The 68,680-nt window shown below is 47.4% G+C and overlaps 4 protein-coding genes and 1 long non-coding RNA gene across 6 annotated transcripts; 1 reads left to right on the top strand and 4 right to left on the bottom strand.

Annotated features, from left to right (window-relative positions):
• Positions 1–18,912: 18,912 nt before the first annotated feature.
• Positions 18,913–20,877, bottom strand: LOC147645608 (uncharacterized). The gene is made up of 2 exons (XR_015282278.1): positions 20,557–20,877; positions 18,913–19,980 (listed from the first exon to the last, which is right to left on the bottom strand). It is a non-coding gene; the product is annotated as an uncharacterized LOC147645608 (long non-coding RNA).
• Positions 20,878–24,927: 4,050 nt separating this feature from the next.
• LOC147645607 (uncharacterized) lies at positions 24,928–31,571 on the bottom strand. Of its 2 annotated transcripts, XM_086874417.1 has the most exons (13): positions 31,351–31,571; positions 30,923–30,994; positions 30,763–30,834; positions 30,609–30,674; positions 30,050–30,157; positions 29,349–29,420; positions 29,189–29,260; positions 29,003–29,101; positions 28,444–28,551; positions 28,087–28,158; positions 27,386–27,463; positions 26,180–26,345; positions 24,928–25,650 (listed from the first exon to the last, which is right to left on the bottom strand). In XM_086874417.1, the coding sequence occupies exons 1-13, from the start codon at positions 31,445–31,447 to the stop codon at positions 25,452–25,454; spliced, it is 1,281 nt and encodes a 426-aa protein (XP_086730543.1). In that variant the 5' UTR covers positions 31,448–31,571; the 3' UTR covers positions 24,928–25,451. The 2 variants fall into 2 exon arrangements, with proteins under 2 accessions (XP_086730543.1, XP_086730545.1); XM_086874419.1 differs by lacking the exon at positions 28,444–28,551 and having other exon boundaries at positions 31,351–31,569.
• Positions 31,572–34,417: 2,846 nt separating this feature from the next.
• On the top strand, positions 34,418–38,894 carry LOC147645606 (uncharacterized). The gene is made up of 2 exons (XM_086874423.1): positions 34,418–35,953; positions 36,140–38,894. Exons 1-2 carry the CDS (start codon positions 35,812–35,814, stop codon positions 37,228–37,230), a joined length of 1,233 nt encoding a protein of 410 aa, XP_086730549.1. The 5' UTR covers positions 34,418–35,811; the 3' UTR covers positions 37,231–38,894.
• A 14,061-nt stretch (positions 38,895–52,955) lies between these two features.
• On the bottom strand, positions 52,956–58,002 carry LOC147645605 (uncharacterized). The gene is made up of 4 exons (XM_086874424.1): positions 57,924–58,002; positions 57,653–57,743; positions 54,706–57,212; positions 52,956–54,665 (listed from the first exon to the last, which is right to left on the bottom strand). Exon 3 carries the CDS (start codon positions 56,496–56,498, stop codon positions 54,891–54,893), a length of 1,608 nt encoding a protein of 535 aa, XP_086730550.1. The 5' UTR covers positions 56,499–57,212; positions 57,653–57,743; positions 57,924–58,002; the 3' UTR covers positions 52,956–54,665; positions 54,706–54,890.
• A 421-nt stretch (positions 58,003–58,423) lies between these two features.
• On the bottom strand, positions 58,424–61,348 carry LOC147645604 (serine/threonine-protein kinase pim-1-like). Its single transcript, XM_086874428.1, has 7 exons — positions 61,252–61,348; positions 60,734–60,840; positions 60,579–60,629; positions 60,008–60,374; positions 59,218–59,394; positions 58,830–58,983; positions 58,424–58,592 (listed from the first exon to the last, which is right to left on the bottom strand). Exons 1-6 carry the CDS (start codon positions 61,346–61,348, stop codon positions 58,877–58,879), a joined length of 906 nt encoding a protein of 301 aa, XP_086730554.1. The 3' UTR covers positions 58,424–58,592; positions 58,830–58,876.
• Positions 61,349–68,680: the final 7,332 nt, after the last annotated feature.

Below are 68,680 nucleotides of genomic sequence, written 5' to 3'. Positions count from 1 at the left end.
GAATTTTGAAAGATTTTTCTTAGATTGCTTGCAAATTGGTGGAGGTTTAGTGGGAAGTTTCTGCAATTTGGTAGGGTTTTGTGAAAATGTAAAGAATTTTGTGGGAGGTTTCTGGAATGTTGTGCGATTTCTTTGAAATGTTGTGGAATGTTCTGGAATTTAGTGAGATTTTGAGAAGACTTGAAGAATTTTGAGGGAATTATCTAGGATGTGTGGAAATTTGTAAAGATTTTGTGGGATTTTTCTGGAATGTGGTAGGGTTTTGAGAAGATGTAGGGAGTTTGATGGGATGTATGTGGAATTTTGTGTGATTTTTCTGGAATTTGGTGGGATGTTTCTGGAATTTGTGGGATTTTGACTAGACTTGAAGAATTTTGAAAGATTTTTCTTAGATTGCTTGCAAATTGGTGGAGGTTTAGTGGGAAGTTTCTGCAATTTGGTAGGGTTTTGTGAAAATGTAAAGAATTTTGTAGGAGATTTCTGGAAGGTTGCGCGATTTTTTTGGAATGTTGTAGAATGTTTTGGAATTTGGTAAGATTTTAAAGAGACTTGAAGAATTTTGAGGGATTTTTCTAGGATGTGTGGAAATTTTTAAGGTTTTTGACTTTGAGGAGACATGAAGCATTTTGAAGTATTTTTCTTAAATTGTGTGGAAATTTTTGGAGATTTTGTGGGATGTTTCTGGAATTTGAAAGACTTTGAGGAGACATGAAGAATTTTGAGGGTTTTTTTTTGATTGTGTGGAAATTTGTCAAGATTTTGTGGGATATTTCTGGAATTTGGTAGGGTTTTGAAAAGATTTTTCTGGAATTTTGTGGGATGTTTGTGGAATTTTTGGAAATAGGAAGAGTTTTTGTGGGATGTTTCTAAAATTTGGAAGGGTTTTGAGAATATTTAGGGAATTGTGTGGGAAGTTTGTGGAATTTCGAAAGACTTTGAGGGGACATGAAGAATTTTGAGGTATTTTTCTTATATTGTGTGGAAATTTGTGGAGATTTTGTGGGATGTTTCTGGAATTTGGTGGAGTTTTGCGAAAATGTAAAGAATTTTGTGGGAGGTTTCTGGAATGTTGTGCGATTTTTTTGAAATGTTGTGGAATGTTCTGGAATTTAGTGAGATTTTGAGAAGACTTGAAGAATTTTGAGGGAATTTTCTAGGATGTGTAGAAATTTGTAAAGATTTTGTGGGAAGTTTCTGGAATTTGGTGGGGTTTTGAGAAGATTTTTCGAGAATTGTGTGAGATGTTTCTGGAATTTGGTAGGGCTTTGAGAAGGTTTAAGGAGTTTGTTGGGATGTTTGTGGAATTTTTTGGGATGTTTGTGGAATTTTTTGGGATTTTGACTAGACTTGAAGAATTTTGAAAGATTTTTTTAGATCGCTTGCAAATTGGAGGAGATTTTGTGGGATGTTTCTGGAATTTGGTAGACTGAAGAGACGTGAAGCATTTTGAGGTATTTTTCTTAGCTTGTGTGCAAAATGGAGGAGGTTTTGTGCAAAGTTTCTGGAATCCGGTAGGGTTTTGAGAAGATTTAGGGAGTTTGATGGGATGTATGTGGAATTTTGTGTGATTTTTCTGGAATTTGGTGGGATGTTTCTGGAATTTTGTGGGATTTTGACTAGACTTGAAGAATTTTGAAAGATTTTTCTTAGCTTGCTTGCAAATTGGTGGAGGTTTAGTGGGAAGTTTCTGCAATTTGGTAGGGTTTTGTGAAAATGTAAAGAATTTTGTATGAGATTTCTGGAAGGTTGCGCGATTTTTTTGGAATGTTGTAGAATGTTCTGGAATTTGGTAAGATTTTAAAGAGACTTGAAGAATTTTGAGGGATTTTTCTAGGATGTGTGGAAATTTTTAAGGTTTTTGACTTTGAGGAGACATGAAGCATTTTGAAGTATTTTTCTTAAATTGTGTGGAAATTTTTGGAGATTTTGTGGGATGTTTCTGGAATTTGAAAGACTTTGAGGAGACATGAAGAATTTTGAGGGTTTTTTTTTGATTGTGTGGAAATTTGTCAAGATTTTGTGGGATATTTCTGGAATTTGGTAGGGTTTTGAAAAGATTTTTCTGGAATTTTGTGGGATGTTTGTGGAATTTTTGGAAATAGGAAGAGTTTTTGTGGGATGTTTCTGGAATTTGGTGGAGTTTTGAGAAGATTTAGGGAATTGTGTGGGAAGTTTGTGGAATTTCGAAAGATTTTGAGGGGACATGAAGAATTTTGAGGTATTTTTCTTATATTGTGTGGAAATCTGTGGAGATTTTGTGGGAAGTTTCTGGAATTTGGTGGGGTTTTGAGAAGATTTTTCGAGAATTGTGTGAGATGTTTCTGGAATTTGGTAGGGCTTTGAGAAGGTTTAAGGTGTTTGTTGGGATGTTTGTGGAATTGCGTGGGATGTTTGTGGAATTTCAAAAGACTTTGAGGAGACATGAAGAATTTTGAGGTATTTTTCTTAGATTGTGTGGAAATTTGTGGAGATTTTGTGGGATGTTTCTGGAATTCGGTGGAGTTTTGTGAAAATTTAAAGAATTTTGTGGGAGGTTTCTGGAATGTTGTGCGATTTCTTTGAAATGTTGTGGAATGTTCTGGAATTTGGTGAGATTTTGAGGAGACTTGAAGAATTTTGAGGGAATTTTCTAGGATGTGTGGAAATTTGGAAAGTTTTTGTGGGAAGTTTCTCGAATTTGGTAGGGTTTTGAGAAGATTTTTCGAGAATTTTGTGAGATGTTTCTGGAATTTGGTAGGGTTTTGATAAGACTTAGGGAGTTTGTTGGGATGTTTGTGGAATTTTTTGGGATGTTTGTGGAATTTTGTGGGATTTTGACTAGACTTGAAGAATTTTGAAAGATTTTTTTAGATCGCTTGCAAATTGGAGGAGATTTTGTGGGATGTTTCTGGAATTTGGTAGACTGAAGAGACGTGAAGCATTTTGAGGTATTTTTCTTAGCTTGTGTGCAAAATGGAGGAGGTTTTGTGCAAAGTTTCTGGAATTTGGTAGGGTTTTGAGAAGATTTAGGGAGTTTGTTGGGATGTATGTGGAATTTTGTGTGATTTTTCTGGAATTTGGTGGGATGTTTCTGGAATTTTGTGGGATTTTGACTAGACTTGAAGAATTTTGAAAGATTTTTCTTAGATTGTGTGCAAATTGGTGGAGGTTTAGTGGGAAGTTTCTGGAATTTGGTAGGGTTTTGTGAAATTGTAAAGAATTTTGTAGGAGGTTTCTGGAAGGTTGTGCGATTTTTTTGGAATGTTGTGGAATGTTCTAAAATTTGGTAAGATTTTAAAGAGACTTGAAGAATTTTGAGGGATTTTTCTAGGATGAGTGGAAATTGGAAAAGTTTTTGTGGGATTTTTCTGGAATGTGGTAGGGTTTTGAGAAGATTTAGGGAGTTTGATGGGATGTATGTGGAATTTTGTGTGATTTTTCTGGAATTTGGTGGGATGTTTCTGGAATTTTGTGGGATTTTGACTAGACTTGAAGAATTTTGAAAGATTTTTCTTAGCTTGCTTGCAAATTGGTGGAGGTTTAGTGGGAAGTTTCTGCAATTTGGTAGGGTTTTGTGAAAATGTAAAGAATTTTGTATGAGATTTCTGGAAGCTTGCGCGATTTTTTTGGAATGTTGTAGAATGTTTTGGAATTTGGTAAGATTTTAAAGAGAGTTGAAGAATTTTGAGGGATTTTTCTAGGATGTGTGGAAATTTTTAAGGTTTTTGACTTTGAGGAGACATGAAGCATTTTGAAGTATTTTTCTTAAATTGTGTGGAAATTTTTGGAGATTTTGTGGGATGTTTCTGGAATTTGAAAGACTTTGAGGAGACATGAAGAATTTTGAGGGTTTTTTTTTGATTGTGTGGAAATTTGTCAAGATTTTGTGGGATATTTCTGGAATTTGGTAGGGTTTTGAAAAGATTTTTCTGGAATTTTGTGGGATGTTTGTGGAATTTTTGGAAATAGGAAGAGTTTTTGTGGGATGTTTCTGGAATTTGGAAGGGTTTTGAGAATATTTAGGGAATTGTGTGGGAAGTTTGTGGAATTTCGAAAGACTTTGAGGGGACATGAAGAATTTTGAGGTATTTTTCTTATATTGTGTGGAAATTTGTGGAGATTTTGTGGGATGTTTCTGGAATTTGGTGGAGTTTTGTGAAAATGTAAAGAATTTTGTGGGAGGTTTCTGGAATGTTGTGCGATTTCTTTGAAATGTTGTGGAATGTTCTGGAATTTGGTGAGATTTTGAGGAGACTTGAAGAATTTTGAGGGATTTTTCTAGGATGTGTGGAAATTTGTATAGCTTTTGTGGGAAGTTTCTGGAATTTGGTGGGGTTTTGAGAAGATTTTTCTAGAATTTTGTGAGATGTTTCTGGAATTTAGTAGGGTTTTGAGAAGATTTAGGGAGTTTGTTGGGATGTTTGTGGAATTTTGTGGGATTTTTCTGGAATTTGGTGGCATGTTTCTGTAATTTGAAAGACTGAGGCGACATGCAGCATTTTGAAGTATTTTTCTTAGATTGTGTGGTAATTTGTGGTGATTTTTGTGGGATGTTTCTGGAATTTGGTAGGGTTTTGAGAAGACTTAGGGAGTATTTTGGGATGTTTGTGGAATTTTGTGGGATGTTTTTGGAATTGGGCGGGATTTTTGTGGAATTTTGTAGGATATTTCTGGAATTTTGAAGGACTTTGAGGAGACATGAAGAATTTTGTGGGATTTTTTCTTAGATTGTGTGGAAATTTTTGGAGATTTTGTGGGATGATTTTGGAATGTGGTAGTGTTTTGAGAAGGTTTAGGGAGTTTGTTGGGATGTTTGTGGAATTTTGTGGAATTTTGACTAGACTTGAATCATTTTGAACGATTTTTCATATGTTGTGTGGAAATCTGTGGAGATTTTGTGGAATGTTTCTGGAATTTGAAAGACTTTGAAGAGATGTCGTGGTTTTAAACCAATAACTGAGAAAATTATTTATTTCTTTCTTTGAGATACGTATTAGAACAAGAGCAAAACAGGCCTAAAACTTAAAAGGAAAAAGTAAAGTTTATTGACAAACTACAATAATAAGAACACCAGAATAAACTTCCAGAAAACCTTTTCATCCCCTATCTACCCACTATTTCCTTGTTCACATGACAACAGAGACAAAAACTTTGGAACTTTGATGGTTAAAACAGTCGCAATTCTTGCTACAGTCTTTTCACCAGTCTTTGTAGAGAAACAGAAGTTTCTTCCTGTTAATTTATGGAGTTTCTTAGAAGAAAACTATTTTTGTTATAGTTTTCCATTGCCTTAATGTTAGCTGCCCAGAGCTGTTATTATTAGAGCCCACTCCTCCCATTTTCACATCACTCTGAGGTTTGTATGGGCCATGAGTCTAGGGGTAGCATTTTTAAGGATAAGTTATTCAAAGGCAAAATGTCTTCTTCATCTATTCTGTGAGCTTCACTAGAAAACAGTTTTTTCATTGCCTCTCAAGGCTTCAAATCTCCCAGCACTTCACTATACCATAATTACTCTACTTTTTACTCAAATTTACACTTTGAACACTTTATTCCTCTCTAGATTCTGTATCATGAATTAAAGGAGTTCTTTTCAGAACTGTCCATCTCCATAGTTTTAACAGAAAGATATTTCAGCTTAATTAAAGCATCTTCTTAATTCTCTACCTTTCCTGAAGCTTCTTTTCTTTCCTGTCAGTGGTAGTTTATAAACTCTCTTTTCATGTTGATCCCTCTCTCTCTCTCTCTGGATAAAAAGATTAATCCGCAAGTCTCATCTGGGTAATGAAAGAGTTAAAATCTTGCCCAGGCTTTTTTAGGTGGTTCGGTGATCTCTGCCGAACAGGAGCTGGAGCCGTCTGCGATGGAAAGTTCCTCATGGCTGCTCTGGAGAGTGTAGTCGCTGCTCCAGCCCGCTGCAAGTCCAGGGCCTCTCTCTTTCTTCACTCGGCATTTTCCAGTGAATTTAGTTACAGCAAAACCTGCAGCTGAGCCAGAGATCGGTTCGGCCCGGCCCGGGCCCAAGGAAAACCTTCCGCAGGCCCCCCGCCATCTGGCGGCCGGGACACGCGGCTGGCCTCGGCCCCGGCCCCGCCCGGCCGCATGGCCTGGGCAGGGAACGGGAGGCCTGGAGCTCTGCCACCCTTCACAGCCAGGAAACAAAGAGAACCAAGAGAGCTCTGGTTTTACACTTTAAGGTAGGGTTCACAAGTTGATCCCACTTTTCAATGGCGTAAACTGCTGTCAATTCTCAGCAATGACCGATAATTGGTCAGGAGAAAAGACTCCAGGCAGTTCCCAGCAACTCCAACTCCCTTAAAGGTAAAGTTAACTCCATGACAATATGATTATATTGTTTTAATTAAAGGTTTCAAGCTAGGACAGCAGTGCTGCCCACAATTTTTCATCAGTTAGTTCTTTTTGAGGCTAAATTTGATTAATGAGAGGGGTTTCCCTCTCTACTGTTTTTTTGGTGAGTAAGCATTCTTTGAATTTTTAACCCATTCCTCTCTTCGGGCCACTGGCAAGAGATGGATCTCATTCCTTTCTTCATCTAATTGTTTTTGCAAAATTTCAACTAGGTTTTGAAAGGAGATGTCATGGTTTTAAACCAGTAACTAAAAAATTACTTATTTCTTGCTGTGAGATATGGATTAGAGCAAGAGCAAAACAGGCTTAAAACTTAAAAAGGGATAAAGAAAGTTTATTAACAAAACTACAAGAATAAGAACACCAGAATAAACTTCCAGAAAACTCTTCTATCTCTCACTACTTTACCATTTCTTTGTATACATGACAACATAGAGACAAAAAAAATTTTGAACTTTGGTGGTTAAAAACAGTCCCAATTCTTGCTACAGTCTTTTCATCAGTCTTTGTAGAGAAACAGAAGTCTCTTTCTGATAACCTATGGAGTTTCTCACAAGAAAACTGTTTCTGTTACAGTTCTCTGTTGCTCTGATGCCAGCTGCCCGGAAATCTGTCATCAGTTCTTCTCCTCTCATTTCACATCACTCTGAGGTGTGTATGGGCCATGAGTCTAGGGATGTCATTTTAAGGATGAGTCATTCAAAGGCAAAAGTCTTCTTCATCTGTCTCTGTGAGCTTTCCTAGAAAACAGTTTTCTCATTGCCCCCAAGGCTTCAAAATCTTCGCTTTACTCAGTTCCAGCAACTCACTGTATCACAATTACTCTCTCTTTTGCTCAAAAATCCACACTTTGAACACTCCAAGCTTCCCAATACTCTGTCATGAATTAAAGGAGTCTTTTTAAGCTACTATTGTCCATCTCCATAGCTTTAACAGAAAGGTATTTCAGCTTGTAAAGCATCTCCTTATTCTCTCTTCCCCATTTAAAACTTAACTCTTTTCCTCACTGGTTTTAGTGGTTTTATGATGTCTTCTTCATGTTGATTGTCTCTCTCTTTCTCTGTCTTTCTGGGAAAAAGGAGTAATCTGTACATTTTATTCAGGTAGTAAAAGAATTAAAAGCTTTAGAAAAGCTGCAAGAGTTCATGGTGTCAGGTTTCAGTCCAGCAGCAGAAACTGAAAACTAAACCAGGTTGGCCGGCTCTGCTTTCTTTTCCTCGGTGCCCCCCCTGCCCCCGTCCCCCCCCCTTTGTCCTCTGCGGCCTTGTCCGGCTTGGCGGGGGAGGGGGCAGGGGAGAAGGAGGAGGCCACGACAGAGCCTTGTTACCTTTTCAGAAGCCGGAAACAAAAGAGCGGACCAGAGTGCTCTGACTTTACATATTAGGGCGGTGTTCACAGTTTGAATTCACTTTTTAATGGTCAAAACTGCTGTCAGTTCTTAAAAATGACTGATAATTGGTCAGGAGGAAAGTCTCCCATCAGCCACCAGCACCTTCAACTTCCTTAGCTCCTAAAATCACTATAAAGGTAAAGCCACCCCATGACATCAATTAAAGACAGGAATGGCAGCGTGGTGGGGAAAAAGGGTTTCTGGAAGTTCTATTCTGCATTCTTAACCTTGTAGTTTGGTTAATAAACTTACTCATTCCTTTAGGTTTTAAGCTTCTTTTGCCCTTCTCATCATCCACATCTCACAGCAAGAAATGAGTAAGTTTTACAGTGATTTTCTAACTAATGCTTTAAAACCACGACAGGCGTAACAGAGAGTGGAACACTGGGGCTGTGCCTGCTGTGGTGTCACAGAGAGGAGAACACTGGGGCTGTCCCTGCTGTCATGTCACAGAGAGGGGGAAATTGGGACAGTCACAGCAGTGGTGTCACAAAGAGGAGGACATGGTAGCTATCACTGCTGTGGTGTCACAGAGAGGAGAACACTGGGGCTGTCCCTGCTGTGGTGTCACAGAGAGGGGAACACTGGGGCTGTCCCTGCTGTGGTGTCACAGAGAGGGGAACACTGGGGCTGTCACTTGTGCCAGTGTGTGTTAGATTGACATTTATGAAAAAAAGAGAAACAGCTAAGGAAGTTAAGGTTGCTGGAAACTGATTGGAGATTTTTGTCCTGGCCAATACCTGGCCATTTCTGGAATTGACAGTAGTTTTGCCCATTGAAAAGTGACATCAACCTGTGAACACCACCCTTTCAATTTTAAGCCTGGGAATTTCTCTTTCTCTTTGCTTTCTGGCTTTTGAAGAGGTAACAGGGCTCTGGTTCAGCCTCCACCGCTCCACGTCAGACAAGGCCGCGGCGGGGAGTGGGGCTGGCTGGAGTTCTGCGGTTCCTGGTGCTGGATGGCGACTGTGAAGTGACAGGAGCCCCTTCCCAGAGGGGCTGAAGCCCTTGCAGGGCTAGCTGCGCCTTGTGCAGCGAGGCTGCCGGGTCAGGCCGCTTCCTGGCTCGGCTGCAGTTTCTGACGCTGCTGGCTTTCAGCAGAGACTGCCGAGGAAGGGGAGGGAAAGCTCTTGAGCTGCGGCGTGCTGAGACAGTGGCCACACTCCTCCAGAGCAGCTACCAAAAATCTTCCCTGGCAAATGGCTCCAGCCGCTGCCTCGGCAGAGATCAAGGCCTGGGCAAGAGTTTAACCCTTTCACTAGGCAGATGAGACTTGCAGATTAATCCTTTTTCCGGAGAGAGGGGAAGAGAGAGGGATCACCATGGAAAGAGACAGCATCAAGGATCAAAGGCAGGAAGGGAAGGAATTAACCCTCAGATGGAAAGACAATAAGGAGATGCCTGAATAAGCTGAAGTTTTCTTTTGTTCAAGCTATGGAGAGGGACAATAATGTCCTGAAAAAACTCCTTTCATTCCTGAAAGAGTATTTTGGGGGGAATGGAGTATTTCAAAGTGTAGATCTGAGCAAAAGTAATTCATTGATAAAGCTGAGTCAAGGGTGAAGTGGTTGTAATCCTAGGAGATGCTGGAAGAGAAAAGGAGAAGTGAGAGTTGTTGAAGATTTGTGGCTCTTAAGAGACAAAGCAAAAATTTCTGTTTCCAGAGATGGTCACAGAGACAAATGAAGAGAACTTTTGCCTTGGAAGATCTCATCCTTCAAAGGACACCCCTTGAATCATGGCCCAAGAACACAGCTCAGAGTGGTGTGAAATGGGAGGAAAGGACTGATGGCAGAGTTTTCTGGGCCACTGGCATCAGAGCAATAGGAAGCCACGAGAAAATGGTTTTCTTATGAAAAACTCCATAGATTGACAAAAAAGAACTTCTTTTTCTCGACAAAGACTGCTGAAAAGACTATAGCAAAGTTTGGACTGTTTTAACCACCAGGGTTTGGTTTTTTTCCTCTATGTTGTCAATTAAAGACAGGAATGGCAGCGTGGTGGGAAAAAAGGGTTTCTGGAAGTTTTATTCTGCTTTCTTACCCTTGTAGTTTGGTTAATAAACTTACTCATTCCTTTAGGTTTTAAGCTTCTTTTGCCCTTCTCATCATCCACATCTCACAGCAAGAAATGAGTAAGTTTTACAGTGATTTTCTAACTAATGCTTTAAAACCACGACAGGCGTAACAGAGAGTGGAACACTGGGGCTGTGCCTGCTGTGGTGTCACAGAGAGGAGAACACTGGGGCTGTCCCTGCTGTGCTGTCACAGAGAGGTGGAAACTGGGACATTCACAGCGGTTGTGTCACAGTGTCATGGGGTGGTTTTACCTTTATGGTAGTTTTGAGAGCTAAGGAAGTTGAAGGTGCTGGTGGCTGATGGCAGTCTTTCCTCCAGACCAATTATCAGTCATTTCTAACAATTGACAGCAGTTTTGACCATTAAAATGTAGAGTCACCCTGTGAACACCTCCTTAAGATGTAAAGTCAGAGCACTCTTGTCCTCTTTTGTTTCTGGCTTCTGAAAAGGTAACAAGGCTCTGTCTTGGCCTCCTCCTCTCCCCCCCCGCCCTCCAGGCCGGACAAGGCCACAGAGGATGAAGGTGGGGGCGGAGGAAAAGAAAGCAGAGCCGGCCAACCTGGTTTAGTTTTCAGTTTCTGCTGCTGGACTGAAACCTGACACCATGAACTCTTGCAGCTTTTCTAAAGCTTTTAATTCTTTTACTACCTGAATAAAATGTACAGATTACTCCTTTTTCCCAGAAAGACAGAGAAAGAGAGAGACAATCAACATGAAGAAGACATCATAAAACCACTAAAACCAGTGAGGAAAAGAGTTAAGTTTTAAATGGGGAAGAGAGAATAAGGAGATGCTTTACAAGCTGAAATACCTTTCTGTTAAAGCTATGGAGATGGACAATAGTAGCTTAAAAAGACTCCTTTAATTCATGACAGAGTATTGGGAAGCTTGGAGTGTTCAAAGTGTGGATTTTTGAGCAAAAGAGAGAGTAATTGTGATACAGTGAGTTGCTGGAGCAGGGTGAAGTGAAGATTTGAGGCCTTGAGGGCAATGAGAAAACTGTTTCCAGAGAAGCTCACAGAGACAGATGAAGAAGACTTTTGCCTTTGAATGACTCATCCTTAAAATGACATCCCTAGACTCATGGCCCATACACACCTCAGAGTGATGTGAAATGGGAAGAGGAAATCTGATGACAGATTTCTGGGCAGCTGGCATCAGGGAAATGTAAAACTATAACAAAAGAGGTTTTCTTGTGAGAAACTCCATAGGTTATCAGAAAGAGACTTCTGTTTCTCTACAAAGACTGATGAAAAGACTCTAGCAGGAATCGAGACTGTTTTAACCACCAAAGTTCTAAAGTTTTTTGTCTCTATGTTGTTACATGTACAAGAGAATGGTCAAGTAGTGGGGGATAAAAGAGTGTTCTGGAAGTTTATTCTGGTGGTTTTATTCTTGTAGTTTTGTTAATAAACTGTCTTTATTCCTTTTAAGTTTTGCCCTTGTTCTAATCCATATCTCACAGCAAGAAATAAGTAATTTTTTTAGTTACTGCTTTAAAACCATGACAAGGCCATCGCCTGCCCTTTTGGAACGACGTTCGCCTGTTGCTTAGGACCAACTGACCCATGTTCAACTGCTGTTCACATGGAACCCTGCTCCACTTCAGCCTTTGTAAGAGATGGTCCGAAGAGTCTCCCATCTGTCTTACAACTGCTGCAAGGAAGGACCCTGAATATCACAAGGGACTCGGTACAGGGGCTCTGACCTGGTTGAGGTGGAAGCTTGCCAAGTGATTGTTTGCCAGTGTGCTTGCTGTGCTGCCATGGTACACTGCCCTCGTTCCTGCTGGCGAGAAGAGATTTGTACCACACATCTGCCCCCCCTGAGCAATGGGTTTCATCACAATGGTCATCAATCTCCTCTGTTTTTGGCCTTGTGCCCCTCGCTTTGTAAAAAACTATAAAATACACCCAAATATAAAATAAAATATAATATAATAATAATAATAATAATAATAATAATAATAATAATAATAATAATAATAATAATAATAATAATAATAATATAAAAGAAATAATTCTATAATAAATATAAAATTTATTTCTATAATAAAATATAAACATAATAATAAAAATTATAAATATTATAAAATAAAATAAAAATTGTAAAATAAACCCAAAACTTACTTTCCTTTGAGATCTCACCAACAGACAGAAGACTCTGCATCGTTGGATGGCGGAGTGGACTTCGACATTGGTAGCTATAATCCCCTTACTCTCTTTCTTTGTGCTTTGCTTTCTCCTCTTTTCCCTCTATCGCATATTAGTGCTGATGAGCACTCAGTAAAATGTGTTCTGCTGTTTGAGTCCCTGGTTTGCTGATAATCTTTTGTACTCTACGATCAAATAAAAGAGCCACATCACGAATCCCACCTTGCGGATCATGACATAAATTGGCATCATGGACAGGATTCTGAGAGACAGAAGTGGTTGCAGGTTGTTGTGCAGTCTGTATCAGGGGAAGGACGTTTCGCTTCAGCCGCCCCTAGCCTGCCACGCTGCTGAGCAGTGTTTAGAAAGCAAGGGAGGCAACTCGAATTTCTCACAAACTGCACATGCCCAGGTGAAAAGCACCCCTACACTCATTTGAGGGCTCTGTCTTCAGAATTTCACAAGGCATCTTCGAGTGCAAAAGGTGGGACTGATATTTTTTTCTATTTTGACTGCTTGGTGTAGCAGAGAGACCAGCAGATATTTTAAACTGAAAGAGTCACAAGCAGATTTGGTCTCTTCACCCATTCAGGGAAGCAAAGGGAAACATAGCATGGGCTACGTAGTGTAACTAAGTTTTACTTTACTCCCTGTAGTGGTATTGGTCCCTTCACAAACAAAGATGAATGAAAACTCTGAAAACTCTAGTGCAAAAGATAAAGCTGCATTTTGTTTTGTTAGCAAAACATAATGCTAGGCCCTCTCCAGCTGGGGAAGAATGGGCTCAAAATAATTGGTTCAAGCTGGAAAATGTAACTGACAGAATTTGCTCCCTGCAACATGAGGCAAAGTTCAAATTTGGCCGTAATAAAGCCATAATTTGTTCTGTATTGGGAGCTTGCCTTACGTCAGCTGTAGAGGCTTGCATGAGACAAAGGTAGGAAGAAAATGCAATTAGTCAATCCCTAGAAAATTTAGTTGAAAGCTTGCAAAATGAAGAAAATAATTTCTTACAAACTGCCCTGAGTGAGGAGTGTGCCAAAAATTCACAGTGTGCTGACTCCTTTAAGGAGTTGCTGGAAAAAGAAACTCCTCAGACAAATCACATATATCCTCAAGCAGATTTACATTTGGTAAAAAATTGTGGTGAAAACTGTTGCTCCCAAGTAAGACCTTTGATTAAAACAGAATATAACTACATCAATGATGAAGATCTTGATCTGCATATAACCACTAAAGAAATCCCGTACACTGCTACTGCATTGGCTAAGTTAAAAAAGGAGTACGGGCATCTCCCTCATGACTCAGAGACAGAATACGTATTCCGAGTGTCTCTCTCACAGGGGGAGATCAAATTCGATGAACAGAACAAGAAGCAAGTGGTTATTTGGGACATGGTGTTTTCTTAACAACAGGAGATAACCGCAACCCATGGTCCCTAACCCAGCGAGCTGCATATTGGGCAGGGGGACTTAACCCCCTGGAAAGGGGAGATCCTGTAGCTTTGGCTGGTTCCCCAGACCAAATTCTAGAAAATATTCATAAGGCAGCTTGTTTGCAAGTGATTCATGAAAGAAAATTAAATGCTGGTTATGAATCACCAATGTTGCTACCTGTGAATGCTAAAATTATGACCCCTTTAATTTGTGGTCTTCCAGAATCACTGAAACCTACAGCAATTCTCCTCGAAACAACCATAGATGATATCCTCGTGGGAGGAGATGAAAAAGAAGTAATAAAAAATAAAGACGCTGAAAAGAGTTACACTACCTGGGAAAAAGGATTGTTTGTAGTTATTCCAGCTCTCATAGAAGTAGGAAAAACTGCACAACAACAACCAATTGCATTAAAAGGCCCTTTTGAAGTTATGAAGACAGTCAGTACTGGGACTCCCCCCTCCAATGGGGTGGTCCAGAGGGCCTCAGTGAGAAAGTGGTATGCACAGATTGAACATTACTCTAACATCTTCTCAATAACAGAAGGAGCTGTAAAAAATCAGGTGATACAAAAAACTGAGAGCTTAAGTAGCAGCTATGACAAACCTGACTTGATAATTAAAGAAACCCCTCCTAATATAAAAACAGAAAACGGTAGGCAAATTTCTAGTCTACAGTATTGGTGGAACTTGGGGGTGAAGAAAAGGGTACTGAAGGGTTTAATGGTTAACCTGCCGCTTGAAAAATTAAGTAAATTGGTCTCTCAGTGGCAGGATTCCAGCCCCATTGTACCAAGCACTCCACCTTGCCCTCAACTGATTCTGGGCAGTGGGCTGAAGCAACACCACTCACAGGTTCTGGACAGTGAGCAAAAACAATCAGCAAACTCTTGGTTCACTGATACCTCTGCCAAACGAGAGGGAGAGGTGTGGAGGTGCAGGGCAGTAGCCCTCCACCTTTCCTCTGCTGAACAAATTGTTACTGAGGAAGAAAGCAGCGCTCAGGATGCAGTGCTGAGAGCTGTTTGGAGTGTTTTCCAGCGTGAGGCTCAGAATACCTCTCTTGTCTGTATCTACACTAACTCCTATGCTATGTTCAAGGGATATACTGAGTGGCTTCCTTTTTGGCAACAAAAGGACTGGGAAGTAAACAGGATTCAGGTATGGCAAAAGGAAAAGTGGCAAGAAATTCTACGCTTTGTGCTGGTAAGAGTGGGGATTATATCTTGGTTAGTCCAAGCTGAAGCTTTTAAAAGAACTACAGGAGAATATGCATGGGTATCCTTCGATGCCTTGGGGAAAGAGCATCGGATAAACACGTGCTGGATAATTCCATTGTTTTAATCTCCTGCCCCTATGTGGCAGACTCTGCTTTGTTTATTCTCTACAGAAGAATACCGAGGGACATGAAGATCAGATAAACCATGAACTTCCAGATTTAAAACAAATGCTGTAGCAAGGCCTATATTTAGTGTAATAATCACATACCATGATGTGAACACTCCTTTTTGTGCTAAATTACAAAACTAATGTTTCCCCTTCTTTCCTGTTAACTCAAGGTGATGATGTTTCAATACGCTGCAGACTGAGTACTGGATCCCATACTGAGCCTGTACACAGTCAAGTCGCCAGATCTCGTGGCCAGGTTAAATCTTGTGAAACTCGGAATCAAGATTGTTGGCTGAATTTAACAGCTGTACAATTGTCCTCCGAAGTTGTGTGTGGTAAAAACAATACCAAATATTGGGAAGAGCTTAATGTTCATGTTGTAATACCTACCACACAGCCACCAATTAGATTGACTCCAAAAATTTCTGAAACTGGACCCTATGTAATCAGGAAAACTGGCCAACAACAAATGCTATTTAATCCAGCATGGTCTATCAAACTGTGATGGATCGGCATTTAAGAAAACAAAGAGAAATACCTAAGGAAGTTCAAACCGCTGGAGCCTGATGGGAGTTTGTCTCCTAGCCAACAGCTGGTCATTTCTAAGAATTGACAGCAGTTCTTAACCATTGAAAAGTGAGACACCACCTTAAGACCCAAGCCTGGGAATTTCTTGGTCTCTTTGTTTCCTGTCTGTGAAAGGTAACTGAGCTTTAGCTGGCTTCCCGTCCCCGGCCCAGCCCATGCGGCCCGGGCAGGGGCTGGGCTGGGCCTGCTGCGGCTCCCGGCCGGGAGATGGGGCCTGCGGGGCTTGCCCCGGGCTCTGGCCGAGCCAGGCCGGTCCCTGGCTTGGCTGCAGTTTTTGCTGTGACTGAATTCACCAGAGACTGCCAAGTAAGGAAAGAAAAGAAGCTCTTGACCTGCGGCGGGCTGAGACAGTGACCACACTCTCCAGAGCAGCCATGAACAATCTTCCATCGCAGACAACTCCAGCTGCTGCTCCGGCAGAGATCACAGAACCATCTACAAAGCCTGGGCAAGATTTTAAGTCTTTCATCACCCAGATGAGACTTTCAGATTAATCCTTTTTTTCCAGAAAAAGAAAAATATAGTAATCAACATGTAAAGAGACTTTATAAACTATCAGAGACAGTAAAGAAAAGAGTTAAGCTTCAGAAGAGGTAGAGAATAAGGAGATGCTTTAATTAAGCTGAAATATTTTTCTGTTAAAGTTATGGAGATGGACAATAGTGTCCTGAAAAAACTCCTTTAATTCATGACAGAGTATATAGGGAGGAATGGAGTGTTCAAAGTGTAGATTTTGAGCAAAAGGTGGAGGAATTGTGATACAGTGAAGTGCTGGAACAGAGAGGGGAGAAGTAAAAGTTGAAGATTTGAAGCCTTGAGAGGCAAAGAGAAAATTTCTTTTTTCCAGGGAAGCTCACAAAGACAAATGAAGAGAACTTTTGCCTTTGAATAACTCATCCTTAAAAATGACATCCCTAGACTCATGGCCCATAACACACCCCAGAGTGATGTGAAATGGGAGGAGAAAATAGGATGACAGATTTCTGGACATCAGAAAAATAGAAAGCTATAACAAAAATAGTTTTCTTGTGAGAAACTCCATAGATTAGCAGAAGAAGACTTCTGTTTCTCTACAAAGGCTGATGAAAAGACTCTATCAGGGATTGGGACTGTTTTAAACACCTGAGTTCCAAACATTTTTATCTCTATGTTGTCATTTGAACGAGGGAATGGTTAAGTAGTGGGGGATAAAAAGGTTTTTCTGGAGGTTTATTCTGGTGTTCTTATTCTTGTAGTTTTGTTAATGAACTTACTTTATTCCTTTTAAGTTTTAAGCCTGTTTTGCTCTTGTTCTAATCCACATCTCATAGCAAGAAATAAGTAAATTTTCTAGTAATTTTTTAGTTACTGCTTTAAAACCACAACACTTTTGTAGTCTAAAAGGATTGCTCCTTTGAAAAAGAAGCCAAATTTTAAATTATAATTTACTTTTTCTCTCTTATTTTTTAAACCTCTTCAGGGCTTCATATAATTCTATTTTATAGCAAAAAGAACATTTGCCAAAAAAGCTTTAAAACAAATAGCCAAGCACTGATACATGGTAAAATGCTGATCTTTTTATCTTTTTTTTTTTACCATTTCTTATCAGTGTTTTTTCTTCTTCTTTTCACTGCAATAGCATCACAAGTAAGGAGAAAGAAAAAAGGCCACAGTCCATCATCATTTTCATCATTTTACAGAAATTTCTAAAAACTTTTGGGAATGAGGATGGGCAAAATCAGAACTACAAGAACAGGAGGCAACTGCAAGTCCCATCAGAAAGAAACCGGGATTTTCCTGGAAAAAACCAAAATGCAATAACATTGATAAACACAAAAAAAATTCCCAAATAAAATGAAAAATTTGGGCCCTCCCAGGCCTTGGTAACCTGTTGTGTTGGAATTTCTCCTATTCCACCTCCAAGTTATTCTTTTCTCTCGCACTGTATTAGGAACGGCGAGGAATACGACACTGACTCCCTTGGCTGCATTGTCCAAGAGAGCAAAGTTTATTATTCTTAATCTTCTTTTATACACATGTTCGAGAAGGTCTGAGAGGTAAAACTCCCATTGCTCATTAAAGGTACACATCACCTTCATTGCTTAAGTGGAACACCAGCCCTTGACTAACACCTGCAAATTGGTGTCCTTTACCAAGAACTGTTGGGATTCCTTCTTATGCTTTCCCAGGCCAGAGAGAGAAGCCTGTGTGACTTAGTTTCACACAGGCTCTGTGCCCCCTGCCTGCTTTCAGCATCCATACACATCCAGTGCATTTGGTTGGAATGTTATCCTTTTTTTCCCTTCTTAAAAATGCTTTTTTTCCCAGTTCCTTTGTGCTTGTTTCTACTGCGATTTCCCCATTCCCAGCACTATCCGGTATTTTTCTGGATCTGGATTCTCTCCTGCCTCACTCCCCGCTGTCTCAGACACCTGAAATCCCGCCCCCAAAAAAATCCCCAAAACTCTCAGAAGACTGAATCAGCACAACTTGTATCAGCACCATCACCGGAGTGTTCCTAGACAAACAGGCAGATTATTTGGGACGAGAACCCATTATCCAGCAGATCCATGAGTTCCTCCAATGTGGAGCTGGAAAAAGCTGCTAAAATTGTGATTTTGCCATTCTGGGACTGTTTTGGAGCCCAGGTTTATTCCCATGGGGGATAAAATCCTTCCTGGTTTGAACCAATCCATTTGGAAGGCTGCACATGGCTCATCTGGACTGGGAACAACTGGGGAAAAAATGGGAAAATCATGGATTACAAACATGATAGCTCCATCCCTCTGGAATGCTGCACATGGCTCACCTGGGCTGGGAAAAAGCAGAAAAATCCTGGATCACACACCTGAGGGAGGGGTCTGTTAATCCTGGCTCATCCCACAAACTTCCATTCCTCAATCAGGGAAGGATGGATTAGGGAAATCCCCCATCCAGGAGCACCTATGGCACCTCCCAAATAAACATTTCCTTCTTTTTCCAGTTCCAGGGACTGAAATCCTGGATTATTTCCCATCAGGAAATGGGGTTCATTAAAGATCAGGTTTTTTCCCAGCATTCCGGTCTTAAGCACTCCAGCGATTCTGCTATTCTCTATCCCTGGTGTGATTCAGAGGGTTGGGATCTCCTGGAAAAGGGGATTGATGGTTTCTTCCTTGGAAACCCCAGGGCTCTGGTCCTGGCACATCCTGCCATTCTCACCCCCCTCAGATAAACCTGCTCCAGTTAGGAGCTCCAGGGAAGCACCAGAGCAGCCGGCTGTCAGGAACAAGGCAAATCAAGCCTGGGGGCTGCTCATGGAGTTGGAGCAAGATGCACCTGGGAGCCCTCAGCAATCCAGCCAGCACCACATGGGCAGGAGGACACAGACGGCACTGCCAGGCTGGGACAGGGCTTGTGCCTTCAGCAGAACCACCAAAGGCCAAGGGGCTTCTGGCCATTTTCCCTGCACCACTGCACACCTGGGCAGCTTGCTGAGCACAAAGACCCTTTTCCCCCTCTTCCCCTATGCCCTGCAGACCCTGGGCAGCAAAAGAACAGTCTTGCAGTCTGTTTATTAGAACACATCTTTTATTTATACACTACAGAAAAATGATAAAAGAACAGTCTTGAAATAAATGGAGAATGCCTTGCAGATCAGGTCCCTGTGGAGCTCCAGCAGCACAGCCAGGCACAGCCCCACGGACGAGGCCGTGTTCTTTTCCCAGCTGTGCATCTCTTTAAATACCTTCATGCAGTCTTTGGTTATTTCACTAATGGTGTGGGTGGGATTCTTATTTTTCTTTTTGAGAATTTCTTGGAAGGCTTCCTGATACAAAATGAAGGTGCCATCACTGATCTTTGATGGGATAATATCTTCCTAGTGTTTTTTCAACTGCTTTATTTTGGTTTCTTTACGCTTTGATGGCTTTTGAATTTTTTCCTGTGGCTGCTCTTCTGTTTTTCTGTTAGTTTGTAATCCAATTGAGGCTTGTTGTTTTAACATCAGATAGCATCTCTTGTCACTGATTTGTTTTGCAGTTTTGGATGGGATGTGTTCAGCAATCAGTTTATTAATGTTTTTATTACCCTCATATTGTTTTATTAGTTGGATTAGCAGATTTTCCTCCTCTTCACTCCAGCATTTCTTGTGGGCTCCTCTTGCTGATGTTTCTTTTGGTCTCATGGCTTCTAGCCTCTCCTGGTTTCTGACTGCTGGATGTGCAATTCTTTTATGTTGTCCCAGTCCAATTTTAGTTTGAAAACTCATCTGGCATACATTGCAGGGCCATTTTCCTGGGGATGTTTTTTTTATTTTACCTTTGCATTTTGGATAGTGGCAGGCAATGCTGTGAAAATTTGTATTTTCCAAATCACATTTGGTGCATTTAAATTTGCATTCTCTAATTCCATGTGCTCTGAGTAAATGTTCAATTAATCCAGGCATTTTATTCGTTTTAATACCGCAGCACGGGCAGGGTGGATTCTCATCTGGAACTGATATGACAGGGCAGTCTTCTGATTCCCCATTGTTTGGTGGTTGAATAGTGGTTTCCTCTGGCTCTGATAAAACGGCTGCTTCTTCCTGGGTGGGTGGGGGTGTGGCAGTCTTTTCCTGGCTCTTATCAATCCCGTTATCATCTAGAGATAAACAAGTCATTGTATCATCACAGTACACATCAGGGTATTCCTCCAGCCCCTCCCGCCCCACACAATGGGCATTACATTCTTCGGCACAATGCATCGAGTTGTAGAACTCCAGTTTTAAACTTTTCCAAACCTCCCTTTCCAATTCTGAGGGTTTAAAATTTGGGTTTTGTGGCGATTTTATATGCCAGTCTTTAAAATTAGTTTGAGTTGCCGTGGACACACGGAGTAGCTTTAAAGCCTTTACCGTGGTGCCGTTTCAAAGTAAAACTAAGTCCAATTGAGGGAATATTGACTAACAGCACCCCCTCAAGCGCTGTCAGCTTTGCCCAACTTGACCGCGGGCTCGGTTTCAGACAGGGAGCTTTTAAGGAGCTTCTGCCGATAACTTTTCGACGCAAAATCGTGAAACTGCACTTTGGGTGGCGAGTCCAAAGGCAGGGAGGCAGTGAAAAACACAACCTCACTCACACTGGGGCAGAAATCAGCTAGTTACCCTTGCGGGTATCCAGCGGGACCACGAGGAGGTCTGATTTCAGCGGCTAAGCCCAGTTAGGAATGCAAACTTACCTCTGTTAAGAGTCATAGTGACTCGACTCGAGTCGCCGGCAGAGGCGGCGAGCGGGCGGCCGCTTGCACAGGCCGGCAACGGGGCGTCCCCACCCCGCGGGGAGCAGACACGGCACCAGCCAGCAAGCGGCACCTCGGGGCGGACAGCGGGGAAAAGGAAGCAGGCGGAAGCGGGCGGTGGGACGCGGCTGGAAGCCGCCGGCCCCCGGCGTGACTCGACTCGAATCCCCGGCAGAGGCGGCGAGCGGGCGGCCGCTTGCACAGGCCGGCTCTTCGACGGTCCGCGCAGGTCTTTGGCCCCGGGCCCGCCTCCGGGGGCTCACCGGGCGGCCCCGCCCTCTGACGTCACCCTGCCTTGGCACCGCCTTCCGGGCTTTCCCCGCCCCCCTGCGGCTTGGGTTCGGGCCGCCGCCGTCGGCCCCTCCCCGCCCACGGCCCAGGCGGCTCCTCAAGCGGCCGGCCGCTCGGCACCGCGACAACGCCTGCGGGGGCTGAGGAGCGGGCCGACGGGGCCGCCGGCGGCTTGAGGCTCGGTCTCCTCCCTTTCCGAGGAAGCTTTCTCGCCGGCGCTCTCTCGGAGGCTTTCGCTCCGACGGCGGCTTCCTTCCCGCTCGCCCCCGGCCGGCCCCACCGAAACCTGCAGGCGGACGGCAGCCCCGCTGACCGAGCCAGCCGGGCAGAAACCGAGGCGGGAGCAGGGCCGCCATCTGCTCGGGCCCAGACACGGGAGGGAGCGCCGCCGGCTTCTGAGGGTTCCCTCCTTCCCTCTCAGGGAGACGCGAAGGCGGCGAGGCGCTCAGGCCGATAGGGGAGAGCCGCTCGACGCGTCACACGGCGGCCCGCCGGCCGACAGCAGGTCTACCCAGCGGGCGGCCGACAGCAGCCACCAAAGGCCGCTCGCGTGCCACTGGGCTCCACCCCAAAGGCAGCCAACTGCCGAGGGACGCTGTCCTGGTTTAGGGCAAATTTGGGAGAAAACCTCCAATGGGGCTCCCCCCGGGAAGCAAACCCAGGTGGCCCTTTTCTCCCACCCCTCAACCGGTTCGGAAGAGATTTCTCTGAGAGAAGTGGAAAAATCCTGTTTATTTCACAGGCACAGCTCTACCCAGCACAAAAATTAATGATATCAAATTACAAAACCTCTCGCCATTCAGAAGAGATGACAAACTTCAGAGGGTCTCTTTCTGTGGGTGTTCGCTCTGTTATCAGTCCCTCTGGTGCTGGAAAATGCCGCTGCCCAAGCTGGGCTCTCGGTAGTCCACGGGTGCAAGCTCCCGGTGCTCCCCCGACTCCCCAGTCCAGAGCAGGTTCGATTCGTTTCAGAAAAAGGGAAAGAAAACAGTCCAGGAAGACCTCTCTGCTCCGGCTAGTTGGAAAGCCAAGGCGATCTGTGTCTTGTTGTCTGTGTGCTGTAGTCAAAACTCCCGATGTGGGGGGAGCAAGTACAGTCTGATAACAGGCTCAGTGCTTCTTTTCCACTCACTTTTAGATGGAATATTAAGAATACAAAATCTGTGTCTGGGTTAGGTGGACGAATGGGGATACAATTTAACATCATAATCAACCCAGGACACGGGGGGTCCCTCAATTTTTTTTTTTCTGGAGGTTCACCCCCTCCCCCAATATTTCCTCCATCCCCTTCCCCCCAAACTGAGGTGAGAAAATATTTTTTTAATTTTTTCTCTGGCTTTTTTTTTTTTTTACCTTTCCCCCCCCCTCTTTTTTTTTTTTCCTTTTTTCATCTTTTTATTTATTTACACTTAATTTGGGGGGCCGAGGGGCAGGAATTTTGGGGTGGGGTCACCTGGGGGGACAGGAAACAGGGAGACCCCACTCCCCAAAAAAACGGGAAAAATCCTGAGATTTCTGGTGTTTCTCCCCCCACCCGCGGCGTGAAAAAATTTATGTTCTCAGATTTTTGGCGATTTTTAGGGAGAGAGTTGCAATTTTGGTGGAGGTTTTGGGAAGGCTTGCTGTTTTTTGGGGAGTTCTCCCAGGATTTGAGGTGGAATTGGAGAAATTTGGGGGTTCAGAGGGAAATTTGGGGTTATGGGGCAAAACTCTGAAGGTCCTGGGGGGAATTTTGGGGTTTTAGGGCAAGAATTTAAGGATTTTTTTTCTAACATTTGGGTGTTTGGGGAGGAAGTTTGGGACTTTGGGGAGAACTTTGGGGTTTTTAGGGAGAGGATTTGGGATTTGGGGAAAAAAATTGGGGATTTGGGGGGGAAAATTTGGTGGTTTTGGGGGGAAATTCAGGGGTCCTGGTGGAGTTCTGATTTTGGGAAGGGGATTTGGGGAGGATTTTTTGTGTTTTGGGGGAATTTCCATTGATGGGGAGAGGTCCTAATCCCAGTGAGGAGGGGCATTTTGGGGAGGCCTGAATTTGGGGAGGGGTCTCAGGGAGGATTCCCAATTTTGGAGTGAGATTTGGGGGATTTTCCAGCGATGGGGAGGTGTCTTGGGGGTGGGATTTGGGGAGGGGTCTCATTGGGGCACCATCCTGAGCTGGAAGCGGGGGAGATGTTGGGAGTGGAATTTGGGGAGCGTAATAAATGGAAATGATTTGTGCTAACTAAATTGTAACTATTTGGAAAGTTATTCTTAGAAGCAATCAAGGGAATTGGTGATACAAGGCAGATGTACCCCTTTGCAGATGTTACGTGTTGAAATTAAGGTACAGGATGTAGTTTTGAGGTAAGTGGTGTCCCAAGAAGAAATCAACCTTGAGATGGATAAAGTTGGAACAACTTTAGGCATAGGCCTGAAGATTATGAAGTGTAAGACTAATTAGTGGAACACAATGCTTATTTACATAACACTTAGTACCCATGCAAAACCTGTAAGGTTATCCAGAGGACAATGAGGATGAGCGTAAGCCTTAATCCAAAATACCATCGAAAGGAGACTGAAGACCCCCTAGCAACAAGTGAGGCTTGCACCATGAAGAATAGTGATGTAAAATTAAAGAATCAAAAATAGGAAGAGACTTAGGGGAACATTAATGAATATGTATAAGCATACAGTATATAAGTTTAGTTTGAATTGCTTTGTTTTGGTACGTGAGGCAGGGTGAGAAGCCCTGCCCATATCCCAGTCAGTTTTGCTCATGCTTTAATCATACTCAATTACTAGCAAATTATATTCACATATATATATATATATATGAAGATATTCACTAAATTGTACTCTTTTACTGAATTGTTTTCCTTTTATACCAAATTTCTATTCAATCCACTAAATAGTATTATTTTATTATATTGCATCCTTGTATTCAATTCACTAAGTTGTATAATTTTTTCCCTTGTTATTTAATTGCTGTTAACTCAATAGATCTTGTTGTCTGATTTTAATTTCATTTACAACAGCACCAAGAAGAAAAGGGGCTTACTGAGAGCAAGCAAACTTAATCCTCTGCCAGGACACAAATTTAGAGGCCAAAAAATTAAAAAACCCCACAGCATCAGCCCAGCTTCCCAGTGAGAAGGGTAGGAACTCTCTGCCCTCAACACTTCCCCAGCAGGTTTACAAAGGTAACTGGGATCTAAGCTGTGCCCTCTGAACCAACAGAGCCAGCCTCCCTTCAAGCTGAAAAGCCACGGCCCCAGTTATAGCCCTGGGTGCCTCCTGTGCCCCAGAGAATGGCCCGGCTCACCCGGCCCAGCCTGGCCCGAGCAGCCCGGACTGGCCTCAAGGGATGGGCTCCACCTGCCCGCTGTGCCCACAGGCCGGGCCCAAGGGCTCACAAGAGGCTTCCTCCCAGCTCTGCAAAACCTCGGCCAAGACTGTCCCCTTTGCTGTGCTGAGAAGAGTAAAAAACCCTCTCAGTTTAACCCCACTGCACTCCTCCTGGGGAATCCCTGCACACCTTAGGAGAGAGCCCAAATTTTCCCTGTGTGCCTCATGAGGTGCAGGCCCAGGTGATGCCACTGAAGGAAATGTGCCCTCACAGCCCAGGGATGCTCAGCACGGGTTCCCCCAGCGCCTCGGGGCCCCACCGCTGGTCACGGCAGCCCCTGCCTGGCTCCTGCCTGCCCACACCATGGTCAGCCCTGCCTGCTCCTGGACATGGAGCTCAGCCAAGGCTGGTGCCATGTGGGCTTTGCTGGTGGTACCAGCCAGACACTGGGGTGACAGCTCCATCTCTTTATTTGAACAAAAAACATGGGCCAACCCCTGCTCTGGTGTCGCTGCCTGCTCGGCCCTTCACACCCCGGCTAGCTTGTGCCAAGCGTCGGCGGCAGGAGTGGGGAACCAGGTGAGCACTATGTGGCTCGACCTGGAACCTCTAGAGCTCCTTTGGGCTTGGGCTCTATAGTATGCAGGGAGACACGAGGTGAAGTAAAGGGAGAGAGAGTGCTCGGAGTCCTCCAATTTCCCAGGAACAAGTTTATTCCAGCAGGTGCAGGGAGAAGGCGATGAGGGACGGGGCTGGGATCTCGAGGAGAAAGTCCGAGCCGAGCCCCTGGGCACCTCTGTGCGCCAGGTTTTAAAGCCCGTGGGCGGCTCATACAACAACCAATAATATTGCAGCAGGGGAGGTGTTGTGGGAAGGGGTTACAATACACAAATCCAATGGTAGGGACTTGGGGGAGGTAGGATAGCTATACAACCAATAGGGCATCGAGTAAGGGATGATGAGCAGGGAAGGAACCAGAACAAAAGGTGTGGTGTACATAGATTGATAGGGCTTGGGGGTAGGACCAAAGTGATGGATGGGGAACAATCTGGAAAGAGGGGAGAGGTTTACAATGACAGGCAACTGGGAACAAACTATATCGGGATAGTGGGGAGTAACTGGGGCAAACCAACTCTAAACTCAATGAAGGTGAACAAACATACTTAATGAAGGTAAACTAACAGGCAGCAACACTCTGGTGGACAGGGGCTGCCCAATTTCAGTCCTGGCCAGGGAACAGGGCCAGGGGGCTCAGGGGCAGAGGGTCTCGCTTGGGAGGTGTGGGTCTTGGGATGCCCTCAAGACGGGGTTGCAGCTGCAGCACAGCAGATAGGGAGAGATGTGGAGAGCGAGGATAACAGGTCAGCTTCTCAGACACTGGAATCTTTGGCTGCTCTTCTGAAGCTGCAGAGGTGCTCCTGTGGAGAGAGGAGGTGGCTGAGGCCCCCAGCTACTGCTGGCACTCAGGGACCCTCCTGAACAGCAGGGCCCAGAGCGGCCAAGGCTCCCCAGCACCGCTGGAGCTGCTGGCACAGCTTGGCCCAGCTGGACAGCTGCCCCTCAAGGCCCCAGCGAGCAGGGGATGGCTCTGGGCAGGGTCCCTGGCCGGGAGCGGGCCCCAGAGCACCTCTGCCTTTCAAGGGCAATCTCGTCCCTGCTCTTTCTCCTGCCCACCTTGCTTTGCCTCTGCCCACTGCTCCTGGGGCTGCTCTTGGCCAGGCAGCCTCAGTGGGAGCCAGCACTGGCTGCAGCCCCAGCGGGCTCCCCAGGACAAGGCCCAGCAATTAAGAGGCCAATGAAAGGCCTGGGCAGCAGCAGAACTCTCAGCAGAGTTATTTGGGCAACCAAGGCCTACCCACAAGTGCACAGCAGCCTCACTGGGAATGTTTCCTGACTATGAGCAGCCTTTCAAGAAGCTGTTTGAGGCTGAGATCGCAAAACACTCACCGTTTTCCCTTCCAGCAATACCAGATTCCGGCACAGCACATCATCAGGAAAACTGCTCCACCAGCCACAATGGCCATTAACTTAATCAAACCATCTGTTCCCTGGTAGAAAACTCTTCTCATGCTCTCCCAGATCTTCTGAGCATGTGCTGTGGTGCCAGCTGCATCTGTGGGAGCAATGGGCAGCGTGAGCCTTTGCTGTGCTCCACTGCTGAGCTGGCAGCACGCTGGATACAGCCAGGACGTTCTCTGTTTCCCCCAGAGCTGGGGCCTGCAGGCACCTTGCCACCCCTTGGCACAAGACTGCTCAACCCCCTGAGCTCGAATGGCACAATTTCTCTGTGCTGTGCTGGTCTTCTCCAGGCAATACTTGTCAAAGACATGGATAAGGATCAGGAAAATGCCCACGGTTTTGGAAATGCTCCAGGGCCACCCCTCTTCCAAACAGACCCTAAACCTGAACTAGCCTGAGACTGGAAATTTTCAGGGGATCTCAAGGTGTGCGTGCCCCATGGTGCAGTTTGGGTTCCCTGTCACCTGATGCCAAATGCTTTCCTGCAGAGGCTGGGGAGAAGCTGCAGCCAGGCCAGGCTGGGAAACAGCCCTGTAGGCCATGAAAGCAGCAGTGGGGCAGCAAGGCTGCCATGGATCCCTTCCTGCTGTACCGGGCACGGCGTGTCCAGATGTGCAGAGAAAGCCCCTGGCTGCTGAGTGTCAGGAGGAGGCTGAGGGACATGGACCCACCATGGCGTCCCTCCAGATCATTCAGGACTATGTCCAGGTATTTGAGTTCCCCCATTGCTACATTAGTATCTCCTATAGGTTTGTCCTTCTTTCTCAGGGGACCATTATATAAAGTATTTGCATTTCTCAGGAATGGATCCCACAGAACCTGTGGTCAGCCTGTGGGATCAGCAGGGAGGCACCACACACCCCAGCGATGGGAGCTGGGCTTGCTGGCAGAATTTATCGCAGGAGCTGGGAAAGTCCTCCCTGCAGACACACCTATAACTCAACAGCCACAGAAGCTTCAGTCATGTCTGCTGATCTGCACAGGCAGCACTGAGCCACAGGAGCAGTGAGAGGATCACGCAGGGTGAGGGCACAACCATGCACGGCTCTGTCCTGGCACCTGCAGAGATGCCACCGTGGCCGACCCTTGGGCTCTGAGCTGGCGGCTCTCCCAGGGGGAAAGGCCTTGACCTACCCTCATAATCTTCCTCATCATCAGGCTCAGTAACTGATATGGATTGGGAATCCGGATCATCTTCATCATCAGGTTCATCTGCAAAGAAAGTCAGGACAGAACAACTCCCGTGACACTGCTGAAGATTCTTCTTCAGGCTGGAGTGGCAGTGAGTACACCCAGGTGACTGCTGCCCTCCAAGGCACTTCCTCATCTCTGCTTTCAACTCAGTAGCAAGGGCAGGGGGACCACGTGCCTGCAGTGGGCCCACAGTGGGATGGAAGGAGCCCCTTGCACGGCAGTCAGGGGAGAAAGGACTCCCTGGAGCTGCCAGCAGCTCTGAACTGAGCCTCAAGCAGGGCCAGGGCTTGGCAGCTGGAGCAGGAGCATCTCAGGTTCCCTGGGGCCAGAAAGGAGCCACACAAGGCAGAGCCCCAGGGCACAGCCCTGAGCCCAGCCCTTCCCTCTCTGCTCTTCTCCGTGGCTGTACAGAGCACACGGAAGGAGACACTGGCATTACACACAGGAAGAGGATTGACAGCTAAATGCTCCTTCCTCCCACTGACAGCAATGCTGTGGGATCACTCAGGGCTCCAGAAGGGAGCAGGGCAAGGTTTCCAGAATCCGTCAACCTTCAGACTCTTGAGGGAAATGGCACATGAGTGAGCTTTTGCCACCTTGACACGGATTGTTCTGTGCGGAAAGGGACATTGAGAACTTGCCTCCAGCATCTGGCAAGGTCTTCAAACCGCCATTTACCAGCACTTCCAGATGCTCCATGTCACGATCCCAGTCTAGAAGGGAGAACAGATCAGAACCATTCCATGGTGTGCTGGGATCCCTTTCTGCCTTAGGGAACTGGGCACTGCAAGGAGGTCACGTAAGGCCGTGGGAGCCAGATGTCAATGGACATGGCCAAAGCTGCAGAGAGGCCTGAGGAAAGCTCTGGACTGGCTCTGGACATTCTCAACACCTTTTCCATGCTCTGTGCAAAATCCCTGAAAGGCAGGCACTGCCAAGGAGCAGAGATTTACATCTCAAGCCTCAGCAGGGCTCAGGCCCAGAGGCACAGCAATTACCTCCTGGGACTGTGCCTGGCATGGCCTCCCTTCCTGCAGCAGAGGCTGCCCATGAGCCACTGCTTCCTCCGGGAAATGGCACCTTCAGCACAGCCTTTGGGTTCATCTCTGGAGGAAGGAAGAGCCACAGCTCGATCAGATAGAACCATTCCCCATTGAGGAGGTGGCATGTTCAAGTGGCAATATTTGTTAAAGTCATGGTTAAGGATCAGGAGAAAGGCCAGGTTATTTGGGCTGGCCAGGGCCCTCCCTCCTCCAAACAGCCCCTACACCTGATCTAGCCCAAGACCAGGAAATTGCAAGGGATCTCAGGGTGTGCATGGCCCATGCTGCAGTTTGGGCTCCCTGTCAGCTGATGCCAAATGCCTTCCTGCAGGGACTGGGGAGAAGCTGCAGCCAGGCCAGGCTGGGAAACAGCCCTGTAGGCCGTGAAAGCAGCAGTGGGACAGCGAGGCTGACATGGATCCCTTCCTGCTGTGCCAGCCATAGCATGTCCAGATGTGCAGAGAAAGCCCCCGGCTGCTGAGTCACAGGAGAAGGCTGAGGGACATGGACTCACTATGGCGTCTCTCCAGTTCACTCAACATCTTATCCATGTGTTTGGATGTCTCCAGCGACTTACTATCCTCTGTAGGTTTGTTCCTCCCTCTCGGAGAACCTTAACAGAAAGTATTTCCATTTCAGATGTATGGATCCCATAGAACCAGGGCTCAGCCTGTGGGATCAGCAGGGACACACCACTCACCCCTGTGATGGGAGCTGGGCTTGCGTGCAGCAACCAGAAAAGGAGCTTGAAATGTCCTTGATGCAGACACACCTGTAACTCAACAGCCACAGAAGCTTCTGTCACCTGGTTTGTGACTGGTTGTCAATGATTATTTCTTGTTGGGACAGTGAGAACATACCTGCATGGGGCTCCAGAGGCTTAAAATCTTCATGCAGCCAAGCTGCTGGAGGAGCCTTCCTACCACCCTCATCTGGAAGGGAGCACAGATCAGAACCATTCCATGGTGTGCTGGGACCCCCTTCTGCATTAGGAAACTGGGCACTGCAAGGGGGTCGGGGGATGGCCAAGGGAGCCAGATGTCAGTGGACATGGCCAAAGCTGCAGAGGGGCCTGGGGAGCTCTGGGCTGGCTCTGGACACTCTCCACCTTCTTTGCAGGCCCTGTGCAATATCCCTGGTGGGGCAGCGGCACCAGCCCAGGGCCCAGGGGCTCTCCCTGCCACAGAGGAAACCATTAAGCCCTGGGCCAAACTGCAGCATTCAGTGCCACAGACATCCCTACCTCCGTCCTGCCCTCTCTCCTGCCCTCCGTCCTTCAGCTGGGACAGCTCCCCCAGCCCAAGGGGACAGAGCCAGGCCCTCTCAGGGCACACTGGAGCTTTACCCTCCCCTCAGCCCTTTCCCCACCATGGGCATTCCTTGCAGCCGCTGCCAGGTTTTGGGATGTGTCTCCCATGGAGGGACTTCAGCAGAACTGCTCAGTAGCCGAGTGCCCTGAGCCTGCTCAGGATAATTCCTCTGCACTGTGCTCACAAAGCCAAGCAACAGAGATGGCAGCTCAAGCCTCAGCAGGGCTCAGGCCCAGAGGCACAGCAATTACCTCCTGGGACTGTGCCTGGCATGGCCTCCCTTCCTGCAGCAGAGGCTGCCCATGAGCCACTGCTTCCTCCGGGAAACGCTGCCTTCAGCACAGCCTTAGGGTTCATCTCTGGAGAAAAGAAGAGCCACAGCTGGATCAGGTGGGGCTGTTCCCCAACAGGAAGGTGGCATCTTCAAAAGGCAATACTTGTCCAAGTCATGAATAAGGTTCAGGAAGACATCAAAACTTCGGAGCCAGGACAGGGCCTTCCCTCCTCCAAAGAGCTGCCATTCCACATCTACCCCAAGACTGGGAAATTGCAAGGGATCTCTGGCTCTGCATGGCCTGTGCTGCAGTTTGGGCTCCCTGTCAGCTGATGCCAAATGCCTTCCTGCAGAGGCTGGGGAGAAGCTGTAGCCAGGCCAGGCTGGGAAACAGCCCTGCAGGCCAAGAAAGCAGCAGCGGGGCAGCAAGGCTGCCATGGATCCCTTCCCACTGTGCCAGGCACGGCATGTCCAGATGTGCAGAGAAAGCCCCCGGCTGCTGAGTCTCAGGAGAAGGCTGAAGGACATGGACCCACCATAGCGTCTATCCAGTTCACTCAGCATCTTGTCTTCTGTGGGTTTATTCCTCCCTCTCAGAGAACCTTAACAAAAAGTATTTCCATTTCAGATGAATGGATCCCACAGAACCAGGGCTCAAGCCTGTGGGATCTGCAAGGACACACCACTCACCCCCGTGATGGGAGCTGGGCTTGCGTGCAGCAACCAGAAAAGGAGCTTGAAATGTCCTTGATGCAGACACACCTGTAACTCAACAGCCACAGAAGCTTCTGTCACCTGGTTCGTGACAGGTTGTCAATGATTATTTCTTGTTGGGACAGTGAGAACATACCTGCATGGGGCTCCAGAGGCAGAAAATCTTCATGAAGCCAAGCTGCTGGAGGAGCCTTCCTACCACCCTCATCTAGAAGGGAGCACAGATCAGAACCATTCCATGGTGTGCTGGGACCCCCTTCTGCCTTAGGGAACTGGGCACTGCAAGGGGGTTGGGAAAGGCCGTGGGAGCCAGATGTCAATGGACATGGCCAAAGTTGCAGAGGGGCCTGGAGAGCTCTGGGCTGGCTCTGAACACTCTCCACCCTCTTTGCAGGCCCCATGCAACATCCCTGGTGGGGCAGCGGGACCAGCCCAGGGCCCCTGGGGACTCTCTCCCATCCATAGAGGAAACCCTCCCTGAAGCCCTGGGGAAAACCATCCCCAACGCTTCCCAGGGAGAAGGAAGTGCTGTCTCAGGAAAGGGAAGCCAGGCCCTGGGCTCACCTGCTCGCCTTGCTCGCCACGGAGCAGCCTGGGCAGCCCTGTCAGGCAGGGCCACTGCCAGGAGGAGCAGGAGGAAGAGGTGCAGAGCAAAGGCCATGGTGCCTTGTCCACTGCCAGTCCTGCAGCTCTTGCTGCCACCACTGTCCTGACACTGCTGTCCCAATGTCAGCACCGCTGCTGCCGCCGCCGCTGCTGCCACAACAGTCGTGGTCAAGGACTGACTGCTCGGTCCTTGTGGTGCTGTGCAACCACGGGGCTCTGGGACCTCTGTGACCTCAGAGCCTGCTGTCACCTCAGCCTGCTGTCACCCCAGAGACTGCTGTGACCTCATGGCCTTGGCTGTACCCCCCGAGTGTACTCCCATCTGTACTCCAAACTGTACGGGACTGATTGTAAATATTTGACTTCATCAAAGGGTCATTGCTAAACAAAACCTTGGTTTTGCCTGCTGACATTGCTGGTCATGTTCTGTCCCAGGAGATGCTCTTGATGGTTCCCTCTTTTCCTGGGCATGGCACTGGAGGAGGTCCAGGCCCAGGTGATGCCACTGAAGGAAATGTGCCCTCAGCCCAGGGACACTCAACACAGACTCCCCCAGCCCCTCGGGGCCCTGCCGCTGGTCACAGCAGCCCCTGCCTGGCTCCTGCCTGCCCACACCGTGGTCAGCCCTGCCTGCTCCTGGACATGGAGCTCAGCCAGGGCTGGTGCTGTGTGGGCTTTGCTGGTGGTACCAGCCAGACACTGGGGTGACAGCTCCATCTCTTTATTGGAACAGAAGAGCTGTGTCAGGCCCTGCCCTGGCAGGAGGGACCCACCTTCAGTCCAGGCCACAGAGCAGGGCGGGTCCCTTCAGGGACACAGGGCCTTGCTTTGGGTGGTGGCAGCATCTGCACAGCAGCAAGCTGGTAATGCAGCTGTGACAGGGACATCACGTATGGGCATGGAGATGTGAAATGTGTGGTGCAGGTGTCCCTGAGGGAGGTGTTTGGCCATTCCTGTGAAGCTGCAGAGGGGAACCTGTTGAGAGAGGAGATGGCTGAGGCCCCAGCTGCAGCTGGCACACAGGGACCCTCTTGCACACTGGGAGATTCTCACTGTGCTCAAAGTTTCCCTCTGAAGACTAAGAGCTTAATGTGGATGGGCTTAGAAACTGGTCTGCAGCCAAACAATTGAGGGAGCAAAAGAAGAAATTGAGAAAATACAGGTTTATCCATAGCAAGGAAGAAAGCAAGGCCGTTAGCATGGAAACCAATAAAAAGGGACATAAGGGGTATTTGCAGTTGTAATAAATGGAATTGGTTCGTGCTAACTAAATTGTAACTGTTATTAAAGTTATTATCAGAAACAATCAAAAATCAGTGTTACAAAGCAGATGTACCCCTTTGCAGATGTTACATGTCAAAATTGAGGTACAGGATGTAGTTTAGAAGATAAATGGTGTCTCAAGACCAAAATGGCCTTGAGATGGATCAAAATTAGAACAAATTTAGGCATTGGGCCTAAAGATTAGTAAACATAAGGCTAATTAGTATACTAACATAACACAAGGCTTAGTAGGCACACGCAAACCTGTAAGGTTATCCAAAGGACAATGAGGAAGAAGAGAGGCCTTCACCAAAAGACCACCAAAAGAAGACTGAAGACCCCATTGCAACAAGTGAGGCATGTGCCGTGAAGAAAAGTGATGTTAAGTCAGAAAAATTTGCAATAGGAGGAAACTTACAGGAAACATGAATGAATATGTATAAGCATACAGTATATGAGTTTAGCTTGAAGTGCTTTGTTTTGAACGTGAGGCAGGGTGGGAAGCTTCCGTACCCTGGTGGGTTTTGCTTATGCTTTAATCATACTTAATTACTAGTAGATTATATATAAATTTTATTTTTTTATTAAACTCTATTATTTTACAAAACTGTATTCTTTTATACCACATTACTATTCAGATTAGTAAATTGTATTCATTTTTAATTAAACTGCCATTAAGCCAAGGGACCTAGTTGTCAAAACTCTAATTTCATTTATAACAATATTTTAACAAAGAAGGCTGGTACAACAACATTGGTATTTAACAAACGTGACACAATATGAGCTATATTAACAAAGAAGGCACCTTATGGTGACAACATTCTACTCTTCAGACTGTAAACATCTTTCTGTACTGATCAGGAGGTCAGGATTTGCTCTTTACAATCCTAATGCTGAATGTCTCCTTAGGCAGTCTGGTCACAGAGAAGAATGAATCCCTTGCAGGCTGCCCCTGTTTGGACAACCTGCTCCTCACCCCAAGCCTCAGCATGTCTGACATGGCCCACCTGGGACTGACATCCCAAAACATTGATAACATTTCTCTTTATAATTTTTCTTTATCATTAAAATCTAATTAATTAATAAAAATAAATTTTTATTTTTATTATAATATTGTTCTATATTTTTAGAACCTAATTTTTATATTTATATAAAATAATTGATATATTTTTAGCAACTAATAACTTTATCATTCCTTGGTTCAAAGTAATACAATTCCCTTCATCAATTTATTGATCACTATTTCTCCCTCTTTATGCTAATTACACGTATTTTTGGTCCTTCGATCATATTTTTTAATAATTTTCTCAGACAGGGTAAAAGGGACCACTTTGGGGTCCATGGAAACTTTTCTGGGTAACATTTGGGGCAGTTTTGGGTCTGGAGAGGGAATTTAGAGAGAACTTGGTGGTCTGGAGGACACTTGGGGGAGCCAGGTGGGCACTTAGGGATTCTGTGGGACAATTCATGGTCTGGGGGAGCACTTGAGCGTCCAGGGGGGCGCTTGGAGGTCAGGGAGGAGAATCTGGGGGCCCTTCGGGGTCCGGGCGGGCACTTGGGGGGCTGTAACGGGGCTCCATGGGGCGCGGGGGATGATGGGAGTTGTAGGTGCCGGTATAATACGGTTTAACGGGGCCGCGGAGCATCACGGGAGTTATAGGCGCATCTCCAGTGGATTCCGGTGGGGCGTGGGGCATGACGGGAGATAGAGTTATGGCTGGAATAGCACTCTATGGGCGCCGCGGAGCATGATGGGAGATGTAGTCCCGAAAGTGGCTCGGTAGGCGCTTTTGGTGGTGCAGGGAAACACTTGGAGAGAAATTTTCCGTCCGAGTTGTGATTGCAGGTCCTCGGGGTGAATGTATACGGCTCGTGAGCACTTGGGGGGAACCTGGGGAGCTGTAACCGGGCTCTTTGGGGCCTGGGGCACGGCAGGAGGTTTGGGCGCGGAACTGTGTTCTGGGATGATGGGAGATGAATTCCCAGCCGTGTCTGGAAGGGGCATCTGTGGGGTCGGGAGCATTCAGGGATCCAGAGATGCTTTCGGGGGTCCTGAACGAGCGCTGAGGGGGCACTCAGGGATCCTGGAGGTTTTGGGGGAGACTTATGGGACATATGGGGGGCGATGCCGGGGTTCTGGGGAGCGCAGGGCATGTTCCCAGTTCCTGACAACCTGATCTCAATTGCCCCCTGCAGTCTCCTACTCACTGCCAGGACGATCCCAGTATGATATCCCAGGATGATGTCAGTACACAGCCAGTGCAATCTCAGCCACTGCCAGGATGATCCCAGTACAAACCAGTCCCTCCCAGTGCTGCCACTCCTGGGATCCCCCAGCCCTCTCTGTGTTCCCCCCTCCCGCATCTCCCCGGAGGAGCACCAAGGGCTGGCAGTCCCCAGCCAGGGTCCCCAGCCAGCCCCAGGTTGGATCTGCAGACCCCAGTTTTCCCAGTTTCCCTCTTCTTTTCCTCAGGCCGGGTTCCCCCCGTCCCCAGTGTGTGGGAGCAGCGGAGAGCCCCGCGCTGCCCATCCCGACCTGTCCCGGCTCCATCCCCGCTCCTGCCATGGGCTGTGAGGGGTTCGGGAACGGGGCACCGAGGGTGTCACTGCTCCTGGGGGAGGAGGGGGAGGGATGAAAGAGGAGCAGGAGGAGGAAGAGGGACAAATGAGGATCAGGGAAAGGAGAAGGAACCACAAGGTCGAGCACTCCCTGAATTTATAGTCCCCCACCTGTGCGATCATCACCCACCATCCCACAGGTGACTGGGGAGCGGGAGCTTTGCCCAGATATCCTGGGGGGGTCCCTGGGTTGGGTTTATTTGGGGGGGGGATGTTTGGAGAATGTGGAACTCCAAAGCTGAGTGGAAAATCCTACTTGGGGGGACACTGGGGGGTCCCACCATCCTTAAGTGGGGAGATGGAAACAGGAGGAAATTTTCGGATTCCTGGCACTCTCAGCAGCCCGGGGAGGGCAGGGACCGAGCAGACAGGTGATCTCCAGTACAAGCGTGACTCCCAGCAGCTGGGACAGGGGGGAACCCTTGAACCCCAAACAGGAGAGACCAGAGATGGGGAACTCCTGGGAGGCATTTTCAGGCTGAATCTTGTTGTTTTCTGGAGGTTTTATGGACCCCAGATGTCCGGTGACTTCTAGAGATGAACATGGGCAGAGGGACCTGCAAACTCATTGTCCTCATCCCTTGTATTTCCCCAAACCAGGATTTCCCATTCCCAAACCTTGGCTGGATGGAGAGGAAGGCTGCAAGGAAGAGGAAGATGCCTCGGGACACCCAGGCAGGTGAGGAGGAAGTCAGTGCCCCTTTCCCTCTCTCTCCTGCTCCATCTCCCAGCCCAGCATGGCCCCCAGCTGCAGGACAACCCTGTTGCCGAGGCCGTCCTGCCGGGGACGCACTGGGGGGATCTCCTTCCCCTTCCCTCTGGCACGGAGGCAAATCCCATCCTCTCCTTGTCCTTCCTCCCCCAGACAAGGAGCTGAGGATGGAGACCAGGGAGGACAAATCCCTGCAGCAGAACCTTGTGGAAGAGGCTGACTTGAGCGGCTCCACATTCCAGGAATCCAATGGGGAGGAAAAGCCCCAGAGATCCCACAGGAGGAGAAGCTCCAAACCTATCCCAGGGTGCTCTGAGGAGGAAAGATCCACCCTGTGCCAGGAAGGCAGCTGGAGATCCAGCCGGGGCTCTGAGCTGGTGGTCCATGAGCAGCTTCACAAAGGGCAGAAGCGCTACAAGTGCTTGGAGTGTGGGAAGAGCTTCAGCCAGAGCAACAGCCTGATCTGCCACCAGATGATCCACACTGGGGAATGGCCCTACAAGTGTGGGAAATGTGGGAAGGGCTTCAGCTTTAACTCCAAACTCATCATCCACCAGCGCAGCCACACTGGGGAGAGGCCCTACGAGTGTCCCGAGTGTGGGAAGAGTTTTCGGATCAGCTCCAGTCTCCTCGTGCACCAGAGGATTCACACAGAGGAGAGGCCCTTCCGCTGCCCTGACTGTGGGGAGGGCTTCAAGCACAGCTCCACCCTCACCATTCACCGGCGCATCCACACTGGGGAGAGACCCTTCAAGTGTGGGGAATGTGGGAAGAGCTTCAGCCGGAGGTCCCACCTGATCCGCCACCAGAGGACCCACTCCGGGGAATGTCCCTATGAATGTGAGGAATGTGGGAAGAGCTTCAGCCGGAGCTCCCAACTGACCATCCATCAGATGATCCACACTGGGGAGAGGCCCTACAAGTGTCCAGAATGTGGGAAGAGGTTTCAGACCAGCTTCCAGTTCCTCAGGCACCAGCAGATTCACACGGATGAGAGGCCCTTCCGCTGCCCTGACTGTGGGGAGCGCTTCAAGCAAAACTCCCACCTCATCACCCACCGGCGCATCCACACTGGGGAGAGGCCTTATAAGTGTGACGAATGTGGGAAGGGGTTCAGCCAGAGCTCCAGCCTCAGTACCCACAAACGCATCCACACCGGGGAGAGGCCCTATGAGTGTCCCCAGTGTGGGAAGAACTTCTCAGACAGCTCTCAACTGACCAGACACAAACGGAGGCACCACTAAGGGAAGCCCTGCGAGTGCTCCAAGTGCAGGAAGAGCTTCGTGCGCTGCTCCAACTCCATCCCCCATCAGTGGACCCACGTTGGGCAGAGCCCTGATGGCCCATGTTCCCTGTAATCTGTGTTGGGAAGACACTGGGCTGGTGGTCATTTTGGTTTTGTTCTAATTATCTTTAGATTCATCTTCATCCCTTTGGAACAGACTAAATTGGGGTAAAAATCAACAAATTAATGGCATCTAATTAATCAATGGCACCTAAAACCTCACATTTTACTAGTGCTTCAAGAGAAACTGGGAATCAGGGAGCTACTTGAGAGTATTTAGGGGTTGTGGGGTATTTGGAGTTGTCTCCATTTCTTGGCACTCAAAGGGATGAGGGGCTTCAATCTGTCACCTCAAGACCTCTCAGTGCCTCTGAATGCTAATCAGTCCCACCCCAAAATTATTCAATTCCACCCCCACCTCCAGCTATGATGCCCTTAGTTTTAGCTTTCATATTTTTCATATTCTGCACTGCCTAGGTTTGTAGTTTTGAACTTCATATTAATTGTTAGTGTCCGAAAAAATTAATCCACAAACACCAGAGGTTTATATGCAAAAAGGAGATAGAGGAGTGCTTTCAATTTTTTCAAATAAAGGGAGAGGCCATGGGGCATTCCCCTGGGATCTCTCTAATTTTTGGAGGGCGCAGCCTCCCTTTTACCCCAATTCCAGGCCGTACATCCCTTCTCCTTTTCCCCATAGGCTGAGGGATTTGAGAGGTTGTCGTGGTTTTAAACCAGTAACTAAAAAACTACTTATTTTTTGTTGTGAGATATGGATTAAAACAAGAGCAAAACAGGCTTAAGATTTAAAAGGAATAAAGACAGTTTATTAACAAACTACAAGAATGAGAATACCAGAATAAACTTTCAGAAAACCCCCTTATATTCTACATCTTAACTATTTCTCTGTACACATGACAACATAGAGAAAAATAACTTTAGGATTCTGGTGGTTAAAAACAGTCTTAATTCTTGCTACAGTCTTTCATCAGTCTTTGTAGAGAAACAGAAGTCTCTTTCTGTTAGCTTACGGAGTTTCTCACGAGAAAACTATTTTTCATCATAGTTTTCTATTTCTCTAATGCCAGCTGCCCGGAAATCTGTCATTAGATCTTCTCCTCCCATTTCACATCTCCAAGGTGTGTATGGGTCACAGAGTTTAGGAATCTCATTTTTAAGGATAAGTTATTCAAAGGCAGAAGTCTTCTTCATTTGTCTCTGTGAGCCTTCCTGGAAAACAGTTTTCTCTTTGCCCCCAAAGCTTCAAAATCTTCACTCAACTCAATTCCAGCAACTCACAGTATCACAAGCACTCTCTCTGTCTCTCTTCTGCTCAAAAGTTACACTTTGAATATCTCATTCCTCCTAATACTCTTATCATGAATTAAAGGAGTCTTTTTATACTATTATTGTCCATCTCTATAGCTTTAACAGAAAGATATTTCAGCTGTAAAGCATCTCCTTATTCTCTCTTTCTTATTTAAACTTAACTCTTTTCTTCACTGTTTTTGGTGGTTTTATGATGTCTCCTCTATGTTGATTGTCTCTCTCTCTGTCTTTCTGAGAAAAGGAGTAATCTGTATGTTTATCCAGGTAGTAAAAGAATTAAAAGCTTTAGGAAAACTGCAAGAGTTCATGGTGTTAAGTTTCAGTCTAGCAGCAAAAACTGAAAACCAAGCTCGGCTGGCCAGCGCTGCTTCTCTTCTCCCTCCCCCCCCTCCACCCCGCGGCCTTGTAGGCCTGGAGAGGGGGGGGAGGAGGCCAAGACAGAGCCTTGCTACCTTGTCCGAAGCCGGAAACCAAAGAGAGCAAGAGAATTCTATCTGTACTTCTTAAGGGGGTGTTTACAAGTTGAATTCACTTTTTAATGGTCAGATCTGCTGTCAATTCTTGAAAATGACCGATAATTGGTCAGGAGAGAAAAACTCCCATCAGCCACCAGCAGCTTCAACTTCCTCTCCCTCCAAGCTGTCTTAAAGGTAAAGCTACTCCATGACAGAGGTACAGACTTCCTGGTACACATGATACCTGAGATACCATCCCCCCTCTCCCCAGTGCATAATCTTCTTAGTTCTTAGCCCTTGTGGAATTTTATGGTGTTTCCCCAGTGTCTCTTTCATCTTTCAGTTGAATCCATCCCTTTGTTTTTGTTATCTCTCAGTGATAGTTTCATTTTATCGGCAGACTCACGGCTTGTTTGTAAAGACAAGTGTCACTCTGATAGTATAAGGTTTTAAAATCTTAGAAAATTTGGGGACTTAGAAAGAAAGTGAGGTTTGGTGAGCCCGGGAAGAGTAGGTCCTGGGAAGTGTTAGGCCTTGTACTTGCTAAAGATCATGTCAAACTGCACCTGTGTAATTGGTATATGATGAATGATACAATTGTTAGATGTGATTAGATATAATTATTGTTTAAAGAACATGAGGAACAATGTTAGGGGGTTGAGGGGGATCAGGAGAAATCCATGCTTGGGTAAAAACAATGCATACAATATAACAATGTAAGTTTAATAATTAATATGAAAGTTATATAATGATAGAGTATAAAAGCATGTTCAACTCAAAACGAAGTCAGGTTAGATTTGGGTATGTGTACCCCTGACACCCAGAGCTCTTAATAAAGCACCTTCATTTAATCATTCTGTGATTATGTGTGTTCCTGAACACTAACATTTTGGCGACCCCAGATGGGACCTTGTGAGTGCTGCTGAGCAAACTCACGACCCGATCACGCTCCAGCCAGCACCGAGGAATTCTTGGGGACCCCATCAGCTGCGACCGTCTCTGCTGCTCACAATTTCCCCAGGAGAGAAAGGTAAGGTGCTTTACTGTGAGGGTCAGGAAACCAGCTGATTCAGAGATCCTGGCTCTCCCTTGGAGGCAAGGCACTTTCTCTCAGAGAGAGAAAAGTGTTACTCCCAGAAATCTTTGAGTTAGTTGCGTAGGCGCCGTCTGTCAGACAACTGCAATAGCGTTGCAGATCCAGCATTTGTGGTTTATTATAGTTACAATATGGAGAAACTTAAAGGGATTTTGGACAGCAATGCTCCCATACCGGATACTTCTCCTTTGGGTGCTTATTAGCACATTGGAAACAAGGTAACATTGGGGAAGAATTACATAAGATTAAGATAATTTCGGCCAGATCATCCCACAGAAAAAGACCCCAGCAACCCCGTCTCTTCTGTTGGTAGCTATAACCCCCTCTTCTCTCTCTTTACTTTGTTTTCTTTATCTCTCCCTCTCTTCCTCTCCTCTCTCGCATAACCCTTGTTGGCACTAAAATAAAGGTACATTATTGTTGTTGTGATTTAAACTGAAATCCCTTGTGTCCGTCTTGCACTCTGAGATCAAACGAACCTCTCACGAGTCCCACTCGCGTTAGCGAATCGTGGCATTTAAACTGGAGTCACGGACAGGATTTCTGACAGACAGAAGGGGCTGCAGGTTTGTTGTGCAGTCTGTATTAGGGGAAGGACATTTTGCTCCAGTTGCACCCAGCCCGACACTCCCAAAGAGTGAGCGGTGTCTAGAAAGCAAGGGGGGCAACTTGAATTTCCCGCAAACTGCACACGCCGAGGTGAAAAGCACCCCACACTCACTTGAGGGCTCTGTCTGCAGAATTTCACAAAAGATCTCTTAGTGCAAAAGGGCGGGACTGTTTTTGTTGTTGTGTGTATGAATTTTGACAGCTTGGTGTAGCAAAGAGACAACCAGAATTTTAAACTGAAGGAGTGCCTCCCAAGCAGATTTTTCCTTTTTACCCATACAGGGAAGCAAAAATCTGTGTGTGTGTGTGTGTATAATTTAAGTTGATACCTCCCTGTAGTGGTTTTTCCCTCTGTAAAAATGACCGAAAATGGCTGCAGAAGTTAAAGCTGCATTTTATGCATGTTATGCTTTGTTAGCAAAACACAGTGCCAGACCTCCAGGAGGGAAAAGTTGGTGCTTAATAATTGGTTTAATTTGGAAAATGTGATTGATAGACTATGTTTTATTTACAACATGAAAAAGAATTTAAACTGGGCAAAAATAAAACTATACTCTGCTCAGTTTTGGGAGCTTGTCTTACAGCAGCTATAGAAACTCGCTTTAAGTGAAGAAGTTAGGAAAGAACTATAATAGACTCCCTCCAAAACCTAGTTAAAATTTTGCAAAAACAATTGGATGAAGAAAGGAGTAAGATCAATCTGTTGTGAGTAGCCCTCCATGATAAAAATTCAAAAAATGCTGACTTGCTAAAGGAAACGAGAGGGAAACCTCTCTCATTAATCAAATTTACCCTCAAAAGGAGCTAACTTGGATAAAATTGTGGGGAACACCGGTGTCTTAGTTTGAAACCTCTAATTAAAACAGAATTTAATATAATTATATCAATACTGAAAAGGATCTTGATCCGCATATAACCACTGAAAATAAAGAAAAATAAAAAAAAAAAAAAAAAAAAAAAAAGGGAGTACGGGAGTCTGCCTCACGAGTCAGAGACAGAATATGTATTCTGAGTGTCTCTTACTGGAGGTGATTAAATTCGATTGAGAGAACAGGAAGCCAGTGGGTACTGGGGACATGGAGTCTTCGTAACAACAGGAGACAGACGTAACCCATGGTCCCTAAATCAGCATGCAGCTTATCAGGCAGAGGGGCTAAACCCCTTGGAAAGGGGGGACCCTATAGCTATAGTTGGTACCCCCAACCAACTACTGGAAAACATTCACAAAGCTGCCTGCTTGCAAATGATACACAAGAAAATTAATTGCTGGTTCTAAATCACCAGTGTTGTTACCTGTGAAAACTGAAATTATGACCTCTTTAATTCAAGGCCTTCCAGAATCACTTAAACCTACAGCAATTTTTCTCATAAAAAACCCCCAAAACCATAGCAGCTATAACCCCTGTGGATAGACTAGATAGATTTCTTGGGAACCCGACTGATTGACCTGGTTCAGCTGATCCTGGGTTTACTCCCTTCACCACCCCCTCTCAGCAGACAGGTTCACAACTGCGTTCTCCTGCTAGGAACCATAAAATTTGGACATGGAGCAAAGTTGCAAAAGAGTTACCTAATTACAGTAGAAATTATGGACCTGTAAAAATCCCAGAAGAAAAATCAGAGAAAGCAAAGGGTGTTAGATACATTGGTTCTCTTAATGAAAACCCAGAAAAGAGAAAACAAATCTCTAACCACCAGTACTGGTGGTCACTAAGGATAAAGAAGAGGGTCCCCAGAAACATAATGGATGACTTATCACTTAAAAGTTGAGTAAAGTAGTTTCTAATTAACACTGTCCCAGGTTCATTGTATCGAATGCCCCACTGTATAACCCAGCACACCTCCACAGGCTCTGGGCTGTGAGCCAAAGCAGTCTCCTTCTCAGCTTCTGGGAGTGGAGCCCAAACAGCCTCAGAATCAGGGAAACTGGTAACTCTGCCTCTCATGGGTGAGCAGAGAGGTGGAGGTTGGTTGTATTTAAAATGCTCACTAGGAATAACAAAACTGGAGACATACTGATTTTAGCAATGGTGGGTCCCAAACGTGCGCCTATTACTTCCAGTTAACGCTAGAGCCCAAATTTCTGTGTTAACCAATACAGACTAGTACAGGATTTGAGAGCAATAAATGCAATAACTAAAGATATTTACCCAGTGGTAGCTAATCCTTGCACATTGTTAACATCCATAAAAGAGAAATATAAATGGTTTACTGTAATTGATTTAAAAGATGCCTTTTTCTGCATAGCCCTTGATAAATATATATGATAAAAATATATGAGATAAATATATGAGACAAATATATGAGATAACACACTTAATGTATCTCAATTTTTCTGCATACCCTTGACAAAGAAAGTAGGAAACTGTTTGCCTTTGAGTGGGAAAATCCAGAAAATGGAAGGAAAACTCAGCTCACCTGGACACACCTCCCACAAGGATACAAGAACAGTCCAACCCTATTTGGAAGCCAGCTGGCTAAGGAGCTGGAGATTTGGACTGAGAATGAGCAAGTACTGAGAGAACAATACCTGCTGTTCCAATATGTTGATGATACACTGACAATTACAGAAGAGAAAACAACCTGCATAAAGGTAACAATTGAAATTTTAAATCAGCTGGGAATGGGAGGATATAAGGTGTCTAAAGAGAAGGCACAAATTGCCCGGCAAACTGTGATTTACCTGAGATGTGTAATCTCACAAGGGCAACGTAAGCTGGGTACTGATCATATTCAAGCTATTTGTGCTATTCCAGAACCCCAGAACCTGCATGAGCTGCGAGTTTTCCTTGGGATGACAGGGTGGTGCCACCTGTGGATCATGGACTACGGACTAATTGCAAAAGCCCTGTATGAAGCCCAGAAGACGCAGCCGTTTACCTGGGGCAAACCACAGAAGGAGACCTTCCTCAAACTGAAGGAGGCATTGACAACAGCTCTGGCATTAGGATTGCCTGATTTACCCAAAGATATTCACCTGTTTGTGCATGAAAGACTACACCTAGCACTGGGAGTGCTGACCCAACCTTTGGGAGGCTGGAAAAGGCCGGTAGGCTGCTTTTCCAAACAACTTGACAATGAGAGTGCCTGATGGCCTTCGTGCCTGTGGGCAGTCGCAGCCACTGTGATGCTGATACAAGAAGCCAGGAAACCCACAATGGGTAGAGACATAGATGTCTATGTGCCACACATGGTGACCACTGTTGTAGAACAAAAGGGGGGCCATGGGCTATATCCAAGCAGGATGATGAAATTCCAGGTAATCCTGACTGAGCAGGATGATGTCACACTAAAGACAACTAACCTCTTGAATCCAGCTTTGTTCCCACGTACCACAACTGAAGAAGGCCCATTAGAGCACGACTATGTAGAAGAAATAGAGTACACCTATTTGGCAAGAGAAGACCTGAAAGACATCCCACTAGAGCAAGCAGAGTGAGAGCTATTCACAGATGGAAGCAGCTTGGTGGAGAACGGGACCAGATACGCTGGATATGCGGTAACAACAGTCAGTACAATAGTGGAGGCAAAAGCAAATACCAAATACAAATCACCAAATTCATCTGCCCAGAGGGCAGAACTGGTTGCCTTAAGCAGAGCACTAGAATTGAGTAAAGGGAAAAGGGTAAACATATGGACTGACTCAAAGTATGCTTTTGGAGTAGTACATGTACATGGAGCACTGTAGAAAGAAAGAAGACTACTGGCTTCTCAAGGTACACACGTTAAACATCAAGATGCAGTCCTGCAATTGATAAAAGCAATACAAAAACCTGAACAAGTATCAATTATACAGTGTAAAGCACACCAATCAAGAAACTCCAAAATTTGTGAGGAAAATCGAAAAGCAGACTGGACAGCTCGACAGATTGCTGGAGAAGTGCAAACAACAATGGCATTGATACCTTTAAAAGTTAATGTATCTCAATGTAATTTGCCTCCAAAACCAAAATATTCAGTAAAAGATGAGAAATTGGGACATTTGCTAAATGCACAAAATAATTCAGAAGAGTGGTATGTAACTGCACAAATAGTGTTAACCCCCTTGACAATGAGAGAAGTTCTACAAATGAAACATAACAAATGCCATTGGGGTGCAGAAACATTGGTGAAACTGCTAAAACAAAAATTAATCTTGGTATGGATGCTAACAATGGCAAAATCAACTCAGTGGCTAGACACAGGCAGAGCTAGGAAGGATTAAGATAGGAATAGAATCAAGATGACACTTGGTAAGAACCCTTTAGTAGAGCGAAATTTGGGTGGGCCCTAGAGTCTTTGCTCGGTCCTATAGCAAACTATCAGAATAAAGAAATGTTGTACAAACTTACAGGTCAGGTAGATAAATTAGCAAGAGTGACCTGAGAAAGATTTAAAGAACTAAACATACAATTACAATTTACTACTCCTGAAAGAGCATGGAGTGTGTGGGTTTTTTAAAGGGATGGATTGATCATTGCTGCATCCACATCCCAAATGTAACTGCAGATGTAGAATATGACATCAATCAGTTGCAACAAATAGAGCATGGAGCACAGGAAGAGCAAAAGGATTTGACTACAATTGGTTAGGAAGAATCTTCAAAGGGTTAGGGTGGAATGTGAGGTCGTGGAGTAAATCTATCATTGAGAGTGCCATAATCTTACTAATTGTATTCTTAGCAATTTGGTTAGTTTGCAGCATCTTCAAGGTAGAAATACAGAAGAAAATGTCCTGGAACCAGAAAATAATAAAGGCACTGATGTGAGATCCACCATCTTCTGGTTCTCCAGTTCCTGACAGCATCCAGGACAGCTCACCTGGATGAGGTTTACATCAATCAAGGATTCAAAGAACATCAAGTATAAACTCAGAAACAAAGAACTGTATCAAGTGAAAACATTTGCACTTATAGTGAAGTGAAAATGCTTTCATTTAGATATGTAATATCAAATATATAATACAAATATGTAATGATAGTAAAAGGTCTCAAAATCTTAGAAAATCCAGGGACTTAGAAAGTTAGGTTTGCCAAGCCTGGGAAAAGTTGGCCCTGGGAAATGTTAGGCCTTGTACTTGCTAAAAATCAGGTCAAAACTGCACCTGTGTAATCAGTAGATGATCATGATACAATTGTTAGATGTGATTAGCTATAATTATTGTTTAAAGAACATGAGGAACAATGTTAGGGGGCTGGGGGGGATCAGGAGAAATCCATGCTTGGGTAAAAACAATGCATACAATAGAACAATGTAAGTTTAATAATTAATATATAAGTTATATAATAACAGAGTATAAAACATGTTCAACTCAAAACCAAGATGGGTCAGATTTGGGTATGTGAACCCCTGACACCCAGATCTCTTAATAAAGCCCCCGCATACAATCATTTGTGATTATGTGCGTTCCCGAACGCTAACAATTTCATCAGATTTTACTGGAATTTTGTGGGATTTTTCTGGAATTTTGTGGGATTTTTCTGGAATTTTGTGGGATTTTTCTGGAATTTTGTGGGATTCTCATGGAATTTTGTGGGATTTTGAGGAGACTTGAAGAATTCTAAGGGATTTTCCTTAGATTTTGTGGAAATTTGTGGAGATATTGTGGAATATTTCTGGAATTTGGTAGCATTTTGAGAAGATTTAGGGAACTTTGTGGGATTTTTTTTCAATTTTGTGGGATTTTTGTGGAAGTATGTGAGACTTTGAACAAATGAAAATAATTTTGTGGGATGTTTCTTGAATTTTGTGGGATTTTTGTAAATGTTCTAGAATCGCCTAAAATTTTGTAGGATTTTTTAAAATTATTTTCGTGGGATTTTTCGGAAATTTTGTGGGACTTTTCTGGAATTTTGAAGGATTGTTCTTGAATTTTATGGGATATTCAGGCAATTTTGTGGGATTTTTCTGGAATTTTGTGGGATGTTTCTGGAATTTGGTAGGGTTTTGAGGAGATTTAGGAAATTTTTTGTGATTTTTCTGCAATTTACCAGGATATTGATGAGATTTTGTGGGATTTCTCTGGAATTAAGTGGGATTTTTCTGGAATTTGGAAATATTTTGAGGAGATTTAGGGAATTTTGTGGGATTTTTTTGAATATTAGTGGGATATTGAGATTTTTTGGGATGTTTCTGGAATTTTATGGGATTTTTCTTGAATTTTGTGAGGTTTTCCAAGGATTTTGTGAGGTTTTTCTGGAATATTGTCAAAATTGGCAGAGATATTGTGGGATTTTTCTGGAATTTTGTAGGAAATTGGAGAAAATTTTGTGGGATGTTTCTGGAATTTGGTAGCGTTTTGAGAAGATTTAGGGAATTATGTTGGATTTTTCAGGAATTTAGTGGGATATTTCTGGAATTTTGTGGGATTTTTCTTGAATTTTGTGTGACATTTCTTGAATTTTGTGGAATTTTTTTGGCATGTTGTGGAATGTTTTGGCATTCTGTGGGATTTTGGGGAGACTTGAAGAATTTTGAGAGATTTTTCTTAGATTTTCTGGAAATTGGAGGAGATTTTGTGGGATGTTTCTGGAATTTCGTAGCGTTTTGAAAAGATTTAGGGTATTTTGTGGGATTTTTCTTCAATCTTGTGGTATTTTTCTGCAATTTTGTGGAAATTGGAGGAGATTTTGTGGGATGTTTTTGGAATTTGGTAGGGTTTTGAGAAGATTTAAGGAATTTTGTGGCATTTTTGTGGAGTTTTGTTGGCCTTTTGTCCTTCTTTAAGGCAAATTTAGGAGGAAAACTCCAAGTGGGGGTTTCCCCAGGGAAATGACCCCTCCCCCCCCAACTGTTCTGGGAAAGGAAAAGAATTTCCTTGGAGAGAAGTGGGAAAAGCTGTTTATTTAACAGAAATTGAATAATATTAAATAAGAAAACCTCTTGCTGTTGAATGGGATGGCAAATCTAGGAAGAAAAGTCCTTTTCATGTGCTGTAGCTCGGCTCGCTCAGATTCTTATCAGTCCTTTCAGCGCTGGAAAGTGCAGAGGCCCAGGCCCCGGTGGGCCACAGGCGTGAGCTCCCGGGGTTTGGCTGCGTGTTCGGTCCAGAGCAGGCTTGCACAGATGCAGGTAAAAAGGGAAAAAACAAAGGTCCAGGGAACTCCTCTGCCTCAGCTAGCTAAAACTAACTAAAAGCCAGAGAGAAGCTGTGTCCTGCAGTGTGTCCGTGCTGCAGACACCACAGTCCAGGAGCGGGATGTGGGGGAGTGATGTTTTCTTTCAACACAAATTGCGCACTTCTTCTTCCGCCCCCTTCGCTCTCAGAGCCAGTCTTAAAGGTGCACAACTTAATATATAACATAAACCAGACGATTGGGGATACCAGGATCATAAAGTCACCCCAGGACAGCTCTATATATGACCTTTTTATTATTATTTTTTTTCCTACCAACTGGCCTCCTTTTCAGACACCTTAAGTCTTTTTAGCAAGAAAATTAAGCAGCTTTACAGTAGCCTCTTCAACCACCTTTTGTCCCCCTGACAAAAGCAAATCATCCACATCCTGCAACATCCTAACTCCTGAGGCTGGAGTAAACTCTCTTAATATTTTCTGCAAAGCTTGCCCAAACAAAACCAGTGACGCCGGATATCCCTGTGGGAGGAATGTCCATGTCAAATGTTGTTGTACCATTTTCCTTCCTTTTGTTCCAGTCATTTTCCTTTTAAACATGATCCAGTTCAGTGGCAAGCAATGCCACTGCCTAAAGCCAATCACATTTTTTGTTTTAGTAACCAATTGCTCCCTGTCCCAATTTTTCGCATCAAGTCCATCTAAGGCGGAGGGAGGTGACTAACAAATTAACCAAGGAAAGATAATAAAATACTTTCCCCTCAAGTTTTCCTACAGCCCCCACAGAGGAAGCTGCATGAGAAATACCTGGGCCTGCATAGGGACAGCACCAGCCCCACAAGGCAGCAGCTGCAGAATCGGCCTCAAAACTGAATCCTGCCAATTCTGCCTTTTTACAACAAAACACACAAAAAGCAGAGGGGCATGGTGAGACACAAACTTTGAAGAATTTAAGATTCTAGAGAAGCTGAGGCCTTAATTAAAAAGAAGCCTTGCTAACTCTAATTAAAATCAATAGATGGACCTTGCTAAAATTAAAGGTAGATAGAGAGGATGTCGCTCTATTAGGAACGGCGAGAAGAATGACACAGACTCTCTTGGGAGTCGATCAGGAGAATTTCTCTCTGGTTTATTACCTCAGGTCTTTTTTATAGACCGATACGTGAAAAGTACAGAAAAGAAACTCTTATTGGTTAGTAAACTAACACATCACTATCATTGGTCAGTGGGGTACACCACCCCTCGACCTTCTCTTGCAAGAAAACAAGGAACAGACAAACAGCACCTGCAAGGCTGTTTTCTGTCTCTGAGGATTGTTTTAATTCCTCCTCATGATTTCCCAGGCCACTTTCTCAGGCAAGACTGAGAAAGCTATGTGGCCTGCAATTTCCACAGGCACCATGCTCTCTGTTTCACAGTTAGCATCCACAAGAGGTCTTGCTAAAATAGAGGTTAAGCATTGGCTAATAACTAATTGTCAACTTTATGCTTGTTCAGTTGGGCTTAGAGTGAGAAATAAAGTATCTGGTAAAGAACTTCAAGACAGTTGCAAATCAGAAACTCATTGAAGAGATGAAACAAGGAGCCCAGCCAAGGGTCCATTTGTCACTTTGCATTGAAAAGGTTGAAAGGGCAGAACGAGGAAGAGCCATATCCCTTCCTCCCTTCTGTGACCCCTCCTCAGAAAAAGACCACCGACCCATTTCAAGGATCATGCTTAACTGCTTTTTTTCCTAAGTAGCATAGGAAGTGAAAAGTTGGTGGGAACTGGGTCATGAATATGTATTTGTATTCAATACTTCTGTAAATAAAAAGCCTGTATTCACCTGTGCTTGGGGCCGTGTGTATTAAGGGGTGACCTGACACATCAGCCCAGTGCTGTGAATAAACATACACTTTTTAATCCTAAAACAGTTAAAGAGTCTTTGTCTGTCTCAGTTGGATATTGATACCAGATCATATCCATATTTTAGTAAATCAGCCTTAAAATGAATCCAAAAATTGCATGTGGAAAAAGGAAAAGAATTTGGGGGTTTGGGAAGAGTAGGATGGATTTTGTTAACAGCTAAGATAGGAAAAAGCACCAACAGAAGGAACAATTGTTTTTGGAACACTCCCATGTGGAGTGACAGAAGAAGGTTATAGTCTTGAGCTCAGATTTGTTTGTGCAAGTGAAACAACAAGAACAATGATGATAATGATTATAATAATGATGATAATGATGATTGATAATGATAATGATAATGATAATGATAATGATAATGATAATGATAATGATAATGATAATAATAATATAACACAATAATATATATTTATATACATAATTAAAAATTGATAATTTGAAATAATGTTGACAGTACTGATTTGTGAGCTTTGGCTGCTCACTGTAACACTAAGCACCCTACAAAAAAGGACTGGCAAAGACCCAAATGTCAGTGGTAAACTTTTGTGAATTGTATACATGGAATAAAGGAGGAAGGGGTGAAATTGGCTGTTTTTATAGGGTTTGGTGATACTATGATGCAGAATGCTTTGTCTGTTCCTGTGAAAAACACAGTGATTAAGACTGCTGGGTTTTTCATGTACCAGACTCTCTACAAGCTGCAGGATTGGTTGAACAGGTGACGGAGTTGTTAAAAGAGCAGTTGATAAAATGAGGAGATGGGAACCTGTCCTGGTGGAGAACCCATCTCCCAGATGTGTTCCATGCCCTTAACAATGGGCCCACTGGGGAAATGGAAACCCCTGGGTGTGCAGGGCTGCACCCAATTTGCAAACACAACCATGGACAGTGAGACTTGGACTGCCTGGGAAATTGTTCTGGGTGTGATGGCCCCTGACAGGGCCACCCCAGAGGCTGCAGGGCTGGACCTTCCTGCACTGGAATTAATTAGGAAAAAGCCAAAGCAAATGAAAGTTAACAATACAAGAACAGGAATTCAGATTCCTCCAGGATGCTTTGGTTTGGTAACTGCTCACTTGAGCTTGGCCTTGCAAAGTGTTGATGTCATGGGAGGAGGAATTGATGCAGATTATCAAGGAGAAATTGAAGTAAGTCTGTTAAACAATAATGAACAAGATTTTGTTTTCCAACCCCATGGCAGGGTATTATAGTTATTAATACTGCAGTTTTAAAAACAATTGTGAAAGAAGGAGATCCACCTCCAATCACCTCTGTTCATGGAGATCAAGAGTTTGGATGCAGCAGTCCTAATAATTGGTCCAGAGGCCAAATGGGCCTCCAGAGGCAGCTGAAGGAACAGCTCTGGGGAAAGACAACACTGTTTGAATCCTGAGACCTGGGCAGGAACAATGGGAATATGTCCCTGCAGCCAAGCGTTCTCTGACACAACAAGCTGATGTTATGGGATATTGTTTTACAGATGCTGCCAGAGCAAATTACCCTGTTTGCCCCAACGACCCCTTTGGAAAATGCTCTGATCCACGGGGCTCCATGTGAAGGCTGATGTGACACTGAGGGACTTCCACACCAATTCCAGCCAGGAGCCTGGGTGCCCGTCAGGGACTGGGACCTGGCACTTCTCCAGCCGAAGGGGAGAGGATCCCAATTTCCAGCTCCTGGCTGGAATTGGTGTGCAAGTCCCTCAGTGTCACATCAGCCTTCACATGGAGCCCTGTGGATCAGAGCATTTTCCAAAGGGGTCGTTGGGGCAAACAGGGAGATTTGCTCTGGCAGCATCTGTAAAACAATATTGACTTTTTCTGGCAGAGAACACTTGGCTGCAGGGATATATTCCCATTCTTCATGCTCAGGTTTCAGGATTCAACCAGTGTTGTCTTTCCCCAGAGCTGTTCCTTCATCTGCCTCTGGAGGGCCATTTGGCCTCTGGACCCACACTCTGGCTCCATTATTAGGACTGCTGCATCCAAACCTTTTATCTCCACAAACAGTGCTGATTGGAGGTGGATCTCCTTCTTTCACAATCGTTTTTAAACTGCAACATCAGTATTTGTGATAACCTGTCATGGGGTTGAATAATCCAATCTTGTTCATTCATTTTTAACAGAATTTCTTTAATTTCTCCTTCATAATCTGCATCAATTCCTCCTCCCATGACATCAACACTTTGCAAGGCCAAGCTCAAGTGAGCAGTTACCAAACCAAAGCGTCCTGGAGGAATCTGAATTCCTGTTCTTGTATTGTTAACTTTCATTTGCTTTGGCTTTTTCCTAATTAATTCCAGTGCATGAAGGTCCAGCCTGCAGCCTCTGGGGTGGCCCTGTCAGGGGCCATCACACCCAGAACAATTTCCCAGGCAGTCCAAGTCTCACTGTCCATGGTTGTGTTTGCAAATTGGGTGCAGCCCTGCACACCCAGGGGTTTCCATTTCCCCAGTGGGCCCATTGTTAAGGGCATGGAACACATCTGGGAGATGGGTTCTCCACCAGGACAGGTTCCCATCTCCTCATTTTATCAACTGCTCTTTTAACAATTCCTTCACCTGTTCAACCAGTCCTGCAGCATGTAGAGAGTCTGGTACATGAAAAACCCAGCAGTCTTAATCAGTGTGCTTTTCACAGGAACAGACAAAGCATTCTGCATCATAGTATCAACAAACCCTATAAAAATAGCCAGTTTTATCCCTTCCTCCTTTATTCCTTGTATACAATTCACAAAAGTTTACCATTGACATTTGGGTCTTTGCCAGTTCTTTTTTGTAGGGTATTTAGTGTTACAGTGAGCAGCTAAAGCTCACAAATTGGTATTTTCAGCATTATTTCACATTATTGAGTTTTGGTTATATATATAAATATATATTATTGTGTTGTTATTGTTATTGTTATTATGTTACTTGCACAAACAAACCTGAGCTCAAGACTAAAACCTTTTTCTGTACCTTCATGTGGGAGCATTCCAAAAAACAACTGTTCCTTCCGTTGGTGCTGTTAAGAAAATCCATCCTTGTCTTCCCAAACCCACAAGTTCTTTTCCTTTTTCCATATGCAATGTTTGGATGCATTTTAAGACATCCTGTGGTTCAGCCTCTTTTAACCGACTGCCCCACTGCTCGCACGGTGCTCCCACCTCAGCCCCACTCCAGAGCCAGTGAACTCTGGGGAGGGCTTCCCTTCTGGGAATTTGAGATGGGACTGATTCCTTACATTTACATTTAAAAAGTGATATTTTGTTGTGATCTGGCCAGACTTTGCCAATTTGGTTTCACCAGTGGGCAGGGTCAGCACCAAAGGCACCAACACCACCTGAAGGAATCAGTGTCACTTACTGCAGCTCCAAGCAGCAAAGGATCACAAAAGGAGCAGCTCTGCAATGCACCCAATCATCACTGCCAAAGATTGCCTGCAGGCATTAACAAAGATCCAGTTCCCCTCAGACTTTGCCATCCCCAGATCCACCCATCAGCTGGGGAAGCTGTCACAGCCAAGGACTGGAGAGCCACTCCTGGACACTGGGAAATCCTGCAGGTGCCTCCAGCCACAGGTGAGGCTCAACCCCGGCTGTGAGAGAGGGCCCAGCTTTGATAGTGCTGAGTGAACAAACTGACAGCACTTCTGCTGTGGGAACATCTGGTTTCATCCTCCTCTTGCGTCCCTACCAAAGCCTGGCCAGGCCTCAAGGAGGAACCAAGGGAGTTGACTCTGTCCATACACCCCAAACAAGGCCAGATGTCAGATTGAATGGCCTTGTCTGGCTTCTAAACACAGAAAGGTCAATCCATGTTTCATTGATGAGTGGATCCATCTATCACAGTGCTAATGACCATGCATATTTCAGTAATGAGCAGACAGACAGATAACCTCTGGTTGGAAGGTTCATCCAGAGGTCACCTTTGGCTCAGGGCCTGTTGTTCAGGCCTCACTCAGGGCCTGTTGTTCAGACCTTGGCACTTCAGGGACGAGGTTTAGTGCTGGGCTTGACACTGCTGGGTGACTGGCTGGACTGGATGAGCTCAGAGGCCTTTTCCAGCAAAATGGATTCTATAATTGCAGGATTCTATCTGCTGCATTCAGCTAGGTCCATTACTTAGCAGCATTACTTTGGCCCAAAAGCCCCCTCTTGCTCAGCTCTTGTGGCCTGAGGCTTCAGCTCCTTCAGCTCCTGGTGCTGAGCTGCTCACGCTGAACGAGACGACTCAGAGAGAAGAATACAGTTCATCCAATTCCTTCTGGGACACAGAGAGGGGAGGTGTGAAAACAGGAGCATTGTTTGGTGTGGCCTCTTCTCTGCCCTTCACACCTTTCAGGGCTTTGAACCAGCCAAGAGCTTTCTCCAGGAGTTCAATGAAGCAGCTGTTCCTGCTCCCAGGTCTGGCTCTTCCCAGTCTCTGACCTTGACTGCTTTTGTCCCTCTTGCTGTGCCCTCTGCTCCCCCAGGGCTCTGTGGCTGCTGCCCAGGACTGTGGGATTGGCACAGATCAAGGGGTCGAGCCCCTCCTTTCTGTGCCCTTGGAGCTGCCTGGTCACAGCAGCCTTTTCCATCTGGAAGCTCCACATGGAGAGGGAGTCCCCAGCTCTGTTCCTGGCGTAACATGCAGGAGCCCAGGTGCCTCAGGCTGCTGTGACACTGCTGCACAGGGAGGGAAGCATGGCAGAGGCTGCACTGAAAGTCAGCTCCATGTGCTGCTGTTGGTACTGCTGCGGGTGCTGGCACTGCTGATGATGGTGCTGGTGGTGGTGCTGGTGCTGGTGCTGCTGCTGGTGCTGGTCCTGCTTCTGGTGCTGGTGCTGCTGCTGCTCGTGCTGGTGGTGATGCTGGTGCTGGTGGTGGTGCTGCTGGCACTGCTGGTCCTGCTGCTGGTGCTGCTGATGCTGCTGCTGGCACTACTGGTGCTGCTTGTGCTGGTGTTGGTGCTGGTGACGATGGTGCTACTGGTGCTGCTGCCTCTGCTGCTGCTGGTACTGCTGGTGCTGCCACTGCTGCTGCTGCTGCTTCTGCTGGTGCTGGTACTGCTGGTGCTGCCACTGATGCTGCTAGTGGTGCTGCTGGTGCTGCTTCTTCTGGTGCTGCTGCTGCTGGTGCTTGTCCAGCCCCTGGTGCTGCTGCTGATGCCATGGCTGGTGCTGCTGCTGGTGCTGCTGGTGCTGATCCTGCCCCTGGTGCTACTGCTGGCGCTGGTGGTGCTGGTGCTGCTGCTGCTCGCACTGGTGGCAGTGCTGCTGCTGGTTCTGCTGGTGCTGCTGTGCTGCTGGTGCTGGTGCTGCCACTGATGCTGCTGGTGGTGATGCTGGTGCTGCAGGTGCTGCTGCTGCTGCTGTGCTGGTGCTGCTGGTGCTGGCACTGCTCGTGCTGCTGTTACTGGTGCTGCTGCTGCTGCTGGTGCTGGCACTGCTGGTGCTGCCACTGATGTTGCTGGTGGTGATGCTGGTGCTGCTGGTGCTGGTGCTGCTGTTGGTGCTGCTGCTGCTCCTGCCCCTGGTGCTACTGCTGGTGCTGGCGGTTCTGTTGCTGCTGGTGCTGCTGCTGGTGCTGCTGCTAGCACTGCTGGTGCTGGTGGTAGTGGTGCTGCTGCTGGTGCTGCTGGTACTGGTGCTGCTGGTGCTGCTGGTCCTGCTTCTGGTGCTGCTGCTGGTGCTGCTCTTGGTGTTGGTGGTGCTGTTGGTGGTGCTGCTGTTGTTGCTGCTGTTGTTGCTGCTGCCACTGATGCTGCTGGTGGTGCTGATGATGCTGCTTCTTCTGGTGCTGCTGCTGCTGGTGCTGGTCCAGCCCCTGGTGCTGCTGCTGATGCTATGGCTGGTGCTGCTGCTGGTGCTGCTGGTGCTGATCCTGACCCTGGTGCTACTGCTGGTGCTGGTGCTGCTGCTGCTGGCACTGGTGGTAGTGCTGCTGCTGGTTCTGCTGGTACTGCTGGTGCTGCTGGTCCTGGTGCTGCAGGTGATGCTGCTGGTGCTGCTGGTGCTGCTGGTGCTTCTGCTGCTGCTGCTGCTGGTGCTGGTGGTGCTGCTGCTGCTGCTGGTACTGGTGCAGGTGCTGCTGGTGCTGCTGCTGGCACTGCTGCTGGTGCTGCTGGCACTACTGGTACTGTTGCTGGTGCTGCTGCTGTTGCTGCTGCTGGTGGTGCTGGTGGTGGTGCTGCTGGTGGTGCTGCTGGTGGTGCTGCTGGTGATGCTGGTTCTGGTGCTGCTGGCACTGGTGGTGGTGGTGGTGCTGGTGCTGCTGGCACTGCTGCTGATGCTGCTGCTGGTGGTCGTGGTGCTGCTGCTGGTACTGGTGCTGGTGCTGCTGCTGGTGCTGCTGCTGCTGCTCGTGCTGGTGGTACTGCTGGTGAAGCTAGTGCTGGTCCTGTCCCTGGTGCTGCTGCCGCTGCTGGTTCTGCTGGTGCTGCTGGTGCTGCTGGTGCTGCTGGTGCTGGTGCTGCTGCTGCTGGTAGTGCTGCTGCTGCTGATGCTACTGCTGCTGGTACTGCTGCTGCTGGCACTGCTGGTGCTGTTGGTGCTGGTGCTGCTGGTCCTGCTGCTGCTGCTTCGGCTGCTGGTCGTGCTGCTGCTGGTGCTGCTTTTGGTGCTGGTGCTGCTGCTGCTGCTGTTGGTGCTGCTGGAGCTGGTTCTGCTGGTACTGCTGGTGCTGCTGCTGCTGCTGGTGCTGCTGGAGCTGGTGCTGCTGGAGCTGGTTCTGATGGTACTGCTGGTACTGCTGGTGCTGCTGGTGCTGCTGGTGCTGCTGGTGCTGATCCTGCCCCTGGTGCTGCTGCTCGTGCTGCTGCTGCTCATGCTGCTGGTGGTGCTGCTGCTGGCGCTGCTGGTGAAGCTGGTGCTGGTGGTGGTGCTGCTGCCGGTGCTGGTGGTGGTGCTGGTACTGCTGCTGCTGCTGCTGCTGCTCCTGCTGCTGGTGGTGCTGCTGCTGATGCTACTGCTGGTGCTGCTGGTGCTGCTGGTGCTGCTGCTGGTGGTGGTGCTGCTGCTGCGATCATATTTCCAGCACTGCCCCACACTGAGGGATCAGACCCAGGCACTGCTGCTGCTCCCTCGGGACCAGCCCCAGTTTGGTTGTTGCTGTCAGTGCCAGCAGAAGCCGTGGCTGGAGCAGCAGGTGCTGACAGTGCCCCAAGGCCCAGGGCTGGAGGGGTCCCTGGGCTGGGGCTGGGAGGGAGCTGCCCCTTGTTCTCCCTGTGCCTCACGCAGAGCTGGGCCGGGCACAAGTGGGGCAGCAGAGCCAACAGGGAGCCTGCAAGTCTCTTCCAGCCGTGCCTGCTCAGAGTTTGGCCTTGGAGCTTCAGGTGGGCAAAGGCAGCTGCTCTGCTCCCTCTGCGTGTCCCCGTGTTCAGCAGTGCTGCTCCATCAGTCTGTGCCCAGCAACGGGGAAAAGCCTCAGCCTTGCAGGGCCAGGAGCTGCTGGGCTCTGCCTGAGCAGCTCAGCCAGCGGGAAGGGAGCTGCTCCACACAGGAACCAGGAGCAAAGGACACTTCTTTTTCATAGCATGATTTCTGTTTTAAGGGGAAAAATGCGGAAAAATAAAAGAAAAAAAACTTCTATAAAATGTGAAAGATAAAAACAGAACCCAAGCGTACAGTGAAAAATCTTCTCTAACTTTGAATTAAGGCGTAATTGGTCTTTTGAAACATAAAACTCAGTTATTTACTTTGTAAATGTGCTGATGGCATGATGCATCTTACCGGCCTCAGGAACCTTTTTGAAAAAGTTGTTTGGGTTGGATTCCAATATTGTTATTTTAAATTGTGGTGAAATTGGAGTGAAGCAAGAAGAAAGTGTTTTGCGCCTTGCCAGCTCCAAGCAGCACTGGGAATCTAAACTCTGTCAAACCCCAAATCCTTTAGAAGATGCCCTTCCTTCTCACCCTGTGAATGAGCTGCACATTCCCTTTCAAACATTCAGGGGTTTCTTAAAGATGCAAAGTCCCACTTACAGCTTTTTGCTCTGGTTTGGAAGTGCAGAGGGGCAATTCTTCATCCATCAGCTCCAGACTGCACTGCCTCAGGAACACAGCAGTGGCACTTCTAGAGGAGGAAGAAAGTGCAATTGCACAATTGCAGCCAAAAAGAAAGGAAGAGTGGAACACAGAAAACATCCTGTGCAGATGCAGGCATTCAGCTGGGACTGTGGAGAGTTTGGGTCCTTGCCAATTGGATGTGTGTCCCTAAGTGCAATCTCTTGGCCTGCAGGAGAGTCTCACTCACCTGCAAAAGCAGAAAGCTCAGGCGGTGTGCTGGGAACGCGCTCGTGTGATGCAAAGCTGTCAGAGCAATGGGAGGGCAGGGTGAGCCCAGCTGTGCCTGGGGCTGAGCCCAGCAGAGCCCTGGCAGAGCCCAGAGCAGCCTCAGCATCCACAGAGCCTGGCTGCAAGGAGAGAAACCAGAAACCGCCCGTCAGCTGAAGGCTCCTGTCCCCTTGTCCCAGCCACCCGCGGTGCCCAGGCCATGCTGGCCGTGCTCAGAGCTGGGCCCAAAGCTGCCCATCACTGCTGCCTTTGGGAGCGGAGCAGGAGGGCAGGCCATGTGCCCAGCCTGCAGCCAGCCACGGCAGACCCAGCCCCTCAGCAGCTGTCCAGAGACAAAAAGCAGCTTGGCAGCCAACTGAAGAATTGCTTGCATCCACCCCAGCCAAGGGGGGAACCTTTGGTGCCTGGCCAGGCTGTGCCATGCCCAGATCTGGGAGCATCCCCTGGCTGTGGACTCACCTGCAAATTGGGCGTGGAGCAAGTCTTTGAAGAAGACATGCCAGAATTGAAATCCATCATCTTCAGCTGGCCAGCTGGAGGAAGAGATTGCCATCTTTGAGGTTGTCCTTGGTGTCTCCAGCAGCAGCCCCAGCTGGTAACAGCTTCTCCAGGGGCTCCTTCTCCTTGCCTAGGGGCCAGACCAGGCTGTCAGTGCTCTGCCCAGGGTCCCAGCCATCAGTGAAGCAGACAAGCAAAAGCATGGGGAATGGTGGCCACCAGTGCTTGCCACACCAGGTGTCCAGCTCAGCTCAAGCCCAAGAGCTGTGTGTTCCCTTCTGATGACCCCTGCTCAGAGCTACAGGCACAACAAAAACAGCCTGGTTTGCTTTGCCACCGATTGCCAAGAAATGTGTGGAGCTGTTACCTGCCAGGCCCCTGGATCCAACTGTGCATGTGGATCTCTCCCATCTCCTAGGGCAGATGAACAGCCTGCATCCAAGGATCGCGGAAAAGGTCTTCTAAGGATGGCCTGTCCGAGGGTTGCATGGACAAACACCTCTTAATAATATCTTGGCATTCTGAAGAGAGAAACCAGGAATCACCAGTCAGTTGGAGAAGTTGCCGCCCCCTTCCAGTGCCCAGGCCGTGCTGGGTGTGCCCAGAGCTGGGCCTCAACTTCCCCATGGATTCCCTGTCTGCAGGAGAGCAGGACATGTGCCACCTCCTCAGCAGCTGCCAGAGCAGGATGCTCATGAGCCCACAGCTGTCTCCCAAGCCTGGTGTTCCCCCTGTGCCCAGAGATGAGGATTCACCTTGGGAGAGCCGTCGTGGGAACAAGATCCGCCCCCAGATGATCTGCTGGCCCCTCATGAATGGGTGCTTCCCTATGACCAGCTGGTAGAGCAGGAGGCCCAGGGACCAGATTGTTGCTGCCTGGCCATGGTAGCGTTGCTGGTGGATCCACTCTGGTGGGCTGTAGGACAGGGTTCCTGTGGAACACAGATGGAGCTCATCAGGGGGATGCTGCTGCTCCCAGAGCCTGGCCCCAGCATCCCTGGGCATGTGGGGGCTGCCCCAGCAGCACACGGGGTGACCCACTGCCCTCTTGCCAGCACCTGGCACTTGGCTACAAACCCAGGGTTGGAAAAGAAGCCACTGCTGCTGGAAGAGGGCAGCAGAAGCACTGGGGAGGCCCAACCATGACAAGCAAATAAAAACCCACCCCGTGGTAGAGAAAACACACTCTCCTCCCTGCCTGCATGGCCTCCAAAACATTGTTAATAGGCCAAGGCAAACGTGGGGAGCAGAGGAGTTCAAGCCCTTCCTCGCTGACGCACTAAACTCTCTGGGGCATGGGGTCAGACCCCCGCCCTCTGCTACCCCCATGGGGGTTTTTGTCAGGCTGGCTGTCCCAGCCCCAGCCCAGGGCACAGTGGGTGCTGAAGGCTCTTGGCAGGGCTGGGAGCTGGCCCCACTCACACCCCCATCCAAATCAATTTGCCTCAAGCATTGATCCCATCCTGGCAGCATCACGGGGAATCCCCGGTGCCACAGCCAGGCCGGGCCATGAGATGGCCAGGAGCATCCCCTGCGAGGGCTCACCTGCAAACTGGGTGTAGGCTGTGTCTTGCAGGAAGGCGCCACAGCCAAAGTCGATCAATTTCAGCTGCCCAGTGGCCAGGTCGAGCAGGATGTTCTCTGGTTTTATGTCCCTGTGCAGGACCCCGCAGCTGCTGCAGTGCTGCACGGCCTCCAGCACCTGGCGAAAGAGCCCCCGCGCCTCCTCCTCTGGCAGGAACCTCCGCTCCGCCAGCAAATGCGAGAGGTCCTGGCACCGCTGTGGACGCTCCAACACTAACACGAAGCTGTCGGGGAGCTCAAGCCACTCCAGCAGCTGAATGACTGCAGCACAGCCAGAGGACACCCTGTCCAGCAGCACAATCTCCATGGGAGCACGGGTGCCGTCGGGCTGCGGGAGGAGCACGGTGCTGTCAGTGGGGCTGAGGCCGGGCCAGGGCTCTGGGACCCCTCAGCCAGCCCGGGATGCTCTGCACACCTCGCTCACCCCACGCCCGCTCTCCCCGCAGGGCTCTCGGCGGCTCCCACCCCGCCTGGCCCCGGCTCATCCCTGCCCGGCACGCCCCGGCTTCTGCCGCTGGCCCCGCACACTCACCAGCTCGCCCCAGAGCCGGACGCGATCCCGCGGCACACATTTGATGGCCACCTGCGAGCAAGGAGCAGCAGAGGCTTGAGCTCGCTGCCCGCCCCGCCGCGCCCCCGCCATCTCCTCCGCCCCCTCCTCCTCCTCCTCCTCTGCCCACCGCTCACCGGGGCGCCGTCCGAGAGTCGCGTGGCCGCGAAGACGCTGCCGAAGCCGCCGCGCCCCAGCAGCGGGCCCAGCTTGTAGCGCTGCTGCAGGGCCTCCTGCGCCTTCCCTGGGGGCGAGTCGCGGCCATCAGCGCTCGGCCCGGGGACAGGAACGGCCCCCGAGCGCTCCCCGAGCTCCCCGGGCCGGGCATCCGCAGGCGTTCCCTCATTGGAACGCGGCAGCGGCGGCTCGGGGCCAGCGGCCGCGCTGCTGAGCGGCGGAGCTCGGGCCGGGGAAGCCGCAGCGGAGGCGGCGGCAGCGGCCGCGCCGCCTGTGTCCTCCGCGGGCCCCGGGAGGAGCCGGGGGCAGGGCCGGGGTCGGGACCGGAGCTGGGGCCGGGACCGGAGCCTGCGTCGGGGCCGGGGCCGGGATCGGGCAAGGCGGAGCCAAAGGGCAGCGATTCCGCCCCAGCCCCAGGCAATGATGCCCGCCCAGCAGCGCCAGCGCCAGCACAGCCAGAGCCCAGCGGAGGCGAGACCACGGCGGGACGGCCGGGGCCGGGGTCGGGGCCGGGGCCGGGGCCGGGGCAACCCCGCCTGGGCCCGTGGGCGGGTCCGGGGGCGGGCCGGGGGCATGGCCCGGGCGGGTACGGGGAGAGGGAACCTGGAAAAGGGGGGGACGCAGGAAAAGGGAGACCCACAGAGAATGTGGGACAGTGGGAAAGGGAGAGGAGAGACAGAAAAGTGATAAATTTGATGCTTTCGCTGCTTCTACTGCTGCTGCTGCCGCCGCTGCTGCTGCTGCCGCTGCTGCCGCCGCTGCAACTGAAGCACCGGGACCGTTTGTCCCCGTGTCCGTTTGTCCGTTGCCCGCTCGGCCCCGGCCCGAGCCCCGCACTCCCCGGGCAGCCCCTGAGCCTGGCCAAAAACGGGAACTTTGCCGTGTTGAGCCAAGAGCCAGAGTCTTGACTCCTGCACAGGGGCACAGGAATGCCCTTGGCTGCTGCTGTGCCTTGTCCCTGCTGAGGGTCAGACACCGTCTGAGCACATTCCCTGAATGCAGAATTTGTACCCGACCCAAGCACTGCACTTGTGTCTCCAGCATTGCTTTCCAAGGAAAACAGGGCAAGGCAAACTGGGCATAGCTCATGGTATTTTACGGTGTCTAAAACTTGCCAAGTCTCAGATCTTAGAGGTGAGATCCATTTGGAATGAATGGGATGGAGAAAGTGCAAGATGGAAAAGGGGAACATAAAAATAGAGAATAGAGAAAAATAGAGAAAAATATATTGGTTGTTTCTTTTGATTTGATTTTCATTTCATAAAAATGTTGTTTCAATTTTCCCAGAATCTTCTCCACAGTCCCGTCTGTTCTTTCCAAAAACCTGTCCTGGAGAACAAGGCACAGCTCCTGTCACAAGATGTGCCCCCAGCTGCAGCTTCTCTTGGCTTCCCACACTGTGACTGCAGCACAACTCTTGCAGCAAAGCAGGACAAATATTTCAAGCACTTGACAACTTGTTCTTTCTTTTCCTTGTGCACTGGGGAGTTGTGCCATTGGTAAGGTTTTCACTGTTACTCTTCTAGACAAAGAAAACATGATGAGGTACCAGGAATTGTTAGGGAATACAAGCCTGGCTGAATGCGGAGAAAGAATCTCCAGGGTGTGCAGCCAGAAGTGGAGAGCTGATCATTCCAAATGCCCCATGGACATCTTGAAAGTGATCTGGAACATGAAGATTGGCTGACAGAGAGAGTTTGTTTCTGTGTTCAGTTTAGATGATTCTACATCTCTTGCACTGGTAGAAATCAAGAGCACAATCAGTGGATGATTAAGCATCAGAACATGATAAGCTGGACCTCTCTGGATGACAGAAAGAATGTGAAAAGGAGAAATGCAGGGAATGACTTGGTGAACTTTGTATATAAGAAGGTACATTTTTTCCTAATAATTTCCAATTCATTCCCTTTGTTTTATCCTTTTAAAAAGGCCAATTGCATCTCAGATTCCCCATGAAATGAGAAGCCTGAGCTTGTGGGACTGCCTGAAAGGTGCCCTGTTCCTTTTTCTTCTGCTGCTCCGTAGAAACAGTGAAGCGAGTTGGGGAGTTATGTTTTTTTTTCTCCTAGTCGATTTTTTCATTTTATTTGCCACTGTAAAGGCAATTTCTGTGATGGCCTCTGTCAGTTGATTCTATTTCAGCAGCAGCAGCAGCAACAGGGCTGTGTTTGAGCACTGCAAATGTGACCTGTGTGGCTTTAATTCTCTTTGATTTTGTGCTCAGGGAGTTGGGAGCATTTGGAGATCTACTACTCACGAGGCCTTTTTAACAAGCAGTCCGAGTTCCCTGTCAGAAAAGCACAGTGGGTCGCACTGATTGAAAGAGGCAATTGCAGCTGTACTGCTAAAATTCAAGTGGCAAGCAGAAGAGGGGCAAGAGCAGCCGGGATCTACAATTGCCAAGGCCAAGGCACCAACAGCCTCCTGCTGTCACCTCAGGGTGAGTAAAACAGCGCTGAAAACAGCGCTGGAACCCGATCCTTTCTTCCTCTGAAGGCTGGCTGAGGGCAGCAGAGGCGGGCCTGAGGAATCAGGGCTGTTTGTGGGGGATTGTTGCTGTAGTCCAGAATTGCCCTGGCAAAAGCCCTGGCAAGCCGAGGCAGGAGCAGGTGGGAAGGGCCGGCGCTGCTGCTGCTCGTGGCCGGGAGCCCCGGCCGGGCCGGGCCGGCGCCCGCTGCGCTGCGGCTGCTGCTGCTGCCAGAGCCGGGCGGGACTCGGGGACAGGGAATGGACACGGGGGGACAGCAAAGGCCTTGGGGGCTGCAGGGATGTTGGCACTGGGGCCAGCGCCTGCACAGAGCTTCAGCCCGCAATGAACCCCGAGGGAAACGCCGGGGAAAGGCTCCATTCAGCCTTTGTTTACTCGTCGCTATGAAGGGACCGAAATAAAAGGAGAAAGAGCAGGGCCTGACCCCTTCTCCTCTGGGAGGAGCCCCGCGCCTGGAGCTGAGAGGGGCCGTGAGGAAAAATGAGGGGCCATGAAGGGCTTTGAGAGGCCATGAGAGGCCATGAGAGGTTTTATGGGGCCCTGAGAAGTTCTATGGGGCCATGAGGGGCTGTGAGGGGCCATGAGGAGCCTCAGCCCTGGCAGGAGGGGGTCCCACCATGTTCCCAGGGCAGGGCCGCCGTGAGGGGCCGCGAGTGCAGACGTGGCAGCAGAGCGGGCTTGGGGCACCTCTGGGAGGGGATGAGACCCTTCCCCTGCTCCAAACCACACCAAACCCAGCATTAACAGGATTTTCCGTCTTTAGATTCCACTGGCAACTTGGAGTTGAGTGTACAGTTTAATTCTGGTGGGAAAAACAAGGGAATTTTCCCAGTGTGTGACATCCAGCCTTTTTTTTTCATGTCTAAGATTTAAAAGTCTTGACAATGAAAAGTAATACTAAAAAATAAAAATAATAGAAAGGGATTTAGTTTGTAATTCAGACAAAAGATGTTTCATCTTTTTCCAAGGTTCTGGTCCCCTTCCTCCAGGGTCATTTCCTTTACTCACCCACTTTCTAATAGGTAGAACGGAGTTAAGCACACAGGAAAAGACAACAGCTCCTGTTTCCAAGATTAGCAGCCACCACTCCAGAGACCCTGAATTGCCCCCAGGCACGTGTGTGCACTTGAAGGGTGAGCGGGTTTTGGGGACAGAGATCTCAAACTCCTTCTAAGGCTGTGAGAAACCCACAAGTGGCAAAGTATCATTGTGGGTCAGCTCCTGCTGAAATTCCATTCCCCCACACCCTCCAAATGGGCAGGCAGGGCTGGGCTCTGGCAGGGTTCAGTTTTGAGTGCCTTGTGCTCCCTGGCATGGAAGTGATCCTATGAACTCTGGTATTGATGGATTGTGGTATGGCTGCTGAAAGAGCGGGGGGAATCTCAGGAGACAGGAACGTCTCTTGTTCTCCCTTCTCCCTGCAGAACCCCCTCTCCAAAGAGAAATGCCTGTGTCGGGTTTCCATGAGACCCCTTCCATCAGGCCAGTGTTTGACCTACTGTGTGGTCTGCAGGAGCCAAAGCCAGAGGAGTCCCAATATCAGTCACCCCACGGTCCCAACACAGCAGGAGAAAGCACTGCTTGCAGTGGGGCTGCTGATCTGTGACCTGTCCTGGTTCCATCCACCCCACTCCTCTCAGCAACAGACACCAGAAGGATCCCAGGAAAGCCCCAGTGCTGTACCAGATGCCAGGAGCACTCCCTGCTGTGGCCTCAGGGATGCTGGGTGACCTCGTCAATGAGGATCTGTGGCTGGTGATGGAATGTGTGGATGGAGTGTGTGGATGGAGGTTGTTGGAGACACGCATGGGGCTGAAGGAGAGATGGCAGCTGTCAGTCGGGAGGGCAGGGACCCCGCTTGAGAGTCCATTGCCTTGGACACCCTCAGCCACAAGATGTCCAAGAAGTCACACAAGGCCTTGGCACTCTCAGCCTTCTTTCCCCCAAGTTCCAGCTTCATGTACAGTTACAGCAGAGAACGTTGCTTGTTTCTAGAACAAAGATCCCAGATGGAACAAGCCTTGCTGGTTTTAGTCAGAAGCATCAGTGACCAAAAGTTGTATTTCCTTTGGTTTGGTCACATCTTTGTTCATTCTCAGTGTTCAGGCTGGGCTGTGGGGTGTCCTCATTTGCTGCGTTTTCTGAGTTCCTCTTGGATCCTTTGAGCAATAGGTTGTGCCCTCTGAGGATCCTTTGTGCTCCTTGGTGACCCAGGAGAACCTTGCAGGCAATTTTTGGGGGAGCTGCTGCTGTGATGTCACAGGAACGTTGCCGTGTCCTTGTGGTGTTCTCGTTGCTGTGGGGCACAGAGGCCTCAGTGTCAGAGCGGCTCTGGGCACCTGCTCATTGTCTGAGGATCATCCTGCCCGAGGCATTCTCAGCAGCCAGCCCAGCCCCTGATGGGTGTTCTTCTGTCCTTGCAGGGGGACAGACAATCTGCAGTCATGTGCAGCACAGACAAAATGATCCAGCAAGCGCTTGCTGCAGTTTGCACTCTGGACTCTGTGGCTTCTTATGGGTATTTTTTAACTCACTGGGCCCCTAAGTCGAGGATTTCCCCAGGTGCACCATGTGTGCCTTTGGGATTGCTCTGGGCCTTTTGTTCATCCTTTGGAACGGAGGTGATTTTGAATGAAAATTGCCATTAAGATGCCATTTATTTGGGAGAGCTCCTGCCAACAACTTCTTAAAAAAGGGGTTGTTTGTAGCCAGCAGGGTGTGCACAGCATTTGGAATGGAGCCTTGGGGGGTTCTGTTCCCCAAGAGGAAAGTCTGTGGCAGCAGACTCTGGCACTCCCTCTGTTTGCTCGCCCAGCCAAAAACTGGACACAGCCTTATATTTTGTGCTGTTCTCTTGCTTCCTGTGTGATCCAAAAGGACTGTGGCTCCAGGAGGGAAGTTGTGAAAGTGAAATGCTCTCTCTTGGCATTAACTTCTTGTGTGGGATTTTCCAGCAGAGGCAGCTTTTTCTCCTAACAGCATCTGGTTCAGGTGAAGGTTCCCTCACACATGGATACTGGGAAGCTCCTTCTTCAGTGGGCAGGAAAAAAACCTTTGGTGTTCAGAGATCCCAGCTGTTCCTTTTCAACACCAGTATGAGCCCACTAAGCTCCAGTATGATCCTTGGATCATCCTGTCACATGGCAGCACTCCCAGGATGATCCCATTTGCCTCGGACTAGATCAACCCAGTCAGTCCCAGTATGATGCCGTTGGCTCCCAGCACGCTCCCAGTTGCTCCCAGTCACCCCCAGTATGGGGGATGATGTGCATGGTATGTTCCCAGTCATTCTCAGATACTCCCAGTATGAGTCCAGTCACTCCCAGTATGATCCAAAACTGGATTGCTGGGAGGCTTCATGGAATCCTGGAGACCATTGTGACACTCTAGGGCCCCATGGAACCGTGGTGACAGCAGGTTGGCTGGGAGTGTTGATGTGCTGCAGGGTAGGAGGGCTCTGCACAGGCAGCTGGACAGGCTGGATCCAGGGCCCAAACCCAACAAGGTGAGGTTTAACAAGCCCAAGTGTCGGGTCGTGCACTTTGGCCCCAACAACCCCTGCAGTGCTACAGGCTGGGGACAGAGTGGCTGGACAGCAGCCAGGAAGAAATGGACCTGGGGCACTGATGGACAGCAGGCTGGGCATGAGCCAGCAGTGTGCCCAGGTGGCCAAGAAGGCCAATGGCTTCTGGCCTGGATCAGGAACAGTGTGGCCAGCAGGAGCAGGGCAGGGATTCCTCCCCTCTACTCTGCACTGGTTGGGTAGCACCTCGAGTGCTGTATCCAGTTCTGGGCCCCCAATTTATTTAGGAATGCCATGGATGGGCTGGAGCATGTCCAGAGAAGGGCAACAAGGCTGGTGAGGAGTCTGGAGCACAAGTCCTGTAAGTGATAGTAAAAGGTCTCAAAATGTTAGAAAATCCAGGGACTTAGAAAGGAATTTAGGTTTGGAAAGGCCTTGGAAATGTAGGCCCTGGGAAATGTTAGGCCTTGTACTTGATAAAAATCAGGTCAAAACTGCACCTGTGTAATCAGTAGATGATGATGATACACTTGTTAGATATGATTGGATATAATTATTGTTTAAAGAACATGAAGAACAATGTTAGGGGGCTGGGGGGGATCAGGAGAAATCCATGCTTGGGTAAAAACAATGCATACGATAGAACAATGTAAGGTTAATAATTAATATGTAAGTTAAATAATGCTAGAGTATAAAACATGTTGACTTTAAAACCAAGATGGGTCAGATTTGGGTATGTGTACCCCTGACACTCAGATCTCTTAATAAAGCCCCTGCATATAATCATTTGTGATTATGTGTGTTCCTGAATGCTAACAATTTCATCAGATTTTACTGGAATTTTGTGAGATATTTCTGGAATGTTGTGGATTTTTGTGGAATTTTGTGGGATATTGAGGAGACTTGAAAATTTTTGAGGGATCTTTCTTAGATTTTGTGGAAATTTGTGGAGATTTTATGGGATGTTTCTGTAATTTGGGCGGGTTTTGAGAAGATTTACAAATTTTGTGGGATGTTTGTGGAATTTTGTGGGATTTTTTTGGATTGTTGTAGAATTTCCTAGAATTTTTGGGGATTTTGAAGAGACTTGAGGAATTTTGAAATATTTTTCTTAGATTGCGTTGAAATTTGCAAAGATTGTGTGGAATATTTCTGGAATTTGGTAGGGTTTTGAGAAGAGTTATGTAATTTGATAGGGTTTTTCTGGAATTTTGTGGATATTTTTTGAATGTTGAGGAATTTTCTGGAATTTGGTGAGATTTTGAAGAGACTTGAAGAATTTTGAGAAAATTTTCTTTGTGCGGAAATTTGTGGAGATTTTGTGGGATATTTCTGTAATTTGGTAGGGTTTTGAGAAGATTTTGGGAATTTTGTGAGATGTTTTTGGAAATTTGTAAGATTTTTTTGGAATGTTGAAGAATTTTCTAGAAATTTGTGGGATTTTGATGAGACTTGAAGAATTTTGAGGGATTTTTCTTAGATTGTGTGGAAATTTGTAAAGATTTTGTGGGATGTTTCTGGAATTTGGTAGGGTTTTGAGAAGATTTAGGGAGTTTCTTGGGATGTTTGTGGAATTTTATGGGATGTAGCTGGAATTTTTGTGGGGTGTTTTTGGAATTTTGTGGAATGTTTGTGGAATTTTGAAGGACTTTGAGAAGACGTGAAGCACTTTGAGGTATTTTTCTTAGATTGTGTGGAAATCTGTAATGATTTTGTGGGATGTTTGTGGAATTTGGTAGGGTTTTGAGAAGATTCAAGGAGGTTGTTGGAATGTTTGTGGAATTTGGTGGGTGGTTTATGGAATTTTGTGGGGGGTTTGTGGAATTTTGTGGGATGTAGCTAGAATTTTGTGGAATGTTTGTGGAATTTTGTGGAATGTTTGGGAAGTTTTGAAGG

Source organism: Cyanistes caeruleus, unplaced genomic scaffold (assembly GCF_971803275.1).
Source record: "Cyanistes caeruleus unplaced genomic scaffold, bCyaCae1.hap1.1 HAP1_SCAFFOLD_213, whole genome shotgun sequence".
NCBI lineage: Eukaryota > Metazoa > Chordata > Aves > Passeriformes > Paridae > Cyanistes > Cyanistes caeruleus.
The sequence above is the reverse complement of the archived record's forward strand: the minus strand, read 5'-3'. Positions and strand labels throughout refer to the sequence as shown.

Bases quoted from the DNA above. Each gene is read 5' to 3' on its own strand.
- LOC147645605 (XM_086874424.1), bottom strand. From the start codon at position 56,498: ATGAGCAGCAGCAGCACGAGCAGCAGCACCAGGGGCAGGATCAGCACC.
- LOC147645604 (XM_086874428.1), bottom strand. From the start codon at position 61,348: ATGCCCCCGGCCCGCCCCCGGACCCGCCCACGGGCCCAGGCGGGGTTG. The intron at 60,375-60,578 runs GTGAGTGTGCGG...CTCCTCCCGCAG, and splicing joins TCCGGCTCTGGGGCGAGCTG to CCCGACGGCACCCGTGCTCC. The intron at 58,984-59,217 runs GTGAATCCTCAT...TTCTCTCTTCAG, and splicing joins CCCACGACGGCTCTCCCAAG to AATGCCAAGATATTATTAAG.
- LOC147645606 (XM_086874423.1), top strand. From the start codon at position 35,812: ATGAACATGGGCAGAGGGACCTGCAAACTCATTGTCCTCATCCCTTGT. The intron at 35,954-36,139 runs GTGAGGAGGAAG...TTCCTCCCCCAG, and splicing joins GCCTCGGGACACCCAGGCAG to ACAAGGAGCTGAGGATGGAG.
- LOC147645607 (XM_086874417.1), bottom strand. From the start codon at position 31,447: ATGGCCTTTGCTCTGCACCTCTTCCTCCTGCTCCTCCTGGCAGTGGCC. The intron at 30,835-30,922 runs GTATGTTCTCAC...GTTGAGTTACAG, and splicing joins GCCTCTGGAGCCCCATGCAG to GTGTGTCTGCATCAAGGACA. The intron at 29,102-29,188 runs GTGAGTGGTGTG...CTTTCTGTTAAG, and splicing joins GCCCAGCTCCCATCACAGGG to GTTCTCCGAGAGGGAGGAAC.